This window comes from Ailuropoda melanoleuca, chromosome 13 (genome assembly GCF_002007445.2).
Source record: "Ailuropoda melanoleuca isolate Jingjing chromosome 13, ASM200744v2, whole genome shotgun sequence".
Lineage (NCBI taxonomy): Eukaryota > Metazoa > Chordata > Mammalia > Carnivora > Ursidae > Ailuropoda > Ailuropoda melanoleuca.
This window is the reverse complement of record NC_048230.1, coordinates 26817762-26887932: the sequence shown is the minus strand read 5'-3', so window position 1 is coordinate 26887932 and position 70171 is coordinate 26817762. Positions and strand designations below refer to the sequence as shown.

Genomic DNA, 70171 nt, shown 5'->3' with positions numbered 1-70171 from the left:
AGCAAGTACTCGAGTGAGAGGAAGAGCCACTCGCCTGTGGGAACGCTCGTTCATGTCGAGAGGGCATCTGTGCAGGCAGCCTTTGATCCTTCTCCTTTCTGGGTCACTGGTCTAAACTTTTCCCCTCCGTAGGCCTCCCATCCCAGCCCGTGACCGCGTTCGGAGCAGCCCATCTCCGACCAGGACCCCAAAGCACCAAGTCCCCTGACTTGGTCTCGGTCCCAATTAAAATGCCCCTCCAGTGCCTTCTTTCACTCTTAGCTTGTCCTGTTCTAGAATCAGATAGACCTTGTCTGGAAAGACAGCCGCAGCTACCCAGAGCCTTTCTGAAAGCAAAGGGCCAAGACGGGCAGAGCAAGAATCAATCAACAGGATCCAATTCCACAGCCACGACTAGGTAGGGGGAGCATGTATTTTTGTGGGTAAATATGTGTGTGATGGGGCACATGAGGGGCGGCATGCTGAGGGACAGTGAATGTGTTTGTGTGTCTGCGGCTGAGGCCTCTGGAGTTATTCCTGACCATTCCCCTTCTTGTGTGCTCATTCAGTCATTCAGGAAGCTTCTATTCGCCCAGCGTCTTTTTTTTTTTTTTTTAAAGATTTTATTTATTTATTTGACAGAGAGAGACAGCCAGCGAGAGAGGGAACACAAGCAGGGGGAGTGGGAGAGGAAGAAGCAGGCTCCCAGCAGAAGAGCCCGATGTGGGGCTCGACCCCAGAGCACCGGGATCACGCCCTGAGCCAAAGGCAGATGCTTAACGACTGTGCCACCCAGGCGCCCCTCGCCCAGCGTCTTCTTAGTTGCAAGCATTGCACTGGGATCCGGTGATTCAGAGATGAACAGGCACGGTCTCTACCCAGGAGAAACCCAGGGTGGAATGTGGGCAAAAGACACATGTGCAAAGAATTACAGCTGCGTGTAGGGAGCCCCACGGTCAAGATATCTGCAAGGGAGAGGAGACAGGAAAAGTGTCTGGTCAAACACGACGTCTAAGCGGAGCTCAGGACAAATCAGCATTTACCGAGTGGGCCAAGGGGGAAGGAGGGTGTTCCGGGCGGTAGAGAGAAACATGCAAGGGCATGGTGAGCTCTTGGAACTAGAACAGTCAAGTTCAAGGGAGGGAAAGAGGTGGGCAGGGGTGGATGGCAGTGGGCGGGGACTGCTGCTAAAGGCTGGGACCAGGGGAGCTGGTCAGCAGGGGGACCAAGAGGAGGCCATTGGATGGAAGGACAGGAATGTTCTTCCTCAAATCTGGCCAACAAGATGAGCTCTTTTTCATAGAAAGACCCTGAAGATAGGCTCTCCTTATCCTTTTGGTCCATGTCTGAAACGCCTTCTAATGGAGAGAAGCTCTGCTCCAGCTTTAGTTAGAATTACTGTGTTCAACCTGCTTCAACCCCCTCTCCCTCTCTCTCCTTCAGACCCCTGTATGCAGAATCTGTGTTTTGCTTTCTGTGAATGAGAGAATTAAATCATCTGAATTTAATAAATTAAATAAATTTCGGCTCCTAGGCAGGAAGCTTGGCACATTTCAGAAAGAATTCCGGCAAACCCCCCAGAAACAAAGAGAGAGCCTGAGATCCACCCAAATGAGCAACAGCTAAAAGGGCCGGCTGGTTACCAGAACCCATTTTTGTCTGCACAAATCTGCAGCAAAGGACGTGCATTACACACACACGTAAGGGCTGTTCCCCAGAGCAGCAGCAGCGGGAGCGCCCCGCCGGAGAGACACATGCTACATGCGTGTGTCCACACGCGGCCCTGCTAAGTCCCAAATCCACGCTCCAAAGAGAGAGGAAAACTTCTGGGCCCTGTTTTAAGGTGGTGCTCACACACTCACACACAGACGTCTCACACACTGACTCAAAATCGTACTCACTTGCACACGTACACACCTCTCACACATCACACGTCTATCACCCACACATACCCACAATCACACTCGTGCACAGGTACACACACACACATCTTGCACTTATGACACATACTCCCACATACACACTCGCTCATACACAATCACAAACACTTGTACACGCACACATCTCACACCACACATGCGCTCACACACACAAATGTCTCGCACACTCACTCACAAACAACACAACCCCTTGCACATACACACACATCTCACACCACATAGACCCCCATACGCAGGCTCAAAGCACAATCACACCCACTCACATGTACACACAGCCACACACGCTCACACATGTACACTTGCACGCCTACGCTCACGCATTGTCTGTGCTCCAGGAAAGCAAGACTAGCACCTCACGCGTCAGGGGCAAAGGTGTATAGGCTGGTAAACTTCCAGTCTCCCCAGTCGTGTCCTTTGCTGCCCAGCAGAGCGATGGGGCTTGGGTGACGTCAACATTGCCTCCCTGTACCCACAACTAGACTCACCAAAAGCTCACTGTTTGTCCCAAGATACCTTTGGAGATATTTTATGTACCGTGTGTTGGAGTAAAACAGCTACACAGAAACGTGCCCAGATCGTAACTGTAGGTTCGATGTCTTTTCCCAAAGACCATTCTTGGATCAAGAAGCAGAACGGAGACGTCTGGGTGGCTCAGTCGGAAGCGTCTGCCTTCAGCTCAGGGTGTGATCCCAGGGTCCTGGGATTGAACCCCATGTTGGGCCCTGTGTCGTGCTCCTTGCTCGGCAGGGAGTCTGCTTCTCCCTCTCCCTCTGCCCCTCCCCCCCTGCTCACGCATGCGCACTCTGTCTCTCTCAAATAAATAAATAAAATCTTAAGGAAAAAAAAAAGAAGCAGAACATTTCCTGATCCCAGAGGCCCCCACATGCCTCCTTCCTGGGATAACCACTCTCTTGGCTCCTAACAGCTTAGATGAGCTTTGCCTGATTTTGAACTTTATATAAATACAATCAGTTGACTTTGACACCCCATAGACATCCTCATCAAGAGATTCAGGGGGCCCCTGGTTGGTTCAGTTGGTAGAGAGCCTGACTCTTAATCTCAGGGTTGTGAGTTCAAGCCCCATGTTGGGCACAGAGCCTACTTTAAAAAAATAAATAAATAAAATGTATAAATAAATAGAGTTTAAATAAAAATTTAAAAATTAAAAAAAATACATAACACTGACACCATAGGACAAAAGAAGACTAGGAAACAGGCATACAGAGTAGCATTTAGACAAAGAATAAGGAAAGGCTTTGAAGAGTAAAAGTGCAATCCACTGATGTGAGACGCTCTCTGATCCATCAGGCGAAACTAGCTGCCCAGAGTGAAGTCAGACTTGCTCTAAGGCATCGGCCCTAGAACAGAGGATATGCGTACAACCACACTATAGACATTTTTCAGAGTGGGTGGAAACCACCACACTGAATACAGACTCAGGAGATCTCGGTCAGAGTCCCAGCTCTGCCCCCAACTCTCTGGGGACCCTGGGTAAGCCATTTTGTCTCTCGGCCCCTCTGCTTTCTCACCTGCACAGCAGGGGGTGAGAATAATAATAATAATTACACTCCCATGAGCACTTGCTGTGTGCTGAGCACTGCTCCAACCTACTTAATCTTCTAGACCAGGGGTCAGCAAACTGTGATCCGTGGGCCAAATCTGGCCCCTCCCCTGTTGGTATACCTGCAAGCGAAGAAGCATTCTCATATTTTTTAATGGTTTGAAAAAAAATCAAAAGGACGATATTTCGTGACACATGTAAACTGTGATATTCAAATTTCAGTGTCTATAAATAAAGTTTTATTGGAACACAGCCATGCACATTCATTCACGTTTGTGACTGTTTCCGGAGCAGCTGTAACAAAGAACTTAACGGCCCACAGAGTTGAAAATATTTACTCTCTGGCTTTCTACACTCAAAGTTTGCTGAGCCCTACTCCACAGCATGCTCACTATGGGCACTTGTTCTGATCGTCCCCATGTAACAGATACGGAAGCCGAGACCCAGAGAGGTTAAGACAACTACTGGGGGAGGCCCAGCTGGGAGTGGGAAGTCTGAGCTAAGTGCGGGCACCTGGCTCCAATCCACTGGCTCTGGGGAGCTGCCCCGTATGGGAGGCCCTCTCAGGCAGTGGGCGTGATGGCATTGCTCGGCAAACAGCACAGAGGCTAGAAGCATGGGATAGCTGCCTCCCTAACCTCCTGGCAGTCATCAGTGACTCATTCTAAACACACCTCTCAGAGGAAGATGCCCCAACACCCTACACATACCACATCCAGCCCAAGGCCTTCTGATTTTTTTTTTTAAGATTTTATTTATTCAAGAGAGACAGTGAGAGAGGGAACACAAGCAGGGGGAGTGGGAGAGAGAGAAACAGGGCTCCTGCTCGAGCTGGGAGCCCAATGCAGGGCTTGATCCCAGGACCCTGGGATCATGACCTGAGCTGAAGACAGACGCCACCCAGGCGCCCCAAGACCTTCTGGTTTGAGTTAACCGTACTCTGCTCATGACCCCTTATCATAATTAGTCTTCGTAGGCCCATGCTCCTGGCCTCATTCATTCATTCATTCATTCATTCATTCATTCATTCTCTTTTATCCCCATAGCCCAAGTCCATATGATAGTGTCTATCGTTCTGTTTGCTGAGTTCTTACAGAATGGGTAGTGTTATTTTATACACATGTGGTTTTTTATTTACTTAAATGGTATTATGTCATTTCTTCTTGTGTCCTCTTTCTGCCCTGGCAACATGTTTTGCTCTCTACTCTCCTACTGAGGTGTAACATGCAGACAGTAAAACCGTGCCATGTGCACTGGCCTAAGTATAAAACTCGATTTTTTTAGTCCATGAATATACCTGTGTCATCACCACCTACGTTAAAATAAGACGCATTTCCAGCACCCTAAAAGGTTCCCTGGGACCCCTTCCCAGTCGATAAATTCTTCCCTTCCCCCATTTGCTGTCTGAGATAACCGCTCTTCCAACTTCCGTCCCTACCCATTCGTTTAATTGTTCTTGAATAGCATTTTTTTAATAAAATATTTTTTTAATTTATTTGTTAGAGAGAGACAGAGCACGAGGAGGGGGGAGTGGCAGGGGCAGAAGTTGGCTCCCCGCTGAGCAAGGAGCCTGATGCAGGAATCGATCCCGGGACCCTGGGATCACAACCTGAGCCAAAGGCAGGTGATTCCCTGACAGAGCCACCCAGGCCCCCCTTCTTGGACTTCGTCTACACGGAATCCTGCAGTGGGTTCTCCTTCATGTCCTGCTTCTTCCACTCAGCGTGTCGGGGAGACTCCTACCTGCGGTGTGGGTAGCAGCACAGTGCTCTTGTCCACTGCTGTGCAGCACTAAGCCTTTCAGATCGAGCCTCGTGGCTCTGTGTACATCCAGTCTGTTGCTTCTCACAGCTGCTCCATGGCACATCCATCCCACTTTACCTTTCCACGCGGCCAGCGAGCGACACATGGGATGGCCCAACGACCGCGCTCGCGCAGCCCCCCTTACGGAGCCGCGTGTACATTTCACGGGGCTGAAGAGCTAGGAGCGGAATTGCTGAGGCACAGGGTCTGGGCCGGCTCAAACAGACCGGTTCCACCCCAGCTGGAGCTGGAAGAAGGAAGAGCTGCTCTGCAGGTCTGCCCCTGACCCCATTCTCCCCTCCCCCTCCCCTTCTAGAAAGCCTTTCAGCTCCTCCTCCGTGTCCTCTTGCAGGACCCAGTTAAGCGCCTTGCTTCCTGAATGTCGCTGCCTCCGTGGCCGCCCGCACCATCCTCCTGCATTATAACAAGACGATAATCAATGAACTGCTAACTCTATTGCAATAAAGGAGCGCGCCCAACCTTATATAATTCTTTTTAATTGTTTTCTCACATTACAAGGGTTTTTTTTTTTTTTGCTAAACTTATTCCGCCGTAAGTTATGTCGTTTAATTTCTCAAAGTGCTAATAATTTAATTGCTTCCTTCCTGCACACAAAGTGCCTGAACCGTCCTCCCTCCCCAGCTCTGAGATTATAAAACGGAGTTGGCAGGAATACCTAAGAGGGGAGTCTTTTTGGCGGCAGGATTTGATGGGAAGCAGCTTTCTCAGAAGTCAGTGTGTGGGACTGGGAACCTGGCTTGGGACTTCAAAGGGGCATGGGGCCCAGCCAAGCCTGCCTGCTAGGAAGCTCCAGGGGGTTTGTGATAATCACAGGGGAGGGTAGAGGGGAAGAGCTGAGATTAGAGGGGTGGGATGAGGTAAGGGAGCCCTGCACACAGAATGTTCCCGGTTCTAAAGGGCTGTCAGGGAAGCTGGAATCTATCTCCAGCAGGAGGGATTTAGATCAGACCCGACACATTCCTAACAGTCAGGACCCCGAGGAGAGGAGCTGACTGGACCTGGCAGGGTAGGGAGACGGCATCTGCTAAAAAGAACTAGCATTTATTGAACCCTTCCTGACAGCCTGACACTGTGGTCCCCTAGGTCATCACGTTTTGTCTTCACACCGAACGCTCTGAGGTCGGTACTATTATTAACCACTCTTTGACAGATGAGGAAACTGAGGCAAAGAGACATTCATTTGCTCAGGTCCTCATAGCTCGCTGTGCTTTCATCCACCACGTGGTCATGCCTCCACCGTCTGAGCTGAATGATGACATCACTGCTTATGGAGCAAGATGGGGGGGAAGAGGCCTCAGAAGACAGGATTAGGGATGAGCTACTCTTGAAGGTTCCAAGGCCCTGCTCTCCCTCCCTCCCTCTTGCCCAAGGTCTGATTCTCAGAATCACTTTAACACCCCCCACACCTCCACACCCCCACTGCCCCATGACTCCACATTGTCTGTAGGATACGAGGTCCTTAACAAGGTCTCCAGAATGTTCGCACTCCCAGCCCCGTTGTTAATGCCCCCAACTCCATTACCCTGGGACCCATATTTCCTTTGGGGCTGCTGCAACTTTGTAAATGCTGTTTCTTCGACCTGGAACCATTTCCCCTTCCCTACGGATGAAATTTCACAACGCCCAGCACAAATGCTGCCTCCCCGCTTCTCCAAACCTGCCAGGACGCTTGGAGCGCACCTCCCCGGGGAAGGAGACCTGGTCCGCGGCAGTGTTGGCATGAGTTTACTCAGTTGTCTCCCCAGCTACTTACTAGCTCTGTGACTTCAGGAAACTCACTTCTCTGAGCCCCCCATGTGTGGTGTGGAATAAGGGACTGGCACCCATAAAATGTTGAGCCTGGCACAGGGGGAGCCCTGAAAGAAAGATTTGCTGTATTTTTGGCTGTCAGGATCCACGTATTCCCATGTCCTGGCACAGTAGCTGTCATGTAGTAGTTGCTTCATAAATAAATAAAATGGGTAAAATATCTAACTAATTCATTCTCCCCAAGCCCCTCCCCACTCCAGCCCCAGAAATGCTGCTGTGCGTCCAAGTTTAGGACCCCAAATGTAGCATCTCCTCACTGTTTCCATTAGCCTAGTATTTCCTCTGGAGGACAAGGCCTCCAGGGGTCCACACAAATGAACACCATGTCCCCAGTCCCCCTCCACTCCGTAAAGCAGGCAGCAGAGCGCATCCTGAACCAGAAGTCATAGGCGTGAACCATTGTCCGGGATGTCCAGCCTCCTGATTTGGAGAATCCAGAGCTTTTCCACCAGCCATCCCTCTCCTGCTCCCTTTCCTTTCTCTGACTCTGGTTATGACCTCTATTATCAATTGGGACTCTGCCCCTTGCTCTGCTCCTCAGGACGGGGGTGTCTGGGACAAGCTGTGTGTCTCCTGTTCCCAGTCTGTTGAGTCCATTCACACAAGGGAAAGAGCTCTAGACAGAATCAGAGAGCTTCCGGCTCCAACTATCATTCCTGGCTGTGTGACTTTGGGCAAGTCACTTACCCTCCCTGAATCCCCAGGTTGCAGTGATACTGTAGAGAAATGGGTGAGATTCAGCCACGTAAAGCCACAGAGATTATTCTGATGGCCCCCCTTCCCTGTGACAGCTGCCTGCCCTGAGAGACTGGGTAGGGTGGGGTCAGAGCGAAATGCCTTGGGGTCTCCAGAGTTTGAGATCCGGAGGGGACCAGGGAAGAGGGGTGAGCTACAGAGTCACCACCATACCCTGGCTGTGGGAAGGGGGGGGCTTGGAGGGCAAGGACAGACACCCTCCTACCAGGGGCACCTATGTGACCAGGCACCGTAAGTGTGGCTCTGGGCTGCCCTGCTTCCCTGTCATGTGCGTTTGCCAGAATTGGGTTTGAACCAAAGGCACGACTTGCTTCTCCAGCACTGTCTGAGCAGAGAAAGCGCGCTCTGCAACTGCTAGAGAAGGAACAGGGGGGACCCAAAGACTCAAGGCCCCCTCGTCCCTCCCTGGGGAGGACAGACACACAGATCAGTGTGGCTCTGAAGTTACCCCATCCGCAGCTGAGAGCAGCAGAGACCAAACGAGGGCCTGACACCCCGAAGTATACATGTGATGGGCCTAGCATGGAAGGACCCCCAGGAGAAGCCACTGTTGAGCAGAGCAGGGGGCTCTAAACTTCTTCGAGCTAGAATTGGGGATACCCCCTCTGAGGGTATCTCCCCCGCTTCATGTTGACATCCACTTGGCTGGGTTGGCTTTGGTGCCTCAAACTTGAGTTATGAAAAATGTTATTATTATAACATTACGCTGCTACTCCCCACCCCCCCCACCCCCAACTAGACAGGAAGCCTTGGGCAGGTAGAGGCCTGTTTCATATCTCCATGGACAAGCCCCTTCCCCCAGCACCCACTCACTTCTTCCTTCCTTCGTTCTCAAATATTTATTGGCTTCTGAAATCAGACAAGGCTGGGTTAATAGGCTGGCTCTGCCCCTTCCCAGCTGGGTGACCTCAGGCAAATTCCCTCTCTTCCCTGAGCCTGTGTGTTCCCCTCTATAATAAGGGGATAATGACAGACCCTCCTCTCCCCCCACACAGAGTTTTCCAGAGGATTAAATTATTCTCTACAGGCTTAGAATAATGTCTGGCACCTAGTAAGCTCTCAACAAATGTCAGCTATTTCTATTTTACCTATAACATTCCCCCTCATAGTGGAGAATGTCCATCTTCCCGGCCAGAAGGTAAACTCAACCCACAGAAGGATCTCCATGAATGTGTGTTGAGCGAACAAATGAGGAAGGACGAGGCTGGCACGTCAGGTGTGAGCTCTCAAAAGAGTCACTGCCGGTGTGGCTCAAGAGGGTCTCCTGGGGTTGACCCCAACAGCGACCAGTTCCCCGTTTGGTCCCAAGGAAGAGCCACTCAGGCACAGGGCCTTCTCATCTCTCTGACTCTCGGCTGTTCTTTAAGGCCAGTTTCTCAAGTGTCTCCAGCTGCCTGGCCTCCCCCATGTAGGTGCAGGAAAGAGGAGGGGAGCACCCCGCACCCCGCTCGAACCCCTTCTTTATAGGTGGCGGAGGACAGGCCAGGGCTGACTCCAGCGACATGGTGGCTGAGCCCTGCTCTGGGAGAAGCTGTCACTTCTCATCCTGTGGCCTCAGGATCTGGCTTGTGGCCACGGGCAGGGCTCTTCCCTGAGGATTCTAAAATGTGCTTCTCCATCTCATCCGTAAGTCTGGCTTCAGGAAAGTAAGAGCACAGTGTTATTTGGAGCCCTTTCTTCCCCTCACACCCCCTCGCACAGGTTCCCCATTCCTCCATAGTCCAGGGGGCTCTGGGAAGAAGCTTGGAACTGGAGCCAAAGCCCCCGCCCCTTTGTCACCTAACTCTCCTCCCCACCCCCGCTCAGCTCAGCTCTCCTGACCTGGGGAAGATACACCCGCAAAGGTCCTTCTCGGACTCCTGGGGAGGGTTCGTGCTGGGAACATGGGTCATGGCTGCCTTTGCCCCTGACTTGCCCGGAGAACCTTGGCCCGCTCCTTTGGGTTGCCCCACCTTCCGTATGGACTCCTACTCTCTGAATTAGGTCCTCCATCGACACTTTGGAGGAAGGCTTGGTGAACTTTCTCTGTCAAGGGACAGAGAGGAAATAATGTAGGCTTTGAGAGTCACACATACCATCTTTCCTGCAGCTGCTCAACTCCTCTGTTGTAACACAAAAGCAACCGGACAATATGGAAACCAGTAAGCATGAGTGCGTCCCAATAAAACTATTTATAGACACTAAAAGTTGGATTTCTTGTATTTTTCGTATGTCCCTAATGCTTTTCTTTTGATTTTCTCCAATCACGGAAAAAAGGTAAGAACCCTTCGGAGCTTACGGGCCATACAAAAACAGGCACTGTGCCCGACTGGGCCCACAGGCCAGTTTCCCAGGCCTTCTTCAGAGACTCCAGTCCTTCTGCATCTCCCCCCAAGAACATTCCCTGGCCACAAACTCAGTTCCACGAACTTATCTTCAATTCAGCTTCCGCAGGCCGTTTGCAAAGCCCTGACTCTTCCGGGGGCTGGACTGGGGAGCAAAAGGGGGTACAGAAAAGCAGTGGGGCCCCCAGGAGCTTTGAACCCAACAAGACAAGTCCAAGGAGGAAGGTCAGTGTCATGAGAGAGACCATACCTCGTCCAATGAATAAGTTCTGGCAACGTGCTTGGCAAACTTGGAGGAGAGGAACCAGTTTGCTGGGGGGAGAAATGTATCAAGAAAGACTTCAGGGAGGAAATGACATTGGAGTTGAACTTGCGAGAATGGGAACTCTAGGAATGAATTGGTCACCCCTGGTCTTTCTTCCTCCACACAAAGGCCTTTGCACAAAAACATTGTGACCCGTTAGCTATTCCCCTGGCCTCATACCCATAATGCCATCACCAGGCGGTGGGCTCCTCAGGGCATGGCTAGGGACCTAACTCATTTCTGAGCCTCTGGCCCCCAAGAACACGTTTTTTGCACAAAGTATATTGTAGTAAATGTTTGTTGAGATTGAATTGAGGTTGGGGTTGGGAGAGAGGATGACAAAGATTTTTTTCCCTAAGATTTTATTTATTTATTTATTTATTTGAGAGAGAGAGAGAAAGTGGTGGGGAGGGGCAGAGGGAGAGGGAGAGAAAATCCCAAGCAGACTTCAGTGGAGCGGGACACAGGGCTCGATCTCACAACACTGAGATCACGATCTGAGCCAAAATCAAGAGTCAGACGCTTAACCGACTGTGCCACCCAGGTGCCCCAAGGATGACAAAGATTTGATGGAAATTGAACCAACCAGGTTGTGTTGTTCCCTCTATTTCCTCCAGCTCCCAGGGCCCCAGAAAGGCACTTCCCAGGGAACGCACCAGCTGTCTTGGCCACAACCTTGGCCACAACTCAGAGGAGACTCCTCATTCTGGAAAAATTACTGCAGCCTTCTGACTTCTTGAAAATGAGAAGGGAAGCGGCAACTATTATAATCTGTGTGTACACACACACACACACACATACACACACAGGGACCCAAATCCTCCCTCTCTGACAGCCACCTCCTGCCTCTTAACTGGACCCCCCACTTCTCTGTTAAAAAAGGTGGAGTCCCTTAGACATCCCAATAGCCACAGCAGCTTGGGCTCTGGGGGCCTCAAAGCTAACTCCCCTAGAATCCAAACAGGCCTGGCCACCAACACCCAGGGAATGAAACACATCACTCCCTCGAAGCCGGCAAACCAGAACCATGGCTCAACGGGTACTGATGTGCCCAAGCAGCATGCGGGACAAGTGCAGGGAATAGTCAGGATGGGCTGGAAGGAGCCCTCTCCCCCCACCCCTACACCTCCTGCTTTCTCCTTCTCGCCCTGGCCACCAGAGCTGACTGATCTCCCTGAGAAGAGTTCTCAGGTAACTGGGACTCAGCCCCTCCCACCATGGGTACCCTTGACCCGAAGCTAGCCCACCGCTGCCCACAGGCCGTGCTGCCTGTCCAGAAACATCAGAGCCTGAAGCGGAGGAGGGTGTGCAAGGAAAAGGGGAAGCCACAGGGACCTCGCACACGCCCCTATGTGCCCAGGCCTATGGAGAGACTGGAAAATGGCTTGTTCACTTGGCAATGACTACACATTATCTCTAGTCCTCTCACTCCTATGAGGTCATTGAAATCCAGAGCCAAGGGAGACCTTATTATCCCCATGGTACAGATGAAGAAACTGATGTTCAGAGAGATTGCTTGACTCACCCAGATCACGAAGCCAATCAGAGGCACAACCAGGGCTTGGATCCGGGCCTATCTCAAAACCCATGTCGGTAACACCAGAGTCAGTCTAAGACTGTGCCTAGGGCTCCAGCAAAGCAGAAGCACCAATATTCTATTATTTTAATTACTTAGGTGTTGGGGCACCTGGGTGGCTCCGTTGGTTGGGTGGCCAACTCTTGGTTTCAGCTGGGGTCAGGATCCCAGGGTCCTGGGATCAAGCCCTGCATCAGGCGTGGCACTCAGCTGGGAGTCTGCTTGAGGTTCTCTCTCTCCCTCTCCTTCTGCCCCTCCCCCCACTGGTACGCACACATACGTACACATACGTACACGCTCTTTCTCATAAATAAATTAATCTTTAAAAAATGAATAAATAGGGACTCCTGGTGGCTCGGTCTGTCAAGCGTCTGTCTTCAGCTCAGGTCATGATCCCGGGGTGCTGGGATCGACCCCACATTGGGCTCCTTGCTCAGCGAGGAGCCTGCTTCTCCCTCTCCCTCTCTTTCTGGCAAATAAGTAAATAAAATCTTTAAAATAAATAAATAAATACATAAATACATCCATACTTTGGTGTTGGTAATCAGGATAAAAATCAGAACTTTCTGGACTTCCTCTAAGTTACCCTGGGGTTTCTATTGTTTGTATTTTAATTGCACGGCAGGTGAGACAATGGAGTAACTATCTTAACAATACACAGGACAACCTCCAGAAGTTCGAGTCCAGCTGCATGAATTGCTTCTCGAACTACCCGTTCTCGGGTTGTGCCAGGCTCTGTTGGGATGAAATTTCTTTGGCTCGTGATGCATTCAGGCCTCGGTGCTCACAGTTCCACACCGTTTGCGTAAACAAAGGAAAGGAGATTACTGTTCGGTGTGCAAGGACTGTATTTATTGTGTGTAGAAAAGCATGGTCTGTGTCACCAAGAGCACAGCCGAAACTGAACATCTTGGCTGCCTCTCGGAAGGCCAAATGGGTCACCAGGGGAGAGACCATAAAATCTCACCAGAGACTATTCTATGACTTTGGAATTTTGGGTTTTTTTTTAAGATTTTATTTATTTCTTTTTTGTTAAAGATTTTATTTATTTATTTGACAGAGAGAGACAGCCAGAGAGAGAGGGAACACAAGCAGGAGGAGTGGGAGAGGAAGAAGCAGGATTCCAGCGAAGGAGCCTGATGTGGGGCTTGATCCCACAACGCCAGGATCATGCCCTGAGCCAAGGGCAGACGCTTAACCGCTGTGCCACCCAGGCGCCCCTGGAATTTTGTTCTATGTGGTTGTCTTACCTATTCAAATAAACAGATAAGGGCTTTACAACGTTTACAACCTCGCTTGAAGCAAAAACAACATAAAATGTGAATTCAGTAACTCCTGTTTTCAACGCTGCCGACCTACCTGGGACCAAAACACAAAGGTCTGGTTACCGCCTCACAGCAACGCAGAGAGACCAACACAGAGAACCAAATGCATTTTAAAATCTCACCAAATGGGATTCATGCGGAATAAGGATCCATCCTGGGAAGTCAGGAAAGCGAGGGGCAGGAAACTGGGCAGGGAAGAGATCTGGTACCAGCTAGGGAGGCGGGGAAAGGGGCTCCGGAGGCCAAGCCCCTCCCAGCATGAGTTTGCACTGAGGGTGGGTGGGGAGAAGGGGGAGACATTTAAAGACAGAGGAGCCCAGTGACTCCTGCCCTTGAGACACACCAGGAAGTCGAAATAGGGGAAGAAGGTGGAGCCAGGGAGAACCAGCCCCTCACCCATCTCTGGAACTTCAGGGGACCCTTCACCAATCTGAGACTTGGTTTCTTTGTCTATAAAATGAAGGGTTTGGCCCAGAAAGATCTCCAGGTGCCTCACAGCTCTAATATTCTCTGATTTGATGGCTGTAGCCTTCTGCAAACGTGCATAAAATAGATGAGTTTTAAGCAGTAGTAAAAACAAAACTGAAAATCAGATTTATCATTTTAATTAAATATACTTTACATTCTCAATTTCTAGGGAGCAAAATGCTACCCCCCCATCACTTTTCCCTTCGTGGGAGACATTCATGGCTGATGCACAATTTAAGAAAATGCTGAACCGCCCCCTAAGAAGATCCACAATTAACAAGACCCTAACAGGTATTTTTTATCAGGAAAGTGGGACTTGAAGGGGGGAAAAAAGAACAGAAAAAGGAAATGTCGGGGAGGGGAATATCAGGTGGGGTCAGGATAGAGAGGACAGGGACTGCTAAGAACAGCTTGCTTTTGTCTCCTCTCTCCCCTCAGAAGCGGTAGTTCGCCCTGGAAACTGGGTGGAGCTTGGATGGGACTCAGGAGCGAGGAGTTTGGTCCCAGCCCTAGTGACATAAGGCAAACTGCTCCCTGAACTTTGGAGGGCTCAGCTATAAAATGGAACTAAAAGCACCAACTTCAAGGAGTGCTAGGCAAATGTAAGAGAACGTATCTGTAAATGCTTAGGAACCCACTGAAGCGTGAAGTGTGTGTGCAAACACCGCGTTTTGGAACCTCGAATTGGGATCCAGGATGCCTGGTCCCCTCTGATGAGGGGCTGTGTCCTCTTAGCATGAGTCCCCCTACTAGTCCTTCCTCCCTGCCACACACTTTCTGCACCTAGGCACTTGGCCCCAGGGAAGAGTGAGGAAAGCAAAGCCTCACCCAGGGGGAAGTGTCATTTCCTGGGCTCCAGCTCCACCGTCTCCAGCCCGTAAATTAACAAATGTGGTTGTAAATTACCAGATAACTCTGGGCTGGGGTCACCTGCGGGATGGATGAGAATCAACAGGAGAACTAAATCTACAACAGCGGGGCGGGGGGGGTCCCTGAGTCACAGGGGAGCCCCCTCCCCACACCCTAGGGGCGGTCAGGGTCTGGGGGGTTGGTGACAGAGGAGTTTCTGTTCTGAAAAACAAAAACACTCAGAAATAAAACCGGGAATCCCCACGGCCACCACTCTTCCCCCCAAAACAGCCCAGAATGAGTCAAGTACCCAGGCTTCTGCCAGCTGTGGCCTTCCCTGCCCCAGCCTTAGCTAGTCGGGCATCCCCTCAGTTGCCCATTATTCGTGATGACAAGAGCAAATATAGACACTCTCAGAGAACTGAGGAGAGAATCAGTGAAATAAACGGTGTTCGGTCTTTAAAGAGAGCAATTGTCTTTGCTTGGGAGAGCCCCGCCCAGCAGGAGCTGAGGTCCCTCATCATTCAAGGCTACACTTAATTAAAAAGAGGAGCATTCTGGACTCTGCCCAACTGGCACCAATTCTATTCTAATCCTTCAGGCTGCTGACATTTGTCTGTTTGTCTCTCTTTGACAAAAAGGGGGGAGGGAATCAAAAGAGAAAAAGAATCTTCTTTCCTGCAGTTTTCAGACAGGGCCTGACTTGAGCTGAGGCAGTAGGTCTGTAAGTAGAGGGCTGAAAGCTCAATTAATCGGGGAAGACACAGAACAGGACAAGGAAGGTTTTGCATTTGGGGGGAGTCCCGAGTGGCTACAGGCAGCGAATATGAAAAGCTGAAGTCACCAACACCTTCTAAAAATAAAAATGACTCTCCTCGGGGCACAGTTGGTCTCTCTTTGGCCTTCCAGACTCTTGCCGCATGAGGCTCAACCTTTCGCCCTGGGACAATATTCCAGATGAAAGGCGGACACATGTATTCCGCCTTGTTTAAAAATACTGAAAGGCTAGGGGCGCCTGGCTGGCTCAGTCCGTAGAGCATGTGACTCTTGCCCTCAGGGTCATGAGTTTGAGCCCCACGTTGGGTGTAGAGTAGCATTTACTTAAAAATATATATAAAAAACAGGGGCACCTGGGTGGCTCAGTCGTTAAATGTCTGCCTTCGGCTCAGGGCATGATCCCAGGGTCCTGGGATCGAGCCCCGCATCGGGCTCTGCTCCGCAGGGAGCCTGCTTCTCCCTCTCCCACTCCCCCTGCCTGTGTTCCCTCTCTCGCTGGCTGTCTCTCTCTCTCTCTGTCAAATAAATAAATAAAATCTTTAATATATATATATAACAAAACAATATACATATATTGGGGCACCAGGCTGGTTCAGTTGGTGGTGAACTCTTGATCTCAGGGTTTCAAGTTCGAGCCCCACCCTGGGGGTAGAGATTACTTAAAAATAAAATCTTTTAAAAAAATATTTAAATGCTCTTCACTGGATTTCTGACAAGTTCTTATACAGCTCCCCAAAAGATTGCTACCCAGGAGGAATCCTAAAATCAGCCCCTCCCAGGGATTGGCTTGGCCCCACAGAGGTCGCTGTATCCATCTATCTACTCCTGAGACTATCACAGCTGTCACACTGAGATGAGGGTCTCTCCCGGGGACTGGAACCTCCCACCTCAGATTCCTGACTGCCAGCTCCATCTGCTCTAGGAAATCTGCCCCCCTTCCTCCCTGGAGTCAGGCTGGCATGATCACCTTCTATTTCTCCCAAGGTTCTTGAGTATAACCCACCCCACAATACCCAAGAGAAAGAGAGGCCGGTCTCCAAGGCCTCACCTTTTTTTTTTTTTTTTTTTTTTAAGATTTTATTTATTTGGGGCACCTGGGTGGCTCAGTCGGTTAAGCATCTGCCTTCGGCTCAGGTCATGATCTCAGGGTCCTGGGATCAAGCCCCAGGTCGGGCTGCCTGCTCACTGGGAACCTTGCTTCTCCCTCTCCCTTTCCCTCTCCCTCTGTGTATGCACGCGTGCACGCTCTCTCTCTCTCTGTCTCTCTCTCAAATAAATAAATATAACAGAGAGAGAGAGTGTGTGAGCAGGGAGCAGGGGCAGAAGGAGCAAGAATCCCAAGCAGACTCCATGCTGAGCACGGAGCTCAACACGGGGCTCGACCTCACAACCCTGAGATCGTGACCTGAGCTGAAACCAAGAACCGACGCTAATGCAACTGCACCACCCAAAGGGCCCTTCTAAGGCCGCACCTTTAGGACTTTTCTCCTGAGACAGCTCTCCTCTACAGGGTGCCCTCTGGAATTGAACAAGACATCAGCTTGACCTGTACCTTTCCTCTTTAGCCCGACATGATCCCGGCCAGCCGACTAGAAGGAGGGGTCTCTTTTCTGCGGGGTGGCAGGAAAGGTTTCAGCTAAGTGGCAGATAGAGATGAACAAGGGAAACAGTTGCACACCACCCCCAGCCAAGCACATCTCCCAAATGGTGCCTTTCCAACCATTTTGAAGGTAATATATATTGGCAAGATATCTGTAAAGACATCTATGATGAAAGCAATTAGCACATGATTCTTAACCTGGAGGTGGGGGGGGGGTCACAGTCCCGCTCTGTCATGACCCTGAAAAAAGCCATGGCCCCTCCCGTCAGCAAAGTGCCTATGTGCGTGCACACGCCAGTGCAGCCGCTGGCCTCCGCGGGTGCCCCACCCATCAACCCCGACTTCAGATGCCCTACGCTTTGTGGGGAGCAATGTGAAAGTGGGTCTGGGAGTCAAGGACAAAAGGAAGCCCGTGAGGGGCACTTTGTGTTTGGTGGTCCTGACCCACCCGTCCACGGGGACAACCCCACGGTTCCCCACCCCTACTGCCTGACCCTGTTCTCTGGTTCATTCCTCCTGGGGACAGATCTAGACTGGGAGCCACTAAAGGGACATAGGATACCACTCGACCCTGTTTATCTCATCCATCTGGCCTTACGGAGCTGTCTCCCTGGGTTACCTTCTGAGTTCCACCCTTTTTGCCATTGGGACTCTGAGCTCTTCCAGACACTGTGGAAGCCAGGCCTTTGAAGACATTTGGGGCTCCCTCACAGGTAGGCCGGACAGGTCACCCAGCGCCCCGCCACTACACTCTCTGAAGGCTGCCTGGGAAAGCCGGCCTCTCTGATGGCTGCTGGGCCTCCTTGTCTGATCCAGGTGCCTCTCCCGCCTCCTGGCAGGGCTCAGCCCAGCCCTCTGAGCAAGCCCCAGGCTGCTTTTACAGGAATATTTGCATATCTAAAACCCACATTGGCATTTTATAACTTAGACTCCTGGGAAACAGGTCCAGAGTCCAGCCCCAATGTACTAGAAAGAAGCATTTACCTGGGCAACCCCCTCCCAAGCTGTGTTGGGGGGGCTACCGGGGAGTATGTTGTGCTTCGTCAAGGAAGCTGTGTGTCCGAGAGGGGACTGTGAACATCCTGAATCTGGGTGTGTCCACATGTCCGTGACCTGGCTCAGAAGAGTCCTCCAGACAGCCGGCTGCCTGCTCCCTTAACGTATAGTCTGTGGCAAAAAGTCTGTTTGGGATGCCCTCCGTCTGTTGAGTAGACCCTTGGGATAGATGTGTGTTTGCAAGGCCTCAATCTGCCCATTTGTGAAGTGGACAAGACGCCTCACAGGACCACTGTGAAAGTGGCACGACTTACTCAAGTCAAGCACTGGACACGCTCAGGAAATGTTGCTTATCATGATGTGATTTCCGACAGAAACCTCTGGCCCCTCTATTCCTTCCTTTCCCTAACTATCTCAAGCCCTGGAAAAGGCTCGACTGTTCCCCCTGGAGATCACTGCTCTGAGCCTGGGTGTTGAATCAGAGGCCGGGTGACAGCGGGGGCAACAGCAGCGAGTGGCATTTTCTCTCACTCAGCCCGCATGCTGAGCCAAAGCCGGAAGAAGAGCAGGAGGAGGGGGGGCTCTCAGCTGGGACTCGGGATGGGGAATAGAAAGGGAACACTTACTCTCCAGAGAGCCAGGGGCCTTCTAGAGAAATGCAAAAGCTCAAAACCAGAGGGGCACCCCTAAGAGAGCCTCTTCTCTGGAGTGCCCGCTCTGGGACCCACAGGAATCTTCCTCATTGTCATGGAGACTACATCGGAAGAATCCTCTGCCCTCCTCCCCCACTTCTTTTGGCCCTGAGACACAAGCTCTTCCCTAAGCCGGTTCCATCCAGCCCAAAGCTGGGATTTGCTGGGGCTTGTCTCTCCTGCTTTGGGCAGGGTTCCTGCTAAGCTCGATTAATTTGGTCTTTATTGCACCTCTTCGCTGAACTAGTATTTCAAGGGACTCTCCTAAGCATGAAACAGCTGGGGGAAGGTTTTAAGAGACAAAAGAGACCTCCTCAGGACCTGGAGAGCTCTCCGTGCTTCGGAACAACCATCAGGCAGAATGAAAGACATCTACAACAGAGATACAGGCGAGAATGTTGTGGGGTCCTTAAGGAACTGACTCAGGTTATCTGGAAGGCTTCTTGGAGGAGGCGGGCAGTAGACATGCATCTCAAAGAATAGCTCCTTGGAGAAAAGAGTTTATTTTCATCTGCCCACGATGATCTCCTGGAGTGAACCCTAAATAAAATAAATAGCCCTAGGTGCTAGAGGTGTGGTGTTCGAGTCCCGGTTCTCACCTTGAGCAGCCTGAAGAGCTTACCAGTACCATTCCCTTCTCTGAAATGCCACTGCCTCATCTGTAAAGTGGAGGTGTTAGATCAGACAAAATTTGGGGTTTGTTTATTACATAAACTCTCCGGCCAACGTGGGGTCCAAGCTCAAAACCTGGAGATCAAGAGCTCCATGCTCTACAGACGGAGCCAGCCGGACGCCCCAGGTTAGATGAATTTTCAAAGCAGCCCCAGCTGGCCTGGGGTTCGGCTAGTCTCTAGTGTGTATCCCAACTAGGCAGGGGGCAAAATCGGGCTCTCCTCAAAGGGAGTGCATGCACTGTAAACCCAGAGATTGTCTCAGAAAGAGGGCCTGGGGGACTTCATGTTCTATGTACCCCCACGGCTACAGCCTACACAGCCCAGCTCTTATCGGGGGTCTGTCTTGGTCACAGCTGCCTGCCTGGCACCCAGCACTGTGTCTGGCACAGTAAATGTCTATTGAACGAACTGGTGAATGATCTTGGTGAATGATCAAGGAACCAGAGCCTGTGACCAGTTTTTTGGCTACACTGAACCAGTCCTACCCCCAGGTCATCGATGCCTTGGGGCTTTTCTCCCTAAGACCCTATGTTTGCTCTCAGGATTAAGAGGAAAGATGGCTGAGAGGGAACTGCTCTTTCAGAGGTCCATGCGGGGGCCTCTGGCTTCTGCTGCAATCAACAAAAAGTGGGTCACAGACAGCTCTGCAGAGCAAACCCTTGAGGAAAAGCCCTGATTCCGTGCTCACTTACATTTATTGAGGGCTTACTGTGTATCAGTTTTTGTCACAAGGCCTTAATTCATTTAACTGTGGCCTCAAAGGGCCGTACAGGAGAATGTGGGAGATTGGGGGCTGTAAACCCCAGCTGCGCTGAGCTGCCGCAGCCAATTCACCACCCCTCACTGAGTTTTCATTCTCAATCTCTGTAAAATGGAAACAATAGAATCCCTTCGCCAGGTTATGGGAATGAAATGAGCACGTGGAAGCGGAGCGCTTCATAAACGCTAGTTATTATTGTTCCTCCGGGCACAAGTCCGCTCGCCTCCCCGCAGGGCGCACACACAGACATGTTCACACTCCCACGTACACGCAGATGCAGAGACGTGTGCAGACGCCAGCCGGGCCAGCCCGAGGAGCTGCCCGAGCTTCACACCCAGGGACACCGCGGAGCCCCGCAACGAAGCCGTCGAGTTCTCGGCTTTGCTTCCTTTCTCTCAGCTCTTTATGAATGAACTCCGGCCGCCGAGGAGTTTATTTTTTTATGAATGGGAGCCCGAGCCGTGAATGAAGCTGGGAGCCAGCCCCTGCGTCCTGATTGGTCCTCGCGTCTGGGAAACTCCGCCCCCCCCGGCTCGGCCCGGCGAGTCTCCGGATTGGCGGGCGTGCCCGGCCCTGGGGTTTCATTCACAAAAGTCAATGAAACAAAGGGATCGGGGTGGGGGGGTTAGAGAGCCGAAGCCGAGGCGAAGGAAATGCACCAATCAGCGGCTCCCCCGGGCTCACAACTGTCGGCGGCGCCCGGAAAACAAGCCGGTGCTCGGGGGACCCGGGGCCGGGGCCGTCTCGCTCCGGCCTAGCCCCGCGGCCCTCGGTGCGGCCCCGGGGCAAGCTCGCGAACCCCCGCGGCTCCAGCTCAGACGCCCCGGCCTCAGGTGAGGCTGCGGGAGGGGGAGGGAGGGAGAGCGTCTGTGACTCCTCGCCTCGCCGCGGACACACACTGCACTCTCTAACCGCCGCCTCCGCAGATTCTAGGGCGGGGGGTGGGGTGGGAGGCGCTGGGATTCGGGGTTGGAGGGGGCGCGCGAGTTGTGGGCGTGCGAATGGTGCGCTCCTCGCCCGCTCCTCCGCGCGCGAGCGCGCGCGCACACACACACACACACACACACACACACACACACACACACACGTCTTATGTAACCGAGCTTTGGGCAGAGCAGGGCTGCAAAAAGCAGCCGAAACGGCGAGCCCGGCTCCCAGGAGCAGGTGGGACCTCCTTTGGCGGGAGGGGAGTGGTGGCGGCGCTCAGCTCCGCAAGCGGAAACATCCCCATCGCCTGAGTGAGTCGGAGAAGTTTTGTTGTCGGACCCAGAGCCTCGGGACTGCCCCTCCCTACTGCCCTTACCCACCCCCACCCCGCTGCCTTCCCAGGACGGTGTACGAACGCAGCCCGCCCCCCTCAGGTCTCTGCCCCCGCGCGGGGCCCGGGCGGTGCGGCCGGAGGGAGCGGCCGGATGGAGCGGAGGATNGGCCCCCACGGGGTCCAGCGCTGCCCGGCCCCTGTGTCACCCCGGGACCCCAGCCCCGCCCCCCCAGACCGGGCGGCCTCAGGGTGACTCGGGGGCATTCTTCCCCGTCCCCGCAGAAATCGCCCGGAAATGGGAGCTTGCGCGAAGCGCTGATGGTCCCGCAGGGGAAGCTCATGGACCCGGGCTCCCTGCCGCCCCCCGACTCCGAAGGTAAAAGCCGAAAAGACAAACCATGACGCTCTTCACCTCACGCACCCCGAGGGCCGATCCTGGAGCCCCCTCCCTATTCTCCAAAAGACTCCCCTCCAGCGTACTTTGATCATTCTCTGGCCCCTACCACCAAGGGGGGGGTGTCATCACCCGGCTCGTTAGGCTCCCTCCGTCTTACCGTCTCCTCCACCTCACCTCCAATTCCATTATTCACCCCTCAGATCTCTTCCAGGATCTCAGTCACTTCCAGGAGACGTGGCTCGCTGAAGGTGAGTAGTTTTGTGACCTTTTCTATGATTGGGGTGGGGGATGCTCTCTACCCCTGATATTCCAACCTAACCCACTTCTCTCTCCCTGCCTCAAGGAACTTTCCAAAGACACCCCCCCCAAGTCTCCTTACTCCCCGCTCTCCCCAGCGCCCAATGTGGACACTTATATTGATATTTATTTTCTCTGCCCTGAGCCAGGCTTGTGTAACTAGGCCTGGGGATGAATCAGACCATTGTGTGGGGTATTTGCTTATTTGAATGGAACTTGGCCCCAGGCCCGTTTTCCTGGTTGAAATTTTCATTTGCAAAGTTTGTTAGCAGCTGCCAGGCGAGGTGTGTGTTGGTGTGTTTGGGGGGTGGTGAATAAGGGACAGGAGGAGGGGGAGAAAGAGCAATTAATTTGTAACCTATCTTTAGGAGTTGCCAAAACAGTGGTTTTCGCCCCCTGGGTTCCTCTTCTTCCCAACCCCCAGCGCCTAACCATTTACTGTCTGAGCCAAAAGCACAACAAAAGTTTAAATAATTCTTTTTTGCAGCCCTTTGGCAGAGAGGGCCCAGGGCTTCCCCCCCAAATAGCCTCGATTGTAATTCTGATGGCAAGTGATCCTCCCTCCCCCATCTCTCCCAAATACCTCTGCCCCAAGCAAATTCCCCCTCCTTTGGCTCGGGTGTTTGCTAGGTGGTGAACTTCGAGCTAGCTGGGGTGGGGTCAGGAGCTGGGCCTCCTCTGCGAAGGGAGCCATGTTCTCAGGGTCTTCTGGTTGGATCCTTAAGTGCGTTTTTGCGGGACCTAGGTGTCACTGGTGGGGTGGCAGGTAGAAGGCTTGCGGTGTTTAGATGGTCTGAGAGGGAAGGATTAATACCCCCATCTTAGGATCCCTTTATTTTAACACTCTGAAAACCAAGAATCCATTACAGTAGGAATCCCTTTCTAAGGGCTTTTCTTTAGGATTTCCCCATCCCTCCACCTGGGTATCTTTGGTGATTTTTTAAAGCTCAAACCCAGCTCCTCTGGAACCATGATTAAAAGCTTGAGGTAGAAGGGAAAGACCCCTGACTAGATCCTTGGAGTGAGACTCTCTGTCTTGACTACCGTGGTGTGCCCCAAAATATGCGTATTAACAAAACAACTATTTAGCATAGAGGAAATGCTCAAGACATTCTGTGGAATTCGTGGCCGAAGGCCTGTATGGATGTTGGAGGGATCTGGGGGTTCTGGCAAGGGAATGATATGGCTCTTCCCTGACTCTGCAAGCCCTGGGCGCCCAGCCCTGAGTTCCAGGCAGAGTCTGCCCAGTCTGCCCATCCTCCTCCCAAGGTTCCGTAGCTGAAGAACTCAGGGGTGTCAGTTTCCACGGTCTCTCAAAGACTTCCTTTCCCAACGCCTGATTTTTGTCTGGCTTGCCAGCCTTCTTGTCTGTCGGCAGAGGGTCCCTCTGCGCCCCACAGTGGGCAGCTCCCAGGGCTGCGATGTAGGGGTAGGCTCAGAGGTTGGCATTTTGGCCACAGCTGGTCCATTTGTGCCTGGGTCTGGAATGGGAAGGGGAGGGAAAAACGCTCTCTCAACCTTGGAAGCCCCACCCCTTGGCGGTGGGGGTCTAGAGACTGTACGGGTGTCTATCCGCATGTATCCTGTGAGGGCGAGTGTGTGTGTTTCATGCTGCTGCCCTGGGAGTCCCTGTACATTTAAATCCAGTGGGTGGGGAGGTGGGGGTGGGGATCTCCTTGGTTCCCTCTCCTTCCTTCTGAGGGAGCAGCTCAGGTTCCCAGCTGGCGATGGATGGCCAGGCCTGAGAGGGGGATGCTGAGGCCACTCGCTCCTTCTCACTCTCTCTGCGGAGACAGATGCAGCTGCCGGGGCCCTGTCCCCCTGCACCATCCCAGCACCACCCCAGCCTCCTCTCCTGCCTCTTCCCACCAGGTCAGTGACCCCCACAGCCCAGAGGGAGCTTTGGGGTGGTAGGGAGGGGACTAGCTTCTTTGGAAACTTGCCAGTGGTGGGGGACATCAGGAGGAATGGGGGCCGGAACCCAACCTCCCCACCGCAAGTTTGATTTTTTTTTTTATAAAGCCCCAATTTGGAGAGAAGCAGTGGGTCCTTGTAGTGGACCACCTTGTAGTGTGGGTGGGGCTGTGAAGAATTTGGGGGATGCCAGGTTGGATCTGCAAGGATGGGGTTCTGGTTTCAGTCTGGTGTCTGGGCTTATTTGGGGGGGAGTGTGAGTGGGGTTCTGTAGAGACAGCTTAGACATCTTTGGGTTTGAGGTTTTTCTAAATTGGGGGGGTGTTAAAATAAGGCTAAGAGGGTGTGTCTGTTTCGGATGCCTGGGATCTGTGGAGTTGCTACAGAAAGGATCGGTCTGCTGTAGGGACCTGGGCTCAGGCAGGCTGAGCTTTAAGCCGTATCTGGTTAGGGTCAAAAATGTGCTGCTTCTGGTCAAAGGTTTCTTTCCCGGCTTGTCGGGAGCCCTCGGGGAGCCCTCAGGGACAATGACTTGGGTCTATTTGGTAGCAAGGAACATTGAGTCTGGGCCACGTATGTCTTTTGTATGAGGCTGGGGTCAATAACGGAGAGTCTGGATTCACAGAAGCTCTGTGGGTAGGTTGCAGGGGTCCTTACGCCCTCCGATGTTGTGTGCAAAATTGTTAGGGGTGCACCATACACAAAGGAATGTGGATTTTTCTAGGAAGAGAGGATCCATGGGTTTTACGAGATTCTTAAAGGGATGGGTCTGTGCTCCCCTTTTCAAAAGGTTTACTGTTCCCAAATCTTCCTCTAAGGTCTCCAGTCCCTTTGCCCTTTGGTCCCCCTTCCCACCCCGCCCCTGTCACATTTGCAAGTCCAAAAAGAGAGCCGGTGTGTGAAGGGTGTGCATGGAAGATATGTTTTACCCATGTGCTGCCGTGTAGTAAAAAGGAAGTAGGGTGTGTGTGAATCCGTGTGTATGCACACTGGTGCCTCAGCATGTCTGTGGGAGGAGATGGGGTTAATCCCCTCCCCCAGTTTCTCCTAGCTACAATGCCTCCTTCTACATCTTTCGGTCTCCTCCCCTTCCAGAAGGCTCTTGGGGACAAATGTCCCTCCATAGATAGAGAACTGGTTCCTTCCAGTACAGAGGCTGCCAGGGTGGGGGCAGGGTAAGGGTGAGAGACAAGGCCAGTGGTGACACAATGGAGCAGAAGCTCGGGAGAATGCCTCCCCCGCCTCCACTGGAATCCTGAAGAGGCCCTTTCACCCTGTGATTGGACCCCAGGAAGGGGAGAAGGTGATGGGGCATAGATGGTGTAGGTAGGCGGCCAGCCCAGGGTGGGCTTAGCTGCTTGGCTGCTTTAACCTCCCAGTTCCCTCGGAGCTCAGCTTGGGAGGCTCCCAAGGCCCTTCCCTTCTACTGACCCCCCTGTCGGAGGGACGTTCCCTGAAATTCTCTCCTCTCTGGGCATGATGCTGGAGTGGCACTTTTCTCATCCCCATCTTTAATCATCTGCCATGTCCCCAGGCAGATAAACTCCAGCTTCGTGCCAGGATGGAGTTGGGGGCAGCCCCTGGCACAATAGCTCGGCAGCCAGAACTCAGCCAAGTCAACAAATAAGTAGAGTGGCATAGTCTCCAGACCAAACATGGTAATTAGAAATTCTCCTGCTCTCCAGGAACTCGGGGCTCCGTGTCACACTGTTCCTATTTCTGTTCTTGTTGGCAGTCTCTGAGCGAGGCCCCATCCTGTCCCTTTGGTTCCAGAAGCCAGTATTCTGGGGAGGGGCCAAGCAGAGACTGGGGTTCACACCGCAGCCCGTTTTTGTCTTGACTGATTTCTCCTGGCCCTGGGAAGAGGACGTACCCCGTATGGGGTACGGTCTATGTGCCAGGGGGTAGCCTCCTCTGGAACCGCTGGGGTGCAGGGATTCTGGTCAGACCTTCAGGCCTGAGGTGGGAGGAAAGGCAAGACGACCCCTAGGGCTCTGTCGCCTCATGTGAACTGGCCTGTGACTGGCCTGTGACGCCAGCAGGAGATGCCCCCAGCCCATTACCTCAGTGGCAACTGGCAGTTAATGAAGCCCCAAAGGGGGCCCAGAATGCGTCAGCCTCCCCCATGTTCTCCACCTACCCTGCCCTCGGGACCCTCCTTGCCTAGGTAGCAGGGATGGAAACGTTGCTCTTCCTGCTCCCATCACCCCCACCCTGCCAACTTCGGGGGGATCGGCTGTGGCTGGGCCAGAGGGCACATCAGGGATGAGCGTGGCCCTTGCGCCCCCGAGAAGGTTTTGCTCCTTCCCTTTATCCAGTGTTTCCCAAACCTGCCTATTCTTAAGGGCCACCAGGGGGGCTTGTTAAAAGTACAGATGCCTGGACCCCAACCCATGCTTATGGAATAAGACTCGCCAGGGGCGGGGACTGGGAACCTGTGTGTTCTTTTTAAATGAATTCTGTGCTCGAACCTATGACCCCAAGGTCAAGAGTCTCACGCTCTACCCACCATCTGAGCCATCCAGGCGCCCCAGGAATGTGCATTTTTAACAATATCTTGGTGATTCTTGATTTGGTCAGTTTGGGGATGTTTGCATTTGCGCCTTAGCTGTCTGTGTGTTTTTGCCAAGGGACGTCGTGTCCCGCTCATTCGTTCACTCACTTTAGAATAGCTTTCTGCTGACTTTTCCTAAGTTCTTCTTTCGCTGCTGGTGGCTTCTGATTCTTAAACTAAGCCCTCAGTCCCATCCTTCTGTCAAGAAGTCAGCTATCTAGAAATGTGTATTTTTAAAGCACTGGCCAACTCTGGTATTCAAAGCAAGTTGATGAAGAATCCTGCCAAGCAATTGATCCCAGTCCTAAGTACCTCTCTTGAGACCTGCTTTCTCTGGAGGGAGGACCTGCCTTTACAGTTACCCTGTGGGGGGGAGGGAGAAGCCCCCAGGGAGAGGGAAGAGCTGGTTGGTTAGGATCCCTTCCACTCTTGCTCCCAAGTCCACCGGGAGGACCCCCCGCCAGCCTGAGGATGGGGTCATCGAATGTTTATTCATGTCGTCAACAAATAAAGCATTTGAGTGTCTATTCTCAGCCAGACCTTCTTTCCCCCTTTCCCCGTGCTGGGAAATCATCAAGACAGATAAAGCCCCTGACCTCAGGGAGCTTAACTTTCACGTAGAGAAGGTAGACGACAAGCACATAAACGTAAATAAATTAATAAGAGGGATCCAGGTAGCGGTACATGTGAGGGCAAAAATACACGTGGGGTGTGATAGAAGCCGGGAGGGACCACTTTGGTGTGGGTGGTCAGAGAAGGCATCTGAGGAAGTGACAAAGTGAGCCAAGACTTCAGTGGCCAGAAAAAAACAGGCAGGCGAAGGTCTGGGGAAGAGGAGTCAAGACTGGGAGAGGAAAGGCAAGGAGAGGCAGGTCGGAGAGGGCAGCAGTCCAGACCACGTGGGGTCCCAGAGGCCGGCCAAGAGGAAGAGTTTGGGGTTCGAGGTTTAAGCAAGGAGAGAAGAGAGTGGACTTCTCTTGCAGAAAGACCACTCTGACAGCTGTGTGGAGAACCACCTGCTGTAGGAAGTAAGCGAGGAAGGAGGGCGTCCCGACAGAGGAAGAAACCTCTGCTCATGGGGTGGCTGAAGAGGCTGCGGTGGGTGCAGGTAGAGCTAGGAGTGGAGCTGGTCCCCAGCCTGTGTCTTTGTGTCCTTGATCCTTACCAGCCTTTCTCCGCTCTGCTTGTTTTATCCATCGGTTTCCCGTTGTCCATTCTAAGAGCAGTCTCCTGTCTTCCGCCCCCTCTCCTTCAAACCACTCTCTTCCTGGACTATCAGGAAGTTCTTCTTGGTGTCTACCCTTCCCCTTCCTGCTTTGATCTATTCTGGAGAGAGGGGCAAAAGTGGCCAAAGATTCTGGGGTCAAGGGTGGTACTCAGTTGTATGCCCACCTGAAGGAGTTGGCTAGGCCAGGGTAAGAACTGGAAATCAAAGTCTGAAGGTCCAGCTTGGAGGCCATGAAGAACTGCTGTGCTATGGCTACCTAACCCCCAAACCCAGCTCCGCCCACGCTGGCTCCCTGGGAGTGTTCTCAGACCTCCAAGCTTGGGAAGCCTTCCCCTCTCTCCTAGCTACACGCCGAAGACATGAGGCGCGGTGACCTGCCCATGTCCCCAGCCACTTCCTGTCCCACTGCCATCCTGTTCACCTCTCCTGAGCCACCCCCTGTTCTCCATTCCATCTTCCTTCCCAAGTTCTCCATCTCCGGAGCTCACCCAGGAGGTTGTATAAAACACAGATTCCTGGGCCAGGCCCGGGTTCACAATCTCCCCATTTTAGTCTAGTCCACAGGATGTCGTGGTAATGCCGCCCATCCCGGATTCAGCTCTGCTGGGAGCTCTGAGAGGGAGTTTTGTGAACGCTGAGGGCCAGGGTTGCCTTCACTTCCGAAAAAATGGAGGGAATAAAGACAAAGCATCTAGGAAAAGACTGGAATCTGCTCAGACAGGTTCTGGGAACTTGCCGCGTTGCCTCCAGGGTCTTAATGGAGCCCAGAGATGGAGGGCACTAGGACCTGGGGTGGGGTTGCTTTCAGGCCTAGGAAGGCTGTTTTCCCCTCGGGCTGGTGGTAATCTGCAGGGCTGCCCCCCAGGGCCCTCACCCAGACTCACCTCTGACCTCTCTGCAGCCCAGGTACCAGACAGTGATGAGCCATTTGTTCCTGATTTCCATGCAGAAAACTGTGAGTGGAGGGCCCTGGGTTGAGGGAATGGGGAGTGGGGGAGGGCAGGAAATGAGTCATGGGGATAGAGAATCACAAAAAATCAACTTGTTCTCTCCTAAAGAAAAGGGGGGAAGAACGCGGCTCCCCAGTCTTGGGTTTGGACACCAAGACCAAGGCAGTGCCTGGGAGCTGGAGACCTTGGTTCAAGTCAGGGTTTGCGCCGTCCTCGCTGTGTGCCCTGGGAGTGGACACTTCTTCCCCCTGTCCCTCCAGTCCCTGATTTCTGGAAGGAGGGGCTTAAACCAGTTTAGCAGGGTCCAGTCCCACCTTTCTAAGTTACTTTCGTGCAACTGGGGGACCCTTTTGCCCCCCAGGAGACATGTGGCCGCGTCTGCAGACATTTTTGGTGGTCACGACAGTGGGGTGCTATAGGCATTTAGTGGGTAGAGGCCAGAGATGCTATAAACACCCTATAATGCCAAGGACAGCTCCCCCCCAACAAAAATCATCTGGCCCAAAGGTCCTCAGCGCGCTGTTGAGAAACCCTGCTTTAATGTCAGATACTCCGTTCTCAACTGTCTTCACCATTGAAATGAACTAAGGCACAAATAATGGAAAACAGCCGACAACAGAACAGTCCATCGCTGGCCTAGTAGAGAGAACCTCACACTCTCGCTCGGAACCAGCTCCGCGGCTCGGTCTGGAGGCTGGATTTCGCGGACCCAGCAGGGGCCGCAGGAAAGACCAATGTTCCTCACAGATAATTGGGAGAATGTGCTTAATGGTAGTCAGCTGACACGCGAGTGGGCGGATAGCCAACCCGAACCAGAGAAAGAAAGATCCTTTATAGCACCGAAGAAGAAAACATGTCTCTCCCTTGGAATTTTCCAGGGCACTCAGGAAAACCACAGGCCCTAGGTTGGAGGTCCTCACTCCTACAAAAATGTTTTTGGGGGCTTGGGGTTACATTAAAAGTTGAATTTTAGACAGTTTCTTTGGTTAATATTGGACCTTAGCCCGATGTATAAAACTAGACGTAGTGTAGATAGCCACGCTGTCCTTCAAAGTGTCTGACCATGAGTCTCTGGAAACTGAGACCCAGGGAATCACCTGGCTGGTCCTCAAAGAACAGAAGGTGTCGGGAGCTCTCCTTGCCTCCTCTGTGACCCCCTCTGGCCTTGCTCTGCCTCCTCCCGCTCCTGCAGTAGCTTTCCACAGCCCCACCACCAGGATCAAGAAGGAGCCCCAGAGTCCCCGCACAGAGCCTGCCCTGTCCTGCGGCAGGAAGCTGCCACTCCCGTACCACCATGGCGAGCAGTGCCTTTATTCCAGGTGAGCCCCAGCCTGCCCGGGGAAGGGGAGGAGGGAGGAGGGGGAGGCAGGAGGAGAGAGGTGTGAAGGCAGCAGTGGGATGCAAGTTAGACAACACAAAGGATTTCTGAGCCCCTGGAAGGGAGCAACTGGGCTGGGGAGAGGCATTCTCGGGATTACACCCATTTTCATGAGTTACGAGAAGGGAGAAAAAGAGCTCGCTTTGGGCCCCGTCGCTCATGCCGTTCCTTTCCTTCTCTGGGGATAAAGGGTTCAAAGATGCTCGTCCAGCTTCTCTGCCCCCTCACCCCCGTCTCCCCCTCAACTCCAGTGCCTATGACCCCCCTAGACAAATCACCATCAAGTCCCCCGCCCCCGGTGCCCCCGGACAGTCGCCCCTGCAGCCCTTCCCCCGGGCAGAACAACGGAGTTTCCTAAGATCCTCTGGCACCTCCCAGCCCCACCCTGGCCACGGGTACCTCGGGGAGCAGAGGTAAGGAGACAAGGAGACCCACAGAACCTGTGGGCCCAGGTCTCACCGGTTCTTCCTCAATCCCTGAGTGTTCTCCAGCTGTCCCTAAGAGACCTGGCGTGGGGGGAGGTGAGGAAGAAGGGACGTTGACACCCCCCCACCCCCACCCCAGAGCCCACTCTGCAAGCTCTGCGAGTGGGGGTGCACAGGGACAGTTTAAGTTAATCTTCTCTTCCTTCTCTGTCCAACACATCCAGCTCTGTCTTCCAGCAGCCCCTGGATATTTGCCACTCCTTCACATCCTCCCAGGGAGGTGGCCGGGAACCCCTCCCAGCCCCCTACTCACACCAGCTGTCGGAGCCCTGCCCGCCCTACCCCCCGCAGAGCTTCAAGCAGGAATACCTGGACCCCCTGTACGAACAGGCAGGCCAGCAGGCGGTGGGCCAGGCTGGAGTCAATGGGCACAGGTACCCAGGGGCGGGGGTGGTGATCAAACAGGAGCAGACGGACTTCGCCTATGACTCGGGTAAGACATGCTCTTGGGGAAGGGGGTTGGAGGAGTTTTGCTGGGATTGCTGGGGAGGGTGGCATGCGATCCTATAAACAGTTCCATTACACCCAGAAGTTCTCCCTACAAGTTTTTTACCTGCCCACCCGCTTACCGCTTCATACATCCAACCCGCCCAACCACTTGCTTTTTGTCTTAGTTTCCAAAGAATTGTCATTTTTCAGTCAGCAACCTTCTGCTCAGATGAAAGATAAGAGGGGTGCAGTTCCTTGCCCTCAGGTGGCTTGAGGTTTCATAGGGAAGTTGAGGTTTATCTCTTCCTTTTTCTCTCTGGCAAGCGTTTGAGGCTATCATTACCTACTGAGACCCGAATGCTGGGCCGAGAGCAGGAGTTGTGAGGAGCTGGGGGACACAGAGATGAGTAGGATGTGTCATTGGTCCCAGTCCCTACAGAAGCTTAAAATTATTAACGGATTTGAATGAAGAGAAACATGGACCTGAAAGGAGCCAGGCTCCTAGTTCCGGCGGGAACGCAGGATTACCGTGTGGTTTTCACATTCTGTTCCAGCCTCCAGGTTGATGGAGCTGGGTACGGGAGCAGGGCTGCTCCGCCTGAGCGTGGACAGGAGTGAGGGGTACTCAGCCAGATTCTTGACCAGCAAGAATGCAAAGCCTCCGGGGCCGGCCGAGGGAGGGCCATTCTCATTTAGGAGGGACCCAGAAAACCTTGGCTTCTGTTACATTGTCACCATCCCCAAATTTGAGTTTATCTGCAAGTTGGTGTGAGAAAAATAAATACTGAGATTAGAGTCGGCTCAGGGCAGGCTAGAGCTTTCGGATTTCCCATTTCCTGATGTGCAGGCTTTTGGGGCGGGGGGGGGGGGGGGGAGGGATGAACCACAAACCCCCAGGCTGCCCAAGTGAGAACCACAAGGGTTCGCCTCTCCTCCAACGTGGGGCAGACGCTGAACCGCGCCTGGCAGCGAGGTGGAGGAGGGAGGAGGGAAACGCTCTTGCCGCTGACCTTCAAAGGATGTAGACCGGAGGAGATCTTGTTACGTGCCCTTGAACTCCTGCCCCACCCCCTTCGGCTTCCTCTCTCAGGAGTCAGGAATTCCATTCACAAAATGGAGGCCTGAATGAGCCCACCCTCCCGCCTCCTCCCGGAGGTGTCGGGTTTCACCGTCTCATTCATAGGTGGGAGTGGAGGGGGTAGGGCGGGAAGGGGCTGGAGCTTGAACGGGTGGCTTCACACCACCCGCCTCCTCCAGGTGGAGTAGGGCTCTTTCAATCCTAGGGAAGGGAGGGAAAAGGGAGTGAATGCGCTCTGCTGTCAGACCTGCAAAAACACAGCCCAGTGCCCACCGGCTCTTCCCGGGTACAGATACATTCCGGTGTGCTCTCTCGCTCTCCCTCCCACCTCCCTCCCTACGGGTCTTCCCCAGCCCCCATCCTCCTCCGTTTCCTCCCTCCCTACACAACACACACAGAGCTAGGAACCTGGCCTTCTGCGCGCTCTCTCTCTCTCTCTCTCTCTCACACACACACACACACACACACACACACACACACACACACACACACACACACACACAGCTAGGAACCTGACCTGCTGACCGGAGGTTAGCCCATTCCAAGGGAGTCTTAGGCATGGACACTGAACCCTTTCCCCGGAGGTTCATCCCTCCCCCCCCCCCCCCCCCCCCCCCAACTCACAGGAAACAGCTGTTGCCTGGAATCCTGGGCCTTGTGCAACAGCTTTGCCCAGCCCAGCTGCTGCCGGCCATGCCCTCTGGCCCAGACTTCAATGGCCCAGACTTCAAGCCGAGAGGTTCAAGCCTTGCAGTCCCCCTGGGTGAACTTGCCTTGGGATTTGGTGCTTGGCAGGCAGCTGGGGAAAAGAACCGGAATGCAGGCTGGCAGGAAGAAGTTCTCAAATGTGGGCAGGACTGCCGCCTCCCCCTGCAGCCACCTGTAACATCACCCTTTCTTTCCTCCCCTCCCAGATGTCCCTGGGTGTGCATCAATGTACCTTCACACAGAGGGTTTCTCTGGGCACTCTCCAGGTGACGGGACTATGGGTAAGGCGGCCCCCTCCTCTCTGCCAAGCCCCTTCACATTGGGCGGGGGTGTCCTGATGTCTGGGAGGGTCTCCTGGCCAAGAGTGCCTCTGGATGCTGGGGGCTCATAGCAGTGAGCCCCCCGCCCCCAGATCTGAATGATCCCCAACTTCCTCCTCAAGGTTACGGCTATGAGAAACCTCTGCGACCATTCCCAGATGATGTCTGCGTCGTCCCGGAGAAATTTGAAGGTCAGAGAAGTGTTTGTGAGAGGGTCAGGGTCTTGGCCATGCCCTCTGTGTCCCCCGTGCCCCCCTCATTACTCCTGGGGAGAGGAGAAGGGGTTGCTTGGGGGACCAGAAGGCACAAACCTGACGGCCCCTGTTTTCTGTGTCGCCCAGGGGACATCAAGCAGGAAGGGGTTGGAGTGTTCAGAGAGGGACCGCCCTACCAGCGCCGGGGGGCCTTGCAGCTGTGGCAGTTCCTGGTGGCCCTGCTGGACGACCCGACGAATGCCCACTTCATCGCCTGGACTGGCCGGGGGATGGAGTTCAAACTAATAGAGCCTGAGGAGGTGGGCCTCTCAGATGTCCCCACCTCTTTGGGGCCTGGAGATACTGGGACCTGGGAATGTGGCAGACGCCTCCCCATCAGAGTTGCTTTTCCTGACCTGAATTCTTGTCACACCTGGGTCTGTGGGCTGCTGCTTAGCCTGCTGGACCAGCTTACCATTTTGTACCAAGAATCTCGGGTGCTCTTTCTAACCTGCCCCCCCCACACCCCCCGTTTTTTGTCTGCTGAGCTGACACCACCATCGCAAAACTCTGTCCTGTCTCCAGGTTGCCAGGCTCTGGGGCATTCAGAAGAACCGGCCGGCCATGAATTATGACAAACTGAGCCGCTCGCTCCGATACTACTATGAGAAAGGCATCATGCAGAAGGTTGGGGGGCCAAGGGCCCAGGGTTGGGAGGGAGAGGGGCAGTAGCCGTGGGAAGGTGATGGGGGCAGGGGAGCATTTCTCAGCAAGTGTGTGGGAGCAGATAATGAACCCATCAGAGGGAATGAGAAATCGTGGACAAGATTTCCCTTTCCCGAAAAAGTGCCACCCAGTAACTGCAAAGCCCGAAGTGTGGAGACGATGAGATTGGAGAACCGGAGCTGTGGAGGGAGCTGGCGCCCCCTGTATCTGCCTGGACCTGGCCAGGCTGGGCCACGTTCCCCCTGCCCCACGCCAACCTGGAGGGAGAGCTAGGCCAACCCAGCCCCTCTCTTCCCACAGGTGGCGGGCGAGCGCTACGTGTACAAGTTTGTGTGTGAGCCTGAGGCCCTCTTCTCTCTGGCCTTCCCGGACAATCAGCGTCCAGCCCTCAAGGCTGAGTTTGACCGGCCAGTCAGTGAGGAGGACACAGTCCCTTTGTCCCACTTGGACGAGAGCCCTGCCTACCTCCCAGAGCTAGCTGGCCCTACCCAGCCCTTTGGCCCCAAGGGTGGCTACTCTTACTAGCCCTGGCCGCTGCTCCCCTGCCGCCGGGGGATGCTGCCCTGTGTACATATAGATGAATTTGGTGTTGGGGAGACCCTCACTCTGAAACCCACGGATGTCTTTGGAGCAGATCCCCACTGGCCCATCAGTCGCCCCTGCCCAGACTCTGAGCTGCTCACCAGAGTTGATGGGAAGGAAAAATGGAGAACATTGCAAGTGTAAAGGTGGGGTCTAGAAGCTCCCCTGGGGGTGTCACCTCCAGCCTCTTCCCAGGTCCTGCTTAGAGGCCCAAGCTGCACTCCTCTCCCCCAACACAGAGAACAAGAGTTTGCTCTGTTCTGGGGGACAACAGAGAAGGAGTATTCCCACTTTATCCTGGTGGAGAGGGGTGCATTGAGCTCCCTGGATCTCCCACTGTGGGCAGACAGAAGCCTGGATCCTGCACTCCGCTCCAAGCTGTGACCGCCGAGGGTCCTGCTTGTCCATTCTTGGTGCTCTGTGTTCCCAGAGGCAGGGGTAGGCTGGAATAAGGAAGCTGGGGTGGGGGAGGGGTTGCAGGGTGGAGGCAGGGAGGGCTGGGTTCCTGCTCCTAGGGCTCTTTGCCTTTTCTCTGCCTTTTTCTAGGCCTAGGCCTGGGATTCCACCTCCAACCTCCCCCACATCTGCTGGACCCCAATAAAGGCCCCTGCTTCTCCTGTTAGTTGTCCCGTGTCCTCTTTGCTGCCATGGGAGAAGGACCTGGGGTTGGAAAGAGCTTTGGCCTTGGGGCAGATGACCAGAGTTTGGGGCCTGGCCTTGACACTTAGATTCACAGATGGATTTGGGAAAAGACCTCTGACTTTTCCTCTAAAAATGGGCTCAGTGATACCTGTTCTTTCCCCCTGTTCTATCCCTCTCCAGGATTATTGTGTCAGGATCCTGAAATAATGGTTGACGGGTACTTCATAATCTGGCACTGGCTGTCTTCCTGCTGGGGAGCGGCCAGACAGGGCTGAGCTTGGAGGCTCTCCTGGGGCTTCCTCAGGCAGTTTGGCCTGTGGTTTTATGACCATGACCGCACTACCCACGTCTATACCCCAACTGTGTGTCCCCCCTTCTGCCATGGCTCCAGGTTTCTGTTTTTGCTGAAGCTGGGGACAAGAGTTTATATGGAGAGGATCTGGACTGGAGAATGGGCACCTGGGCAAGAGGGTGCAGGGAGAGGCTGGAGCAAAGCCCTGTGTTCCGGCCAGTGAAGGCAAAGGACCCTGGGTCTTCGGGGAAAGGGGAATAGAAACACAGGCTCCTTCCCCATATTTAGGGGACACCAGAACGCTGGGGCCATTCTTTGTGGGTGGACGGGAAAGTCAAAGCTGAGAAAGTGGTAACACCTAGGGAGGAGACCTGACAAGGGGTAGCTGTCCAGGTGTGAGGAGTAGAATGGAAGGTTCTAGACCCAGGCTCTGGTAAAAATGCACGCTCTGTTAAGCCAGAACTGCAGCCCTGCTGAGGCTACGCAGGCCCAGCCCTCATTAAGGCTTAAGCAGCTTGGGTTCCCAGCCCCTAAGCCCTCAAACGAACGGATGCCCGTCAACCACTACCCACAATAAAAAGCAACGTTATCATTTTCCTAGAAACTGAAAACATCAACTTACTTTTATAATTTAGAGCAAGGAACAAAACATTTTAAAATACAAGTTTTAAAAAATATACATGTTTTTTTTAAAATACATAATTTAATTCCACGTTAAAGCCAGACTATCTCGGTGGGAAGCTGTAGAAGTCCATGGAAACCTTGAAGTCCTGAGTTTTCGTAAAGGAGTGACAGATTTGGATGAGAAACGGTATCCACTGCCTGAAACCTGTGACCTCTAAGCTCTGAAGTGTGAACACTGCCACTCTGCACAGCCCTTTGTTCAAATCTTAACCTTGGAGGGCCACTCCGAGGAGGCAATCCAGCTCCGGACTGGATGAAGGTAAACCCTGGACGGAGGCGTAGAGTTCACACAAGCCGCACCGGGATGGTTCCCCCCACGTACACAAGCACACACTCAGCACGTGCTCGGGGCAGGAAACTCCTGAGTGAGGCTCCTGCAGGGGCAGGGCGAATGGCCTAGAAGATTCCAGCGCCCTGCAGAAGACCCACATCCTCTCCCAGGCTGTCACTCAATCTCAGGGAAATACTGTTTCAAGGAAGAGAAACGAGGGCCCTATTGTGTGGGAGTGGCAGCAAGTCCTCCTTCCCAACCTGGCCCCTTTCTTCCTCTGAGCAGGCTCAACAACGCTGCCTCCGTGCTGTTTCCTGATGGTCAGTCTGAAGGTCAGACCCCTAGCCATACAGCAGAGCAGAGCAGTGACCCCAGCTCTTGGGGCAGATGTTCAAGGAACACCCACAGAGCTGGGGTCCTTTTTACTCATCTAACCCACACAAGATGTCTAGCCCTGCTGCCTCTCACGTTGGCCTGTTAAACATGTCCTCAATCTCAGCTCAAATCCCAAACCTCCCACCCCGTCCCCAGGGCCTTGATGATCTCCTAGGTGCCTATGCCTCCAGGCTTGGTCACTCTGGGGCAGGCAGCTGCCCAGCCTGGAGTCTGTTCCTGAGCCGGAGACTAGGTAGCTGGGTGCCCAGCCCCGGCTTCACGGCTTCACGTTCGGTTTCATCTGTAGGCCCCTGCCAGTCTCTCCCCCTAAGGCCTTAAAGGTAAACACACAAAGATCCCCTGCCCATAATTACTGGCCTGGGCTTCCTGAGGAGCACGTGAACAGAATCAGCTCAAGGATGGGGCAGGGACCTCTGTCAGCAGATGCCCCGGCCTGTATTCCTCTCTGCTGGATCCTCTCTGAACTGTCTTTAGGGTGGTCAGTTTGCTGCCCAAAGACAGCCTACATTCTTTTACATCCTAGAACGTCCTAGAGTCTCTTAGCTTCCAGTGTACAACTCAGTACTTCTGGTACTTACATCATTTCAGAACTTACTAGAATAGGGATGGCGGAGACAATGCAGGCCATAATCTCCGACGTGCCCAGTCCCCCAGGGGCTTCTCTACCAGCTCCACACCTACACCCGCTCTCCAGAAGCCCCACCACCTGGCCTGGCAGCATCTGTCTGATGTTCTTCCCAGTCGAGAGCTTCCTCAGGCACTGGGAGACGGCCATTCCCCAACCAAATCCTATGAGAAACCCACTAGGAGACAGCAGCACAGACCGGCTCTGAGAGGGGTCCTGTGGGTTTTGTTTGTGGTGGGGGACGAGAGGCTTTGACCAGAAAAACCCTTTGTTAAAGCCCATCGAGGACCCCAGAGGAAAAAAATAAGAACAAAATAAAAGCTGTGACGTCGCTTGCATGTTTCAAAAGGAAAAAGGACGGGGCGCCTGGGTGGCACAGCGGTAGAGCGTCTGCCTTTGGCTCAGGGCGTGATCCCGGCATTGTGGGATCGAGCCCCACATCAGGCTCCTCTGCTATGAGCCTGCTTCTTCCTTTCCCACTGCCCCCCGCTTGTGTTCCCTCTCTCGCTGGCTGTCTCTATCTCTGTCGAATAAATAAAAAAATCTTAAAAAAAAAAAAAACCAAAAGGAAAAAGGACACACCGCGCACTGTGTGGCGTGCAGAGGAGGGAGGCTGGGCGAGCATTCCGCATCCAGTAGGCTGCATCTGTGACCACTCAGGCGCCCAGACTGGGCCAGTGGGTGTGGTTAATCACAGGGCCATGCGGCAGAGCTGGCCTCGCGCGGGCGTCAAGAGATAGGACCGCAGGCCTGGGCGATGCGTCACCCCCAAGCCCGAAGAGGCCCAGAGCTCTGGTTACAGGGGACTCTCCACCATGTGGAGAAGCCACCCATCTCCCCAACCCTGAGCCCAGGCCAACATCCTAACCTTCCAGCTAGAAGACACAGCCACAGAAAACCATTTCTGTTTCCTTAAGAAAATAAATATTTCTAGGAGGTTAAGCAAAAGTACAGGCGCTGGACAGGGGTGGAAAGTGGGGGCAACACAGTGAGCTTCGTGGCTCCCTCCTCCAGAGTCCCAGCTACGGCATCAGGTCCTCGCTGCATCTGGGGGTCAGATGCTCGCCACTCCCTTTCCCATCCTAGGGCTACAGGAGTCGCCCATGTCATGGAGATGATGCCCTGTACTCCCATGTCGGCTCTGAGCCCCCGCTGGTCACAGTGCCTTGAGGTGGGAGCGGCTGGAGGCTCTGGCCAAACCAGGCGTAAATCCGTTTCAACTTTACCACCAAGGAAGAAGTAAAAGTCAAGTTTAGAAAAGGCCCAGGGAATATATTCAGTCACAGGACAGCTGTACCCTCAGGACGAGTTTTTCCTCAGTAAGAATGAGTCCAAGGCCCGGGCCTCAGCCACAGGAGAGGCAGACACGGAGAAGTCCCGCCTCTCAGCGCCGCCGGAAGGCCCGGGATATTCTCCACGCGTTGGGCTCCTCGTAGCGGTTGTACAAGGGTTCAAGACGCTGCTGCTTCTTCTGCTTGCTCAGCTTGGTCGGGTCGGAGACCTTGAAGAAAGCCGGGGCAAACTCCACAAGCCACCTGGGGTCGATAGTGGTGACCTCACGCATGTACTCCTTCGTGGTCAGCACCAGCTCGTGGTACACCACCCTGAGTGCGGGACAGACAGAGGGCTTCAGCCTCCCATGCAGCACCTCCCCCCCAGGTCCCCGGGGTCCCTGGTGGGCCTCGGCAGAGCTGTCAGGATGTGTTCTAGTCCCGGCTCCAACTAGTCCTGGCTCTAGCTAGTTAAGCGACGTGAAGCCAATCACACCGCTTCTCTGGACCTGGATTTCCTGCTCTGTGGGACGGGAGCGTGGTTTTTCAGGCTGTCTCCACAGAACTTTGGGGCCCTGAAGAGGCGCCTCGGGGGCTGCCGCAGGGGCTGGGGAGGCCCGCACGGCAAGGCTCTGCATCTCCAACCCCTCCTAGCATGACGACACCATGGTTTTAGAGCAGTTTGATGTTAGGGTGGGTAAGACTCCAATTTTTTTAAGTGCTACTTAAAAAAAACTTGTTTAAACCGTCTCACTAGGGGCGCCTGGGTGGCTCAGTCGTTAAGCGACTGCCTTCGGCTCAGGGCATGATCCCGGCGTCCTGGGATCGAGCCCCACATCAGGCTCCTCCGCTGGGAGCCTGCCTCTTCCTCTCCCACTCCCCCTGCTTGTGTTCCCTCTCTCGCTGGCTGTCTCTCTCTCTGTCAAATAAATAAATAAAATCTTTAAAAATAAATAAATAAATAAACCGTCTCACTAGACGATCTCTAAGATAGTCCTCTTTGGCTCTCACTCCTATGACTTTATTTCTCTCGACTGTGCCTACCTCCAGCTTCTGCCGCTCTAGAAACGGAAGCGGTGCTAGAGGAGGTAGTGCGAGTCTGGGTGAACACCCGAGCGCAAGGTGCCAGGAGAGTACACGCCCTTTCTGCCCACGACTGCCCCTGGACCCGGGTCCTGCCCACCTACCATTCGGGCTGTCTGTTGAAGAGAGCGCTGGAAGGGTGGATATAGACCACCTGCTGGTCGATCAGCGTCCGGTAGCCCTCCTGCGGGTCTTTCTTGGCAGCGTTCCGGAAGAATCCACTGCAGATGGCCTTCTGCACTCGCACTGTGGACTTGCCACAGGAGACCACATCCAGCTTGTGCCTAGCAGGAGAAGAGATCAAGAGAATAAAGATGCAAGACTACTATGCATTCAGAGGTTCCATCTTCCGGAATGATGGTGCCCAACACCCCGACCTTGGGTCCCCAGAGTCTTGGGTTTCCCTCTTCCAGCCCTAAGTGTACCACAGGGGCAGCTCTACAGCAGACAGGATGGATGCAGGAAGAGCCAGAGATTTTATTCAATTGAGCCTATAAAGTTCCAGATACTTATAAACAAAGCATTTTTCAATTACTAAGAAGTAAACTGCTTAGGACCTTTCTGAAATGATTCTCAGTTGCCCCCTGCCTGGGGTGGGGGGAGAACAACAAAGATGGAAAAGCTGGAGGAAAAGGCGAATGTGAAGAGCCTGTAACTTCTCATCAGGTGCACAGAGAGACGAACAGACCGGATAGTCAAGCAGGCTCCACTCAAACACGGGGCAAGTCACCAGACGTCACCTGTCCATTATGCCCAACATCTGCTTGCGAATATCCTGGGCCCGGCGCAGAGAGCGAGCCTGGATAAAGTTCTCGTAGCACCACGGGTTGGAGAACTTGTTGTTCTTCCAGGAGTTGTACACGGCCAGCAGGGTGAGGTGGTCCCCTTCGGTCTGGTGGAACTTGGCTTTCTTCTGGTCTGCGAGGGCTTGTTTATCCTGCCAAGAGGTGGGACGGAGGATCATTTTCTCTCCAACAGCTACAATGTGAGCACTCAGCAGCTCCAGAGAGGCCTACCTGGCCCTGTCGAGTGTCTACGTGAAGCACTGCCGTGACAACAGGCTGATGTTACCCAACATCGCCACACCCTGCACCTGAACGTGAGCGTGCTCTCCCTACCTTGGGCCTGTAGAAGACGTTCTGCACCGACAGCATGGACACGATGGTCAGCATCTCCTCACTGCAGCCCAGATGCACGGACATGATCAGCATTTTGCACAGCATTGGCTCCAGAGGGAATTCTGCCATCTAGAGGGAGAAGTGGAGACTGCAGTTGCCGCCCCGCGGAAGAGCCATCAGACACTGAGGGTCTGAGGGGGTAACACACCCAGGACCTTTACCGGAGCATGACGATGTGAGCTGCAAGTCTCTATCCGAAGAATGTTTTTAATTTCCCAAATAAACCTCAACAAAATGTATGTGACTGAGAACATAACTACTGTTGGGGTAGATGGGAATTTTGCAGACATCTTTTAAAATTAAGCCTAGACTCAATCATGTATCCTGAAGTAAAACTGACTGTATAGAGAATTCCTTTTTCTGTAAAGAAATAATTTTAAGTGATGGTGGAACATCCAGTTTAAAAACAGGCATTTAAAATTCTACTCAAAGCTTAGCCAGGGCCTCAGAGTTTGATTTTGCACAGAACAAAGAGTACGGAAGGCTGGCCAGGGCCCCTCCCCAAAAGCACGGGAAGTTCAGTCTGGTTCCTACCCTGCGGCCCAGGCGAGTGAGCAGGCCCTCGTCGTCCAAGGCCCCCAGTGTGTACAGCTGCTCCATGGCCGTGATCAAGGTTTCCATTGGAGGGGCGTCCATGAAGTCAAAGGACAGCAGGTCATTGATGCCCATGGCCTAGAAGAGAAGGGAAGAAAGTGTGTGACGGGAGGGTCAGCTCTGCCAGCGTTAACGGGGAGGGACGGTCCTTGTCCATTTCTTTCTTGTTTCTTCTGTCACAAGTAGGAAGTCATCAGCAAGCTTAGTGGTCACCTCCAGGGCTGGGCCACACAAAACCCTCAGACTAGTGGAAAGCATATACTTTCTCAGAAAACTTTAAAAACTGCTCCTTCAGAGTAAACGTAAATATAACTCAACACCAAAACGATCACAATTTACATATGGGCAAAGGGGGGGCGCGCCTGGCTGGCTCAGTCAGAAGAGCTTACGACTCTTCATCTCAAGGTTGTGAGTTCGAGCCCCACGTTGGGTGTGGAGATCACTTAAATAAATAAATCTTTAAAAAAACAAATAAATACAAGTAAATAAAAATGGGCATCAGACTTGGAAGAGACATTTCTCCAAAGAGATTATAAAAATAGCCAAAAAGCACATGAAAATATGCTCCACAGAACCGGTAATTAGGGAAATGCAAATGAAAAGCACGAGATGCCCCTTCACACCCACGAGGACGGCTCCAATGAGGAAAAGAGCAGAACCAGGGTTGGCAAGAATATGGAGAAATAGGGACCCTCAAGTGTTGCCAGCGGCAATGTAAACCAGTGATTTCTCAGTAAGTTAAACATACGATCACCGTAGGATCCAGCAATTCCACTTCCAGATATGCCCCAAAGAACGGAAAGGAGGGACACAAGTAGATACTTGTACACTAGGCTTCACAGCAGCATTATTCACAATAGCCAAAAGGCGGAAACCACCCAAACACGCACCAACAGAGGCAGGGACAGACAAAACACTGTGTGTGTACGACGTATCATTCACCCTCAAAATGGAATGAAATTCCAACACATGCTACAACACAACGAACCATGAAAACATGAGGCAGCGCAAAAGAGGCCAGACACAAAAGGACAAATACTGCATGATTCCATTTACATGGAAATTAAGCTCCAGAGACCAGAAAGTGGACTAATGGTCACCAGGGGCTGGAGGAGGGGAGGAGGGAGGGTTCAATGCAACAGGGACAGAGTTTGTTTGGAATGATGACAAAGTTCCAGAAATGGATGGTGGTGATGGCTGCATACCTGGGGAAGTACTCAATGCCACTGAACTGTAGATCTTAAAAAGGTTACAAGGGTGCTATGTTGCATATTGTAACAACATTTTTTAAAAAGGACAACACACCAGCTTGTCCTGTCTCTTACATAATCGAGGCGGTACCTCATGTCAGGCGGCAGGAATATGAAGATGACTAAGATATGGCCCCGGCGCTCATAGAGTTCACAATGGGGAGACACATGGACACGAAACTGCAGTTAACACAGTGAGATCTGCGTGCCGGGCGAAGAGTAGGCGTTTCATGTGTTTGTTGGCTAATGTGACGAATCAAAGAAACAGACGAGTGGTGCACTATCCAAGTGTGTCTAGGGGGTTGTGGTAGGACCTAAGCCTTCTGTTTCTTTCCCCTAAACTGATTGTGACCATAAACACAGCAGGTGCCCAATAAATGCTTATTGTATGAATAATCACTACAAGGAATTATGTTAGCAATCAGCAAGCACTGTGCCAAGGGCCTTTACCTGTGTTATCTCATTTATTTTCACAACAGATACTATTAATAGCCCACTTCTGGAAAGGAGAATATAGAACAGAGGGCTGAGCAGATAAATTTGCCAAGGACACAGAGCTCGGAGCCGAAGTTTGAGCCACAGATGCCTATCTGTTCTCACTCCAGAGACTGGAGCACGGTTTTTTTTGTCTGAAGCTCTGGTTTAGCCTCTCTTACAGCGAATGAATAATAAATTACAACAGAGCACTCCGCACCAGTAGCTTGCCAGGGCCCCAGGGCAGCATCAGTGTCAGGGGGTGCGGATGCCATCAGCTGGGAAATTATTCATGCAGCTCCCCCTGCCAAAGAGAATAAGGGTCCTCACTGGGGACCGAGAGAGGAAGAGCAATGATTCAGAATGAAAACCCAGCCCCCAGAGGGTCAGTCTGATACCTGTACTGATAGTTCCCTTGCAAAGTTCTTGGATTGGGAGTTTCTTTTTTTTTTTTATTTTTTTATTTTAAAGATTTTATTTATTTATTTGACAGAGAGAGAGACAGCCAGCAAGGGAACACAAGCAGGGGGAGTGGGAGAGGAAGAAGCAGGCTCATAGCAGAGGAGCCTGATGTGGGGCTCGATCCCATGACGCCGGGATCACGCCCTGAGCCGAAGGCAGACGCTTAACCGCTGTGCCACCCAGGCGCCCCTTGGATTGGGAGTTTCGCTTCCATTCTAAAAGAAGAGAGCCAGACTGGGGTTGAAGGAAGTGTGCCTGTCCATGGTTTGGTACTAATGAGATTTTTCTAACATCCTTTTAGAAAATGCTACCAAATAAAATCTTTTATAACCAAATATCCTGCTGTTTATTATGGTAAGAAAAAAACGTGTGCTCGCAGCAGACATGCCAACTTAGCCCCAGACCCGCAGTGGAGATGCTGTTATCACAGCCATTTGCATTCCATTCAAAGGGACTGGATCCACGAGGTTACTGAAGTATTTAACAAGGTTCATAAAACTGACGCTCATTTACTATGGACACACGATTGGACTGTTCCACCAGCCCATTCTAACAAGACAGTGATTTCTACCTTGAGCGAAAGCACTGTGCTCGCTAGGTTGGTCCTCTGGATTTCCGGCACGTTGGTGGTCAGCATTTCATCTCGGTAGGCACGTTCGGTGTACAGCCTGTAACACTTTCCTGGGCCTGTTCTCCCGGCTCTGCCAGCTCGTTGTTTTGCCTGAGCCTAGAGGGGTGGGCATATAAAAGTAACATATCTGTTAAACATTATTCAACAGCTTTACCCAGGAAATCTACTAAAAGGGGGGCACTGAGCAGCTGGCAAAACCTGAAATGGGGTTTATTTCACTTCCTTTAGGACCATTTCCAAGACAATCAAAGCTCTTACCATCCCCTCTCTAAAACTCAGCATTTCAGGAAAGTTTGTTCAAGGGAGGCAAATATTACCAACGTGAATGGAAGAAATACTGTAAAGATCATAGAAATGCACATTCAAAATACTGTGACACAATATAAAAGAAAAAGTGTAACACAGTATGAAAAATACCATCTCCACCGTCGTGACCAAAAATGTAAGTGAACTAAAGAAATGTTATGTTAATCATACCAGTGATGACTCGGCAGCTTTTGCGTGTGTGTGTGTGTGTGTGTGTGTGTGTGTGTGTAAGTAGGCTCCACTTACAAAAGAATTATGAGCTCCACTTACTTCATGGCCCAGCATGGAGCCTAACACAGGGACTGAACTCATGACCCTGAGATCAAGACTTGACCAGAGACCAGGAGTTGGATGCTTACCCGACTGAGCCACCCAGGCACCCCTCCCAAACCAGGTTTGGGACTCTCAATAACAGAAGGAAATGTTCACGCACATAGGTAAAAGAGCAACTTACAGAACAATACTAATTTTGTAAACAGAACAAAAAACTACCAAAAGGAAAAACTAGGACAAAATGCCCCCAAACTGCGGCTCTGACGGTAGGCTTGCAGATCAGTTCCATCGACTTTGATCAAAGATCTGATGTTGAACATTATTTTACCTTAATAATCAAGAAAATTAAACGTTTAAACAAAAAAATACACAAAACTGCATACTTAGTAGACTACTAGACTTGCAAACAAGAAAGAAACAAACAAAAAAAGATGGGCAGGAAAAGCATCAAAATGATGACAGTGGTGGTAGTAGGATTACAAGCAATTTAACATTTTTTCTCCTCTTTCCCCAAAATAATGTAATACTTCTCTGCACTACTTAGGGGAGAGGGCCGCTGATTTTTAAAGCGTGTGTGTTTTTTTAATTATTTATTTAAGTAATCTCTACACCCAGTGTGGGGCTTGAACTCACGACCCTGAGATCATGAGTCCCATGCTCTTCCAACTGAGCCAGCCAGGCATCCTGAGGGGCGCTAATTTTATATTTAAAAAATATATGTAGTTTAGCCATAGGTTGCTAGGAAACAGTGAATGGCAATCGGAAGAGGGCCATTTGCTGACAAAACCATCTGTCTTATAAGTAGTATCAGGACTTTACAAATACCTATTCCACCCCCAAACCAAAGGACAGCGTATGAAAAATCATTAAGTGCACAAAGGCAGGCAGCAATCGCACAGTGGCAGACTCCACAGCATTCTACAGATGTCTCTCTCCAAATCAGAGAGGACAAGTGCAGCTAATTTCTCAATCACTGCGAGTTGCACACACCATCCCGAGGAATGGTACAAAACATACACGCAGGGGCCAGACCGCCCCGGTTCAAATCCTAGCTCCACCAGCTGTGTGACCTTGGGCAAGTCACTTAACCCCTCTGTGTCTCCTTCTCATCTGTGAAATGAGGGTAAAGACAAATCTACCACCGAGGGTGGGTGCAGGAGCGCAATGAGTTCATGTATGTGCAAGTACCGTGGGACCGGCACTTAGTAAGCACTCCGCACGTGGTAGCTAGCGCCACTGGCGGTTCGAAAGGACGACAGCCTTCTGATTTCTATGGATTACGAAAGTCACACATCCCTCTTATAAAACATGAAAATAATACGTAGAAGCACACGGAGAAAAAATGCACTTCACCCCTCAGCACAGAAACCGGCAGCTCCACCGACAAAACCCCCAGCTACCATGCCGACTGCACGCCGTCTCGGGCGCATGCGCACGCACCATTTATTTTTAAACAAAATTTGGATTCTAGGTGCTATGGTCCCATTCACTTTTTTCAAATAATATATCATAATTATATGCTTATGTCATTAACTATAGATGCGAACCACCATGTTAACGCCACCCAACACTCTAGGCGTGGATATACCATATTTTATTAAACAACTTCCCTTTTGGAGTTCATTTAGCATTTTCCCAGGTTTCCCTTCATATAAATAATGCTTCGGTGAACATCCTTTCCCCTTACTTTCAGACGTGTGCTTAGTAAACTTTCAGATTAATTCCTGCAAGTGGAACCATTATATTCAAGAGATGAACTCTGAAATGTTGGATGCCTTGTAGCCAAAATGCCCTCAAAAAGGCTGATCAGGTTATTCATTTTTAAATATAATTTGGGCAGGAAATTATTCCACAATTACCAAAGAAACACATTAACATCTCATGAATTATTACTATCTCAGATGTCTGTGGTTAAGTACCGTATTTTTAAAAATATGTCCATATGGGCGCCTGTGTGGCTCAGTCGGTTAAGCATCTGCCTTTGGCTCAGGTCATGATCCCGGAGACCTGAGATCAAGCCCCGCGTCAGGCTCCCTGCTCAGTGGGGACCCTGCTTCTTCCTCTGACCCTCCCCCATCTCATGCTCTCTCTCGCAAATAAATCTTTAAAATAAATATATGTCCTTATATAGTCTTATAATCTAAGATGCTAGAATTTAAACATTTTAAGTTTGAGGAGGCTTTTTAATATTGAAACACTACCCTAAAGATTGAACACAAACCACACAAAATCTTCCTTATCTCACAAAAGCACTCAGTATCTTAAAGTTTCCTCTTTTTTTTTTTTTTTTTAAGATCTTATTTATTTGAGAGACAGTGAGAGAGCAAGGGCGAGAGTATGAGTGTACAAGGAGAGGAAAAAGCAGACTCCCTGATGAGCAGAGAGTCTGATGCGGGGCTCAATCCCAGGACCCCGAGATCATGACCTGAGCCGAAGGCAGACGCTTAACTGACTGAGCCACCCAGGCACCCCTTAAAGGTTCCTCTTTGAAAACAATAAAGTTCAGGGGTGCCTGGGTGGCTCAGTCTGTTAAGGGTCTGCCTTCAGTGCAGGTCATGATCCCAGGGTCCTGGGATCAAGCCCCACATTGGGCTCCCAGCTCAGCGGGGAGTTTGCTTCTCCTTCTCCCTCTTCCTCTGCCCCAGCCCCCTGCTTGTGCACGTAAACACACGTGCGCTCTCTCAAATAAATTAAATCTTTAAAAAAAATCTCTTAAAAAAAAAAATAAAGTTCAAAATATAAAACCATAAAAAATTTAGAAGCCCTAATAAGAATTTTCAGGATAGCTGTGGGCAGAAGCTGCCATACCTGAGAAATCGGAGTGACCACGAGCTGATCGATGCCAGTCTTGGAATTGTAAACTTTTTGCTTCACAAACCCAGGGTCCACCACATAGTAGATGCCATCAATAGTCAGCGAGGTCTCCGCGATGTTGGTGGCAATCACGACCTGCAGACAAGAAGGACACCACTGGATTGAGCCGCCCAGGCTCCGCCCGGAGCTCTGAATCAAGACCTCTGACCTCAGACATATTCCCGAAGGAGTGTGCCATTCTCAGCCTCTCTAGGGGATTAGACAGCACTTCATCTGTTCGGCCTCAAATGAGTGGAAGGGGAGGTGCCCTCATCTTAAAGGTCAAGTTGGGGACGGGCTGCTACCTGAGAGGAGAAACAAACAGGAAAAAGCAAAGGCCAATCAAAGCCAATTTCATTTGGTGCAAATGGCTACATATCTCATTTTCTAGATCCACTGTTGATTACTACAATTTTAATTTTCTTGCACCCTGGGAAAGCAGAGATTTCCTGGCATCACATGTGCCGGCGCAAAATGAGATTTTTCTTCCCCCACGGGGACATCTGGACTACAAAATGGGCTGTTTGTGTATGTGGAACGAGAGATTTTTTTTTTCCTGATCATAAAATGAACGAGGCAGCAGAGGAATTTCATGGTTTGTGTGTATGCAGCAGTACGTGTGATCTAGAAGATTATTGGTCTCGGCACTGCCACTGTTCTTCCACCCAGAGGTTCAGCTAATAAAACACAATTGCTTGGAAAAATCATTGCAAGGAAGCACCAGAACATCCCGAGTTGTGCCAGCATCTCCCTGGCCCTGAAAGGCTTCCACCTGCCACAGAGCTGCAGAGCCCTCTTAAAAAGAAGTCCAATCACCAGGAACAGAACAGAAGAGGAATCACCGTCTTCCTCTCCCCAAACCTGTTCCTTCTCCATGTTTCCCTCCTCGGCACCCTCTTCCATCCAACTGTTCAAGCCAGAAAACTGGGAGTCACTCCTGACTTCTCCCTGCCCTTCTCCCCTGCACCTCCAGGCACCCACTCTGTCTCGTTCATTTTAACTCTTCAGTGTTATTTGAATGCATCTGTCTTCCATTCCAAGGTATGTACTCAAGAGAAATGAAAACATATGCCCGCACAGAAACTTGTAAACAAATGCTCATAACGGCATTATTCATAATAGCTAAACTGTGGAAACAACCTGAATATCCAACAACTGGTGAATGGAAAAACAAAATGCGGTAGAGCCACATTCTGGAGGCAGACTCTCATTCTACGGTAGAATACCGTGCGGCAGCAAAAAACAAACACGAAGAACTGATACACGCTACAACGTGGATGAAACTTGGAAACGTGCTGAGTGAAAGAAACCGGTCAACAAGGACCGCGTATTATATGACCCCATTCATACAAACTGTTCAGAATAAGCAAATCCAGAAATACAAAAAGTAGATGAGTGGTTTCCAGGGACTGAGCAGAGGGGTGAATGGGGGGTGACTGTTAAGGGGTACAGGGTTTCGTTTGGAGGTCATGAAATTATTCTAAAATTAACTCTAGTGATTAATGGTTATGATTAATTACCACCAATAATGGCAATTAACAGTCAAACGACTCTGAATATACCAAAAGCCACTGGATTGTATGCTTTAAAGGGATGAATTATATGGTACGTAAATTGTGTCTCTGTAAGGCTGTCATTTAAAAAAAAAAACATCTGGGGGCGCCTGGGTGGCTCAGTCATTAATTGTCTGCCTTCGGCTCAGGGCGTGATCCCACCATTCTGGGATGGAGCCCCGCATCAGGCTCCTTGCTCTGCTGGGAGCCTGCTTCTTCCTCTCCCACTCCCCCTGCTTGTGTTCCCTCTCTCGCTGGCTGTCTCTGTCAAATAAATAAATCTTAAAAAAAAAAAGAAAACCAATCTGTCTCCTCTCCCACTGTCTCATATGCACACCCCCACGGTTAGTTCCAGCGGCTAGAAGGACGCAGCCCCCTGGGACGGCCACACTCTCCTGTCCCTAGGCTATCACAGGCTGTGCTCTCAGAATGCTTGTCCTCCCACCCTGCTTGCCTAGAGGAACAGCCACGTGCTCTTCAGGACGAGCTTAGATCCTGACTTCCTCTAAGAATTCTGGGCGAGGGGCTCCCCCTCAGGGTATCCACAGCCCCAGCAGCTCTTTCACAGCATGTGTTCAGGGCATGTCTAATGGTGGGTGCCCCACGGCAGAGACAGGCCTGGCCTCACACCGCAGCCCTAGTGTGTGCTCCGAAGCTGACAGACGCTCACAAAGTATCTGTCGAATGTAGGAGAGGACGAGGAGCTGCGGCCACATAAAAGATCCGTATTCCTTAACAAACTGGGCAGACTGTTTTCTAAGACATAAGAAAACAAAGCTGGCGTGCACCTCAGGCAACCCGTCAGCGGCAGGTGCACGCACCGCGTGGGTCCAGAGCACACGGGAGCTCCACCTCTGCCCAGTTACCTTCCTGCTGCCAGGCGGAGCCGGGTCGAAGATTCGGGTCTGCATCTCACTGGGAAGAGCAGAGTATACCGGCAGGATGATCAGCTCTGGAACATCCGGTCCCAGGGATTTCATTCTCTCATAGAGGATCTCGCAAGCAGTATCGATCTCCTCCTGACCAGTCAGGAAGACCAGGATATCACCTAAGAAGAGAACGTGGACTTCCTGGGTGTGCACTCCATACAAGACGACAGGGATGTGAAAAGAACGCCGAAGGATGGAAGACACACTCCTATTTCGACCTCTACTAAATCAAGTGGTTTTCATCTGTCCGGGTTTATTCTGGTTTTTCCTTTTGAGTGTGTTCTTGTTTTTAATTTTTTTTTTTTATTTTTAAAAATTTGTGTCAATATGTGTGCGCACGCATGCATGCATGTGTGTGCACGTACGTGTGTGTCTATGTTTAAACAGATGCACTTAAACCCTGTGCACCATTATTTGCATCTCTACCACCACTTCAAACATGCAAGACTTAGGCTCACAGAGAGACCGATATTTAAAAGGCATTTTTTAAAAGATGAGAGAAAAGTGACCCACGTTAGGACTTTTGCCCTAAGAGGGGAAGATGCCCTTTCCTCCCACCTGGCGGTTCTGTTAAATGGATCTGCATGACGGTGATCAAGCTGGCGTCCAGATAATCTGTCTCGGGTTCCTTCGTGTACAGTATTTCCACCGGGTATGTCCGACCTGGGATGGTGAAGATGGGCGCTTCGTAGAAGTACTGCGAAAACTTCACTGCGTCCAGCGTGGCGGAGGTGACGATCAGCTTCATGTCCTGCCGCTTCTGAACCGTCTAGAGGGAAACACAGTGTGGTGAAGAAGGACTAGAGCACAAAGGCACAGGGACTCAAATCCAGTTCCCAGGACTCAGTCCCCAACAGGTGGAAGGGGCACCAAAGAGCACCTCATTACCTTCTTCAACAATCCAAAGAGCACGTCAGTGTGAATGGTTCTCTCGTGCGCCTCGTCCAACATGATGATTGCGTACTGTGTGAGGTCGGGGTCAATCAGGCACTCTCGGAGCAACATACCGTCTGTCATGTACTTGATCACTGTCTCTGGGCTGGTGCAGTCCTCAAATCGAATGGTGTAACCCACCTAAAGCAGAAGCGAAGCTGAAAACCTCAGACACGAACCCTCTCCTTTCTGCAATCAGCAGGCAAGACTTCGGCCTGGTCACACTGTTGCCTGTAATCTTAACAGGTAAGAATTTGACCAAGATGTGCGGTGATTTCCTCATGGTAAAATCTGCCTTGGACTTGACCCTGAACGAATTAATGATGACAATGAGCACCCTCTCCCCCTCGGAGAAACCTGAAGTACCATTCCCATTCTACAGAGAGAGATCTGGGCCTTTACACTCTCTTTAGGCATTTCTAGAACAGCTTCACTACCCATTTACCTCTTGGCCCAAGCAACAACCAAACTCCTCCGACACTCTTTTGGCCACCGACATGGCTGCTACTCTTCTGGGCTGGGTACATCCTATCTTGCCCCGGGACGTGTAGCCCGCCTCCGCCAGGTACTGGGTGATCTGCGTTGTCTTCCCAGATCCTGTCTCTCCAATAACAATCAGGATTTGGTTGTCATGGACAGCCTGAAAGCAAGAGAATATAAACACAATCATTAAAATTTCCCACACGTTACTCTGGAGGAAAATAATTAATGCTTACATTCTAACACTAAAGAACAAAAAGGGGATACAACAATATACATATGGTAGGATTACAACCAGAGTCCAAGTTACTTTAAATCATGCATAGAAAAAAATATTAATGGTGATTTTCTAGGGGCAATGCTCTTTCTTATTTGAACTGCATGCATAGCTTAAATTAAAAACTTCAAACTTTATGGGTATTCTTTTTTAACAGACTCTATTTTTTAAAATTTTATTGGTTTTCTTCAATTCATAAGAACCTAAAGGTTGATGCTAAAAGCATAAACTACCACCCAGATATCCCTGATTTTACATATATATATTTTTTACGTACCATATGCACACAGTTAAAAATTCAACAGTAAATAAAAAAGGTATATAAAGTGTTCCTGGGCGCCTGGGTGGCTTAGTCGGTTAAGCATCTGCCTTCGGCTCAGGTCATGATCCTGGGGTCGAGCCCCGAAACAGGCTCCTGACTCTTTGTCACTGCCAAATCTCCAATACCTTACCCCAGAAGTCATCTTATTTCTACACTGTTTATAACAGCAAAGGACTGCCATCAACCTACATGTCTATTAATATAGGACTAGTTAATACAGGACTAGCTAAGGGGCGCCTGGGTGGCACGGCGGTTAAGCGTCTGCCTTCGGCTCAGGGCGTGATCCCGGCGTTATGGGATCGAGCCCCACATCAGGCTCTTCCACTATGAGCCTGCTTCTTCCTCTCCCACTCCCCCTGCTTGTGTTCCCTCTCTCACTGGCTGTCTCTATCTCTGTCGCATAAATAAAAATAAAAAAAATCTAAAAAAAACAAAAAAACAAAAAAAACAGGACTAGCTAAATAAGCCAAAGCACAGCCACATGAAAAAGCACCCAAAAAAAAAAAAAAGGAAGATTTTCTGAGCTATGTCATTAAGGGGAAAAAGCAAGATGCAGAACATATGCATGATATGCTGCCATCTAGAAACATACAGGAGACAAGAAACATACAACGTTTATGCACACACGTACATGTGTACTTGTACTTGCTTGCGTATGTCTGCGATAACATGGAAAGGATTCACTAGGAACCAGTAAACTCGGCTCCCTAGGGAAAATTTGCTGGTCTTCAAACCTGATCTCCAAAAAAATGGAAAACAGTACCCGAAGCGAAGTGTTGCCCATATGGGATCTCTGGTGAAGCATCCCCACCTCTCTCACTGGCCGGAGACGCTGTTCCACGCCACACAACACCCCTGCCCACTCGGAACGGCTCCATGGGCCCCTCGTTCAAACAGGTTTATTTTCTCATTGGGGAAAAAAAAAAAAGTAGGGGCGTCTGGCTGGCTCAGTCGGCGAACATGCGACTCTTTTTTTTCGGTAAAGATTTTATTTATTTATTTGACAGAGAGAGAGACAGCCAGCGAGAGAGGGAACACAGGCAGGGGGAGTGGGAGAGGAAGAAGCAGGCTCCCAGCTGAGCAAGGAGCCAGATGCGGGGCTCGATCCCAGGACTCTGGGATCACGCCCTGAGCCAAAGGCAGACGCTTAATGACTGAGCCCCCCAGGCGCCCCAGAACATGCGACCCTCGATCATGAGTTCAAGCCCCACACCGGTGCAGAGATTACATAAATAAATCTAAAAAACTGTATAGACTAACATATACATTTTTATAAGTACTTGGATGTGTTGTTTTTTTCCTATCCTCTCTGGAAAAGCCACTTCAAATGTACACATACCCGTCCAGCTAATTTCAACTCAAACATGTCATCCTTCTTTTATAAAACACCGCTGCTCCCACACCAATATATCATAAAGGGGCTTCTCACCTGGACCAGCTGCTCCTTCAGCTTGTAGATGGGCAGGCTCTCTCTCTGCTCAATGATTGACATCTGCGTCTTTTTCCCGTAAGAAGCTTTGTTGCCCCCAAAGGCATGCTTCTTCCACTCAGGGATGTCATTGGGCATCATCCCAATACCCCTCATATTGGCAGCAATCTGCCTGCCTTCCGCTGCAAAGAAAAACAGGCGACTTAGTATTATCCTCAAGCTAGCTCAGTGCCCCCGCCCCCAACATTCAACAAACCCCATTTCCCCAGTTGATCCCTTCTGTCTGCTACCTCTGTGTTCAAGGCACCATGCTCTCTCCTCTGTTAGAAAAGCCTCCTAGGTCAGCTCAGGTGTCTACACTCGCCCCATCAATCCATTCTGCGGGGCACTCTCAGCAGTCCTTTAGAAATGCAACTCTGATCATGCCTCTCCCCTGTTTAGACCCTGGCAGCCCCTGCCAGTGGAGTCTAGGATTGAGCCCCAATTCCTGAGTCCTGGCTGCCCCACCTCATCCCCACCACTCCGCCCACGACTCGAGTCCAGCCGCACAGGCCTGCTTTCCAGCTTACAGCCCCAGGCCAGGCCACTCCTCAGCCTGGGACACACACCCCAAGGCCCACCTCATCCCCTCTGACAGACAAAGCCCTATGTATCTTTCAGGTCTCAACTTTCTCAGGGAAGTGACCCACGTTACCTGTACTTCCTCACACAGCACTGGTCGTGATGTAGTTAGTTAGCTGGTAACTACGTGTGATTAACCTTCATTTTCCCTACTAAACCGTAAGCCTCGTAAGAGAAGGGATCATGTCTACTTACTTCACAGCATGCCTCAAGCTCCCCAGTTGCCTCACACAAATTACTAAGCACTTGTTATCACTGTATCTGGCAGTTCTGAACACTGACTACACAAAGAATTATGTGAAAAAAGGAGCTCCAAAGCTGTACAATCTTTAGCATAAAAAATTCTTGGGGGGGCGCCTGGGTGGCACAGCGGTTAAGCGTCTGCCTTCGGCTCAGGGCGTGATCCCGACGTTACGGGATCGAGCCCCACATCAGGCTCCTCTGCTATGAGCCTGCTTCTTCTTCTCCCACTCCCCCTGCTCGTGTTCTCTCTCTCGCTGGCTGTCTCTATCTCTGTCAAATAAATAAATAAAATCTTAAAAAAAAAAAAAAAAATTCTTGGGGCACCTGGCTGGCTCAGTCAGTAGAGTGTGTGACTCTTGATCTTGGGGTTGTGAGTTCAAGCCCCACGCTGGCTGTGGAGATTGCTTAAGAATAAAATACTTTAGGGGCGCCTGGGTGGCTCAGTCATTAAGCGTCTGCCTTCGGCTCAGGTCATGGTCCCAGGTCCTGGTATCAAGCCCCGCATCGGACTCCCTGCTCGGTGGGGAGCCTGCTTCTCCCTCTCCCATCCCCCCTGCTTGTGTTCCCTCTCTCGCTGTCTCTGTCAAATAAATAAAATCTTTAAAACAAAATAAAAATAAAAATAAAATACTTAATTTTTTTTTTTTTTAAGTAAACTCTATGTCCAACATGGGGCTGAGCTCAAGAGTCGGACGCTTAACCCACTGGAGGCTCAGTTGTTTCTGAACAGTCCCCATGCCCCTCCCAGGGTCTTACCATCAGGCAGAGGATCAACCCAGTGTTTGTTGAGCCCCATGGGAATAGAATCCATCTCCGCTTCCCGCTGGGCCTGCTTGAGTTCCCGCCTTTCTTTGGCTAAGGCACTCTGCATCATTGCTGCTTGGGAGAGGGAACCATCCGGGTTCTAGTGCAACAGAGGACAAGCAGCATCAGAATGAGATCTCAGCATGCATTAAATGTCCAGGAACTAAAATGCAGAGGTTATGCCCCTTGAATCTAAGAAATGAGACCCACCTGGAAAGACGCTCATCTCAATGTACCAGACTACACTGGAGGAACTGGGACTGTTTGGCTTGAAGATGAGAACCCCAAGAGAGATGGGCACAAGAAAGGGGTAAGACTTCTTCTGTATGGTCCCAAGAACTAAAATTAAGACCAACATGGCTGTCTCGGTAAGAGAGATTTCAGCTCTGCCTAAAAAAGAGCTAATGATCAGATCCCTCTGAAGATGGAATGGGTCTCTTTAAGGGATGATGAATTCCCTGTCACCAACAGGGTCAAATACACAGAAAACCAAAGGGGAGGAATGCTGCAGAAGGGTACATGAGTGAATTACAAGCACTGTATGGTAGGCTGGGCTGGAAGACCTTTAACATACCCTTTTCCAAACCTAAAAATATATCATAACTTTCCATGAATTCTTCTCTTCACAGCCCTGCTATCCACAGCACCCAGTGCTACAGCCTTCTACTGAGGGCCAGCCCCAACTGGTCAAGTGAGCCCTTCAAAACTGCCTTGGTCTCTTTAAGGCAAAGGCCTTGAAAAGGCAAAAGTAACAAAGCCAAGTCAATCACTCTCTTAAAACAAAATATACTAGATCCTGACCAACAGTCAATACTCCCTTCTAGCCTGAGTTCTGCTTCCACAGATGTAATAGCCGGCTCCGAGAAACTAACTCAACAGTTACTTTAAGAAATCCACCCGCCACACACAGGTTAGAGCCCCAGCACTTCTCACCTTGACGATTTTAATAGGGCTCATGTCCATGCTTTGCTTGGTGTGGCCTCTCAGGAACGGAGGCTCTTCCTCAACCAGTTCGATCTCAAGATCTTCATCTAAAAGATGAATGAGCAAAAAAACAAGAGAAATAACCAATCATTTTCACCAAAACAAATGATTTCCATGGATACAGGCGATCTTTATCAAAGATAGCTCCCAAGGTCAAAAAGACAGCAATTCAATAGAAAGGACTGTCTCCTCTGCCCTCCAAATACTTCTGGCCATTTATGCTCTGGGCCAAGAACTGATCAGAGGAGCTACTTTCCAAAGAAGTTAAGCCTGTGGAAAAATGTGGTCTAACATTCTAAATGGCACTAAGGTATTTGCCATCCAACTCCATTACGGAGTAACTTCACCCACAACAGACCAGCAAAAAAATTAAGTTGAACAACTGGACAATACCAAATGTTGGCCAGGACGTAGAGCAGCAGGAGCCCACACTTATGACAGAAGTGTAAATGGGGGGCTCGCTGGCGCAGCTGGTAGAGCATGAGACTCTTAATCTTGGGGCTGAGAGTTCAAGCCCCACGTTGAGTGTACAGATTACTTAAAAATAAAATCTTAAGGGCGCCTGGGTGGCTCAGTTGGTTAAGCGTCTGCCTCCGGCTCAGGTCGTGATCCCAGGGTTCTGGGATCGAGTCCTGCATCGGGCTCCCAGCTCAGCAGGGAGTTTGCTTCTCCCTCTCCCTCCGCCTCTCCCCTGTGCTCGTGCTCTCTCTCTCTCACGCTCTCTCGCGAAATAAATAAATAAAATCTTCAAAAAGTAAAATAAAGTCTTTAAAAAATTTCATAATAGTATTATTCATAAAAGTAAACAAAAAACCAGAAACAGAGGCACCTGGTGGCTCAGTTGATTAAGTATCCGACTCTTGATTTCGGCTCAGGTCATGATCTCAGGGTCTTGAGACCGAGCCCAGCGTTGGGCTCTGTGCTCAGCATGGAGTCTGCTTGAAATTCTCCCTCTCCACACTCACATTCTCTCTTTCAAAATAATAAAAATATTGAAATACATTTTCTTTTGAAGATTTTATTTTTGAGAGAGAGAGCAAAAGAAAGCACGAGCAGGAGCAGGGGGTGGGGGGGCAGAGGGAGAAGCAGACTCCCTGCTGAGCAGGGAGCCCAATGTAGGACTCGATCCCAGGATCATGACCTGAGCCAAAGGCAGATGCTTAACCAACTGAACCACCCAGGCACCCTCAAAATAAACAAAATCTTTAAAAAAAAAACAAAAACAAAAACACAGAAACAGCCCATATGCCCAACAAAAGTAAAATGGATAAATTATGGTAAATTTACATACAGAAAACACGACAGTAGTGAATACGAAATACAACTATAAAAAATCATTGATAAAGATCAAAAGAATGATTTAAAAAGAAGGAATTAAGTTCAAAAACCAACTACATAAGGCAGTAGGTAGGAACAGATTTATAGAGGGGAAAATGCTAAAAAAAAAAAACAACAAAACCCAGGGAAACAATTAACACAAAATTTAGGATGGTGGTTACCCAGAGGAGGAAAGAAGAGGATCTAATCGGAGCGGGCCAGGTAAGGGTTTCAAAGGTGCAGGTAAAATTCTCTGTAATCTGGGCAATAGGTACCTAGTGTTCATTTATTACTTATATAAATTTTATATCCTGGGATTTCACAATTTTTAAAAACTGTTAATAGGCTGAGTTAAAAGTTCTTTCCATGGCAAGTCAGAGGTAATCTAATTGCACCCACGGTTTTCAGAACAATTACTAAGACTATCAGATGAAATTTACTATCCAAAATACAATTACAACTTTTTATACTCTGAACACGTATCACGGGGTTGCCTGGGTCACTCAGTTGGTTAAGTGTCCAACTCTTGGTTTTGGCCCAAGTCATGATCTCAGGGTCACGAGACTGAGTCCCGAGTTGGGCTTCGTGCTCGCAGGGAGCCTGCCTGTGATTCTCTCTCTCCCCCTCCCTCTGCCCATCCCCCACACATGTTCTCGCTCCCTCTAAAATAAACCTTAAAAAAATATATCATAACCAAAAAGTCCAACAATATATGTCTGTCAGAAAAATGCATTTTCTACTTCCATCCTGGAGGAACCCCCGTTCTCAGGGATAACGAGTGGTGAGACCTAAGGAACAAATGAGCTAAGTCACTGCTTAGAGGCAGACGTAGATTACACTACATCTAAACCACCCTATCCAACCGCTCTACTTGCCCACTGTCTTCCAGATGCGTGACCCTGCTCAAGCCGAGTGGCTAGTTACCTTCTTCATCATCCACTTTAGGGAGAATGCCAGTCTCTTCGTCGAAGTCCGGAAACTCTTCTTTGGAAAGGACATTGGCAGCAATCATCTAGTGAAAGGACAGAGCGCAGCAACTGTAACCGGCAGGGACTGAAACCCTTCCTTTGTAGGAGTTAATACAGAGGTTCCACACAGGAAACCCAGGTTTTTTTCCTCTTCTGACCTGGGACTGCAGGGCCTCAAACATCATCTATCCCATCCCTAGGGGGCACAACATGGTGCCTAAAAGCTCAAGGGTCTGTCCTCCAGGAAGTGTTACCTGCTCCTTCCCTGGTTTCCCCAGCACTGGGCACATTCCTGGTTATGCAACATCCAACTTCAACAGTCGTGTTTCCATCTGTCTCCTCCACTGGACTCTGAGTTCCTCAAGGGTAAGGAACCATGACACATTCGTCTCTATAGCCCTAGCATCTACTCAGTGCCTGGCACCCCGTAGCTCTGACGTGCACGGACAAGTGGTGAGAACAAGAACGAACGTTTACACAGCACTTACCATAGGCAGGCACTAACCCAAGCGCTCCACTCCTATGGATTCATTTAATCCCCACAGTGCCACCACTGGCCCTGTTTCACAGATGAGGGCACTGAGGCACCAGGAGGTCGAGTAGCTTGGCTCCGGATCACACAGCTAGTCAGCGGCCAGAAGTCACCCCAGGCCACTGAGCTCCAGGGCCCGCCCTAACTACTACGGCCCGCATAAGTAGTATAAAGGCAAATGGCCCCGACCTGTTTGATCTCCCACTTCTCCGGGTCAGAGATGCGGGTAAGGCGCTTGCGCTCCAGTGAATCGTCCTCTACTTCAGGGGCGCTGACGAGGGAGAGGTGAGTGGGTCTGTCCGGATTCCTCATGGAGGTCTCCTCATTGGTCTCCCCAACAAGATTTCGTCGCCGGTTGGGGTTTAGATCTTCTCCAGTCTCTTGATCCACATCCTAAAGCATATACAAAAAAAGGGAACTAACTCATTCTCTGTCCTCTTGTTTCCTTGGCCATCGGATGAGGACACAGACCGGGTATCTCACCTACCTTCATGCTCAGACTGGTCTTGGTCCCAGTGAAGGACAGTACTTTGACCTTCACCCTCTGGCCTTTGCTCACCACATCAGCCACATTGGCCACACGGCCTTCTCGCCGGAGCTCAGAGATGTGCACCAGGCCTTCCCACCGCTTCCTAAGGGAAAGTCACACACACCTGGAGCATGCCTAAAATACATTTTCCCCAACTGATTTCCACCCTTGTTGGAACAAAAGGAAATGGTCTTAAACTCAAAAACTTGAAAGTATCAAGAAGGGGGTCAAAAAATAAAACAGTGGGGCACCTGGGTGGCTCAGTTAAGTGTCTGACTCTTCATTTCAGCTCAGGCTGTGATCTCAGGGTTGTGAGATCAAGCCCTGCATTGGGTTCCACACTGAGCGTGCAGTCTCCTTGTCCCTCTCCCTCTGCTACTCCCCCCACCCCCACGCACTCTCTCTCAAATAAAGAAAATCTTAAAAAAAGAAAAAAGGTCAAATTCTAGCAACCTGATATAGTTGATTTGATTAAAGCGGCATTAACCGTAACTTTTTAGAATGTGAAAATCCCCAGGGATAAGAGAATCCTGCTCATCACAGGTGTGAAAGAAGAGCACCAGCCATTACCTTAATCCCTCCAGCTGCACAAAGCATCCAAACTGCATGATGCTGGTAACTTTGCCATTGTAAATGTCTCCGATGGCAGGCTCTTCCGGGGGCGGGCGGTCCACATGCTTATCCCGCCATCTGTCCAGAGTCCTCTCCCCATACTTGTCCCGGTCCTTCCTGTCTTTGGGGGGACTCTGACTTCTGCTCCTGGACCGATACCTAGACTTCCCTTTATTCCTTTCCCGGGTCCTGGAACGTGACCGGGAGCGGGACCGGTGTCTCCTCTTGTGGTCTCTATCACGGTCTCGGTCTCGCTCTCGGTCACGTTCTCGGTCCCGGTCACGGCTCCGGCTCCGCTTCTTCTTCTTCGTCTTGTCCCTAACAAATCAACAAACACCTGTTTGAAAAAGAAACTGGCCCAATTTCAAGTCTGCATCCCCAACACCCAGCACAGTGCCACACACATGGCAAGGGCCTATTAAGCATTGAAGTGAATTACAGTTTCTCTGGGACGCCCCTGCAGGCCAATGAAGGATGAGGTCACAAACATATTCCGCCTCCTTCAACCCAGATTTCTATCTTATGAACAACTTAGCTTTGCTGCATAAATACTCTTTGCAGGGAGCAATGAAGTAGATCTAACAATGTGGTACGTGGCCAGTCTAGATCCTGTAAACTTGCCCAAAATTTCACTTAGCAGGTCCACAAAATTCTACTATCAAAGTACCCTCAACCTCCACGGGCTAAGACACTAAGGACAAACCGGTGCTCAGCATCTCTCTGCTTCTCCTGGCCCGCTGCACTGGGCATTAAGGCCTCCAGTTCCTTCAGGACATCCACAGCGACTTTCACATCATCCTCATCCAGCATGGTCTGTGATGACAGTGGCCAGCAAAGTTAGGAGGACGGGGGGAGAAAATTATGTGAGAATCTGCATTCCACGTCCATCTGCAGACCTGACAGCCCCTACATCATGGACCACTTTACGTGAAGGAAGCAGAAGCTGGAGATTTCCAGCACAATTTGAGAGAGAGGCAGAAGGAATGAGCAAAGGCTCTTGGAAGTCACTGCTACATTTGACAAATTCCCTTTATCCTTCATGCAAGCCTATGGAGGGCAATTAGCTACCACCCCTCCTGCGAAAGCATCCAAGTGATGATTATAAACAGAAAATAGATGTTAAGGGGCGCCTGGGTGGCTCAGTCAGTTAAGCATCTACCTTCCACTCAGGTCATGATCTCAGGGTCCTGGGATCAAGCCCCAAAACGCATCAGGCTCCCTGCTCAGCAGGGAGTCTGCTTCTTCCTCTCCCTCTGCCCCTCCTCCTGCTTGTGCACTCTCGGGCTCTCTCTCTCTCCCTCTCTCTCAAATAAATAAATAAAATATTTAAATAACAAATAAAAATAAAAACACTTCTAACATGTAATAGATTTAAAAAAATCTAATTTCACATATCAGATATCTGTTCTAGAACCTTAAGCTAGTTCATACTTATTTCATATCCCTAATCACTGCTCCCCACAATTCTCAATCCCATTTCCCTCAGACACCATTCTCTGAACTGTAACACTATTCTGCATAGTGCGTACTCAGGGAAGGATCCAACATTTTCAATTTGAAAAATATATTACAATGAGCACAAACTTCAAACTAGGAACTAACGAGACAAAGAAAAAGGACAGGGATGGGGGAAACACCCAGTTATGGTAGACATTCTCAAAATGGAATCAGTACCCGAACAGAAGGGTTGTCCGGTTGGCAAAGGACTGGGAAGAGTTCCTTCAGCTTTTCTTTCCCAGTTTTGGGTTTAACAACTGGATCTTGTTTCGTCAAAGAGCATAAAGGGGTTAAAAAAAAAAAAAAAGGAAAGAAAAAGATATATTTAACATTTTTAACAAAGAACCTCAATAACAGATTTGCATCAAACTAAAAAATTGAACATAGCATTTTTCTACCTACTACTCATATACATTACTATAAACGTGATTCAGGGGCGCCTGGGTGGCACAGCGGTTAAGCGTCTGCCTTCGGCTCAGGGCGTGATCCCGGTGTTATGGGATCGAGCCCCACGTCAGGCTCTTCCACTATGAGCCTGCTTCTTCCTCTCCCACTCCCCCTGCTTGTGTTCCCTCTCTCGCTGGCTGTCTCTATCTCTGTCGAATAAATAAATAAAATCTTTAAAAAAAAAAAAAAAAAAAAAACATGATTCAATTTTCTAAAAATAACACTGATGACAAAACCATCAACAAACTACCTGGGCATGTGGTAGGGTGTGTGCTGGGGTGGGGGATACATCAGAATTCATTTGGGTAGTTATGTCTTATGGGTTTAATTTTAAGTCATTTGGAAAATGTTCCTAGACTGTGTACTTGGCTCGGGAGCTCCTGCAAGGGAAAGAACACGACTTACAGGACACTCACACTCTACGCGGCTCTGGAGGCTAAGCACAGCGGGGCGCTCTACTCACCTTTGCTAGTAGAAGGCTTTGCTGGAGGCCGCATGGTCTGTATGAGCCGCAGCAAGTTACTAATAAGAGAATCCTTTGAAAAGAAACAGAACAAAAATTGTCAGCCCCTGAATTTGTGCTTGAAAACACTAGTTTTGGGGGCACCTGGGTGGCACTGTCAGTTGAGCATCTGCCTCTTGGTTTCGGCTCAGGTCACGATCTCAAGGTCATGAGACTGAGCCCCATGTCGGGCTCCATGCTCAGCTTGGGGTTAAGATTCTCTCTCTCCCTCTGTCCCCCGCCCCCACGCACGCATGCGTTCTCTCTCACTCTAAAATGAAAACATCTTAAAAAAAAAAGAAAAGAAAAGAAACACTAAGAAAAGGTGGTTGTATTCCTGAATGGAACTAACTGGAACAAAAGCAGCACAGAGTATCAATTTGATGGGCATGAACCTAGCAAAACAGCTTCAGAGAAAGCTGATATTTAGGAAATCCTGCCCCATTTTCCTAGAAAGGTATCACAGGAAATATGGTTATATCACCATTGCTTAGTGGCATGAAAACATTACACACTTAATGGTTTCTTTGATTGGCATGCACGAACTATCTCCTCTCTTCATCAAAATCCTATGTGAAATCCTATCAAAATTTCAGTAGTGACATTAAAACAAAAGAGGGGTCTCTGGGTACACATACCGTGAATTCGGCACCATTTTTGACCAGAGATGCCTTAAAAGTATCAAAGGTGGTATTTTTCTCAGCAAGACTGATCACAAATTCAGCTGCAAAAGAGGAAAGGGATTAAAACTGGAATGGAGACTAACAAAAAATCACTTTCAGGTACATTAAAAGCAAAACCAATTAGCCTATCCAACAGTCATAAAAACCAAAGAGCACCATCCCCTGAGAGTAAAGAGAATTTAGAGTACCAAGATTATCCAGGTATGTTCCAGTTAATTTTTAGAAATGCAAAGAAGATATTACTACAGAATGGCTCACCAGGCCCTTCAGTGCATCTAAGGGAGAAAAATCTCCCTCTCCCAGATCATCGTACCCCTCACGAGACTAGCAGCTGTGCGCATTGCCACACAGACTCCAGAGCTAACAATGCCCAAAAGCAAGAGCCCTCCCCCCACGATGGAAGCACACAGTAGGATGCTTTCTACAGTTTCAGGAAGGTCAGACCCAATCCATCTATGGGGGCCAGGCAGCTGCTGAATGGTACAATCTCCAAATTGATCAAACACTCACTTGCCCCTCCAATTTTTCTCTACAAACCTGCCCAGTGTTTGAAATTTCTAATATTAGAGCTATTTAAGTAAGGGACTTTTGGAAGAAAAGTGCATTTTATGAGGGGCTGAGATAATAAGCCTCACGCTGTGAACCCCCCAAAAGAAAATGGTAATGGTCGCACCTGGATTTTAAACCTGAAACACAGCAATAACAGCACAGCAGATCTGGATCACTCACACAAACTAGCGCTATCATGCCATTTCCTAGCGGGCACTTATGTGCCTTTACCTTTTTGATGACCTAAGGAAAAGCCAAATGCCATCAGGCTACGTGGACTTAGCTTACGTATAACAATACGAACGGTTAAGGCCTTGAGACCACCTGCCACAGACCCAGCAAGCACTATGCTAAGTGCTTCCAGTAAGTTATCCCGTGATCCTCACAACAGCCCTCATTGATCCCTTTTTTTTTTATTGTCACCCCCCCCTTTTTTTTGGCAGATGAGGAGGCTAAGGCTTTGAGATGCTCCCCTACCCAATAATAACTGGTGGAGCCAGGACTGGAACCCAGGCAATCTGACTTCTGAGCCCACATTCTGTAGACAAATGTGGAGGGAGAAGTAAGTAACGTGGTGCGAGGCATGCAATGCTCAAGAGACTATTCCAAAGCAATCAGCAGCATATTCACACTGCAGCTGTCATTAATCAGGGCTGGTTTTTTTCATTTTCAGAATTATATAGGGGCATCATTAAATTAACTGAACTATCAAGGATGAATTAGTAAGACTTTTTTTTTCCCCTTAGTGAGCCCTATACCCGATGTGGGGCTTGAACTCATGACCCGGAGATCAGAGTCACATGCTCTACCAACTGAGCCATCCAGGCGCCCCAAAGATGAATTCATGTTTAAAAACAAGTTCAGTGATGGGGCGGCTGGGTGGCTCAGTAGTTAAGCGTCTGCCTTCGGCTCAGGGCATGATCCCGGCGGTCTGGGATCGAGCCTCACATCAGGCTCCTCTGCTGGGACCCTGCTTCTTCCTCTCCCACTCCCCCTGCTTGTGTTCCCTCTCTCACTGCCTCTCTCTCTCTGTCAAATAAATAAAATCTTAAAAAAAAAAAAAGATTCTCTCTCTCCCTCTGCCCCTTCCCCCATCTCCCTAAAAAAAAAAGAAAAGTGATAATACATTAAGGCCAAAATCAAAAGAATCAAGTCAAAAAATAAAACATAAAAGTAGCAAATATATACCTTTTAGTTATTAAACCCACTCTGGCAATTTAGTTTCAACAGAACAATGCTATCTATCACATTTTTCCAACTTTAGTAACTTTCATGTTACTGGTTTTATAATTCTGTGTCCAACACTGTGATACTGTGATTTGTGAGAAGAAATATGTGTTTGGTCTTCATCCCCTTTCCAGGCACAGCCCTCCTAAAACCCTTGGAATTTCAGAAGCTTGGAGAGTGAAAAGGTCTTTTGTTACATTAAAGAGATGACTTTAGGAAAGTGCCCAAGTAAGGGGGGGGGCTGATTGCCAGGGAAACCAACCATGTGTTTACAAGCTGAAACTTTCAGCCCCGCCCCTGGCCTCTGGAGAGGGGAAAGGGGCCGGAAATTGAGTTCGTTTACCAGTGGCCAACAATTTCATCAATTTTGCCTTTTTTTTTTTTTTCCAATTATGCCTACTATAACGAAGCCTCCACAAACACCCAAAAGGACTGGGTTTGGAGAGCTTGTAGGTAGGTGAACACACGGAGATTTGAGGACAGTGGGGCACTTAAGAGAGCATGGAAGCTCCTCCATCTTTCCCACATACCTTGCCCTATGCATCTCTTCCACCTGGCTGTCGCTGAGTTATATCCTTTTATAATAAACCAGTACTCTAGTAAGTAAAATGTTTCTCTGAGTTCTGGGAGCCACTCTAGCAAATTAATCAAACCCAAGGAGAGGGGTGTCATTGGAACCCCTGATCTACAGTGACTGGGTCAGCACCTGACCTTGCAAATGGCATCTGAAGTTTGGGGTGGGACAGTCTTATAGGTCTGAGTCCTTAACCTGTGGGATCTGATGTTATCTCCAGGGAGACAGTGTCAAAACTCAGTTCAATGTAGGATACCAGCTGGTGTCACAGAACCACTTAGCGGTACTGGAAAAAACACACATCATAAACGGTGTCAGGGGCACCGGGCTGGCTCAGTCAGAAGAGCTCGGGACTCTTGATCTCAGGTTCATGAGTTCAAGCCCCACGCTGGCCATAGAGATTACTTAAATAAATAAATATTTTTGATAAATAAATAAATGGTGTCAGTATTACAAACAGAAAACACATGTTTGTGGTTTACTTGCAAATTCAATGGAGTCTTCAGTTGTATATAGGCAAAAAAATTATGGAGTTTATACCTCATTCTGTTTTTTTACATAATGAGGTTAACATCAAAATGATTTAACACTGGCTCAGTACATGTTTGCTGAATGATGAACATAAAACCCAGACAGCAAACTACGAGAATGTCACTCATTACCATCTAAAAGAGAAAGAGAATGAAGACAAATGATGCCGGACAAGCACATCTTGACTGGGAAGAAAAAAGTGACTAAAACATACTGGCAACAGGGCATCTTCCTAAGTGTGACATGGTAGCCCCGAGAAACACACATTATCGTCCCCACTTCACAGATAAGGAAAACAGCTTCAGAGACATTAGGTATCTTACTCAAGGTCATAAGGTCATACATCTAACCTCCCTGACCCTTCTGTCACATGCCCTTTCCTTTCCATCTCTCCAGTTGATGACTTCATCTTCATTTAGAAAATAGAACAATTAAATGGAAGTCTCTCCCTCATCTTCCTACCACCAATCCCTAAACCAATCTGCAATTACAACCGCATTCTCTGTCCTCCTTCCTATTAAAATGGATCAAGCATCCCTGTACCTATCCAAGGTCAACCCCTCCCTCCATGCTCTTGATCCCATCCTCCCTTTGCTTTCATAAGGACTCCACCAGCCTGTGGCCTTAGCTCTAAGCCCCTAGCCTTTTTCAATTCCACATTTTGGTACATTCAACGCCTAGTAAGTGGTTGAGAATAGTTAAAGGCAGACTTCAAAAGACTTGGGATTCCAAATCAGGCTCACATTTGATACGTAATTTTGAGGAGATTACTTAATTACTCAGACCCTTGTGGTTTTTTTTTTTTTTAAGATTTTATTTATTTATTTGACAGAGATAGAGACAGCCAGCAAGAGAGGGAGCACAAGCAGGGGGAGTGGGAGAGGAAGAAGCAGGCTCATAGCGGAGGAGCCTGATGTGGGGCTCGATCCCATAACACCGGGATCACGCCCTGAACCGAAGGCAGACACTTAACCGCTGTGCCACCCAGGCTCCCCAGACCCTGGTTTTCTTAATCGAAAAACAGATAATACTGTCTCACAGGGCCGTGTGAAGATCAAGTAAGATAATGTAAGTAAAGCACTGTGCATAGTATCTGCCCTGTCAATAAAGGTCGGCCATTATTATCATGATCACGATGCGGCTGCTCCTGCTGTTGTTCTTAACGCCGTTTAATTAACTAGAGCTGGGAGCGGGGGTAGCAAGGAGCAAGAGCGATAGCCGCTCCGGGTTTCACTGACAGCTCCGGGCAATGGTTTCTAACAGCTCAGCCTGTAAGGTTCTCAAGCGGGGGCCACGGCCGCAGGTTCCCTGGGCCCAAGTATCTGCGACAGAGAGGGAAAGAAACTCACAGAGACACACGTATTCAGCCCATCAACCCCATTTCTTCTTCCGCTTCCCTCGACCCCAGGCCCAGAGGCCGCAGGGGCCTCCCCGGGCTTACCCAGATCCTTGTCGTTGATCCCCAGGTGATTGTCCAGCTCGGTGCAAACTTTCGACACTAGAGACAGATACTCAAGCTTGGCGAGTTCCTCCGCGGGGCCTAGCTCTGTGCCGGTTACGGCCCCCGCCAAGGCCACAGCCACCGCCATGGCTACGACCGCCGCCACCCAGCTTTACTGCCGGCCTTCTGAGCTACTCCGGGCCTGCTCCCGTTTCCACTTCCGGGTCGGCGCACGACCCTTTTGTTTACAGTAAATTGAAAACTATAGGAACTTCCCATGACGCAATCGAAGAATCATAGAGATCAGACAGGAAGCGCTTGAGGAAGGGACGGCCAGGTGGGTTACTCGGCACCCCGGCAGCGCCCTCTACAGGCCGGCGAGCTGCTTAGTCGGCTCTCAGGCCCGGAAACACTCACTCTCAGCGCTCTCCCACCTGACGTCGGCAGAGGGCGACCGTGGTCTGCGCAAGGGACTCCGGGGAGGTCATGACCCTCACGCCTCCCCCGCACCGGCGCCTGCGCTTTGAAAAAGGCACCTGAATTGAAGCCTGGAAAAGGCAGAACTTGCTGTACAGCGGTTCGCTCTATTCCCGGAGCTTTGCCTCTTCGTGGTTCACGAGTGATTCTGTGATAAACCATTAGGTGATAGTCTAGTTCTATTATTAATTCATTTTACAGATAAGGAAACTGACACTTCCACTATCTACCTAAGTGACATTGGGCAAATTAATCTTTGGGGGCTTAGTTTTCTTATCTATAAACTGGGATAATGTTGCTTTAACTGGGTTTAGGTGATGACCAAGAAAATTGTGCAAGGAGCCCGACGCATAGTGAACACACTACAAATTCCAGTTAGTATAATCCTAAGGATGAGATAATGGTCATGGTAAAATTCATCTGTCAGGTACAGATCCCCTCAGCCTGAGACCCCAGAGAGCAACACGGCTATCTCTTATGAAAAGCGCTTCTCAACTCCGGATTTTTCCGTAGCAATACCCTCAGAACATGTGCCCGCAAATAGCAGCTGTGCTGTGAACCTAAGGTCATAACCTCAAGTCTCCCAACTTCTGTTTCTGGTCTCCCATTTTCCTTTGCAACAACCCTAAGGTGAAGGAAGCCTTTTCCCAAACCGCACTGCTCTGGGTGATGAATAAGGAAATGAGGGCACCCTGGGGTGAGTGGCCCTCCAATCAAGCAAAAGGGAGGAAATCAGACTCTTTGGCCTTTAGCTTCAGGCTACATTACACTGCTGCACCTTTGGACTCTGTCCAACATCTCACCATGGGCTAAAAAAATGACAGAGAAACCCCTGGAGCAGTAGCTCTCACTGACTTCAAGAGCTCCGTGTTTCCAGGTTCCTAAGGAGTCAGTAGGGCACTGATTATTTTTTCTTGTGAATGGAAAGGAAAATCCTGCTCTTGATTCAACGTGCTCAACTTGCCGGCTTGGAGTTAGGATATTAGGGACTTACTCCGTTTGACTTCCTTTCTCTGTGCTTCTCTGCCTTTAGAAATGTTATCTTTAGGGGCGCCTGGGTGGCACAGCGGCGTGATCCGGCGTTACGGGATCGAGCCCCACATCAGGCTCCTCCGCTATGAGCCTGCTTCTTCCTCTCCCATCTCCCTGCTTGTGTTCCCTCTCTCGCTGGCTGTCTCTATCTCTGTCAAATAAATAAATAAAATCTTTAAAAAAAAAAAAAAAGAAATGTTATCTTTATATTCTGCTTTTCTCCAATATTTAACTGGAAGGGGGGAAAACATGGAGTTTGTTTTGTCTTAAAAGCACTGTGGGGGAAAGGGCTATAGAACCACAATGGGTAGTAGTAGTAGTAGTAGCAGTGAATACTGTAAGAACTCTTAGGATTGGGTAGCCTGGGTGGCTCAGTAAGTTAAGTGCTTGCCTTCAGCTTGGGTCTTGATCCCCAGGGTTCTGGGATCAAGCCCCTAGTCCTGCTCCCTGCTCGGTGGGAGGTCTGTTTCTCCCCCTCCCCCTGCTCGTGCTCTCTCTCTCTCTCATATAAATAAATAAAATCTTTTAAAAAAAAAAAGGTTCTCTCTCTCCCCCTGCCCCCCATGCCACGTGCTCTCTCTCTCTCTCTAAAAAAATAAAATAAAATAAGGTTTAACTTTTAGCACTCCAGGATTATTTGGAAATTATTGAACATACGTCTCAGCAGTAAATATTAAC

At 50.4% G+C, this 70171-nt stretch overlaps 2 protein-coding genes across 4 annotated transcripts; one reads left to right on the top strand and one right to left on the bottom strand.

Annotated features, from left to right (window-relative positions):
* Positions 1–21759: 21759 nt before the first annotated feature.
* Positions 21760–36175, top strand: ETV4 (ETS variant transcription factor 4). 3 transcript variants are annotated; one of them, XM_034640803.1, is made up of 12 exons: positions 21766–21851; positions 22073–22120; positions 23966–24041; positions 28767–28820; positions 30008–30134; positions 30445–30606; positions 30843–31111; positions 33100–33174; positions 33336–33404; positions 33555–33727; positions 33993–34094; positions 34434–34658. In XM_034640803.1, exons 3-12 carry the CDS (start codon positions 23966–23968, stop codon positions 34656–34658), a joined length of 1332 nt encoding a protein of 443 aa, XP_034496694.1. In that variant the 5' UTR covers positions 21766–21851; positions 22073–22120. The 3 variants fall into 3 exon arrangements, with proteins under 3 accessions (XP_034496692.1, XP_034496693.1, XP_034496694.1); XM_034640801.1 differs by lacking the exon at positions 23966–24041 and having other exon boundaries at positions 21760–21851; positions 34434–36175; XM_034640802.1 differs by lacking the exon at positions 23966–24041 and having other exon boundaries at positions 21760–21851; positions 30463–30606.
* Positions 36176–38084: 1909 nt separating this feature from the next.
* Positions 38085–68132, bottom strand: DHX8 (DEAH-box helicase 8). Its single transcript, XM_019800202.2, has 23 exons — positions 67985–68132; positions 63618–63703; positions 62941–63013; positions 62208–62293; positions 61237–61346; positions 60492–60851; positions 59880–60024; positions 59582–59785; positions 58817–58904; positions 56525–56622; positions 55544–55691; positions 53924–54105; positions 51861–52055; positions 51371–51556; positions 51041–51251; positions 50420–50601; positions 47956–48096; positions 44509–44664; positions 41692–41829; positions 41098–41226; positions 40720–40916; positions 40084–40263; positions 38085–39229 (listed from the first exon to the last, which is right to left on the bottom strand). Exons 1-23 carry the CDS (start codon positions 68130–68132, stop codon positions 39010–39012), a joined length of 3663 nt encoding a protein of 1220 aa, XP_019655761.2. The 3' UTR covers positions 38085–39009.
* Positions 68133–70171: the final 2039 nt, after the last annotated feature.

Bases quoted from the DNA above. Each gene is read 5' to 3' on its own strand.
- ETV4 (XM_034640801.1), top strand. From the start codon at position 21,794: ATGGTCCCGCAGGGGAAGCTCATGGACCCGGGCTCCCTGCCGCCCCCC. The intron at 33,405-33,554 runs GTCAGAGAAGTG...TGTGTCGCCCAG, and splicing joins CGTCCCGGAGAAATTTGAAG to GGGACATCAAGCAGGAAGGG. The intron at 33,728-33,992 runs GTGGGCCTCTCA...TCCTGTCTCCAG, and splicing joins AACTAATAGAGCCTGAGGAG to GTTGCCAGGCTCTGGGGCAT.
- DHX8 (XM_019800202.2), bottom strand. From the start codon at position 68,132: ATGGCGGTGGCTGTGGCCTTGGCGGGGGCCGTAACCGGCACAGAGCTA. The intron at 54,106-55,543 runs GTAAGACCCTGG...TTTTCTTTGCAG, and splicing joins GGTTGATCCTCTGCCTGATG to CGGAAGGCAGGCAGATTGCT. The intron at 48,097-50,419 runs GTAACTGGGCAG...TCTTGTCTGCAG, and splicing joins CTCCGCCTGGCAGCAGGAAG to GTCGTGATTGCCACCAACAT.